The 71,572-nt window shown below is 37.9% G+C and overlaps 1 protein-coding gene across 1 annotated transcript; it reads left to right on the top strand.

The window, feature by feature from the left end:
* Positions 1-34,138: 34,138 nt before the first annotated feature.
* Positions 34,139-69,414, top strand: CycY (cyclin Y). The gene is made up of 7 exons (XM_083139058.1): positions 34,139-34,297; positions 40,186-40,606; positions 42,244-42,275; positions 46,523-46,711; positions 48,345-48,478; positions 60,960-61,112; positions 66,434-69,414. Exons 2-7 carry the CDS (start codon positions 40,378-40,380, stop codon positions 66,714-66,716), a joined length of 1,020 nt encoding a protein of 339 aa, XP_082995184.1. The 5' UTR covers positions 34,139-34,297; positions 40,186-40,377; the 3' UTR covers positions 66,717-69,414.
* The last annotated feature ends 2,158 nt before the right edge of the window (positions 69,415-71,572 follow it).

Here is a 71,572-nt window from a genome sequence, read left to right as displayed (position 1 = left end):
CGGTACACAGAACGATAGGCATGAAGCCAGCCGATGTTACGAAATCTGACGAGCGGCGTTTAATTTCTACAGTTTACTGTCCAAAGTACACTCCCACGACTACCAAGAAATCAAAATTCAAAATTGGAGACCAGGTGAGGATCAGCAAATTCAAACGCACCTTCGAGAAGGGGTTCACAAAAAATTGGAGCACGGAACTTTTTACGGTGGTTCGAGTTCTACCCGGAAACCGTCAAACGTATATAATAAAAGATAGTAGTGGCGAGATTTTGAAAGGAAGATTTTACGAAGAGGAACTCTCTAAAACAAAACATCCCAACACGTACCTCATCGAGAAAGTATTGCGTAGGAAAGGCGACAAACTGTTTGTCAAATGGCTGGGACTTCCGGAAAAGAGTTGGATCGACGCGAACGAAGTAATCTTGTGAGTACGTGGAACGTGGTGAAGCGTCTACCGGATTCGGAAAGTCAAACAAAAAAAAAGAACGGCGAGTTGCTTCCCGACAGCATCCGCTGTCTGATCGTAGGTCCTTCGGGGTGTGGGAAAACAACACTGCTCGTGGACAATTTTCTCCTCGCACCGAATTGGTTAGATTGGAAGAACAGGCACCTGTACATGTTCTCGAAAAGTTTGGAGCAATCCAAATACCAGCAACTGATGAAACTGTACGATGGTCTGGACATTGCAACGTTCTCTTCGGAAATAAAGCCACTCGACGATTGTCGTGAAAATTCAGTCGTTGTGTTCGACGATGTCATCCTGGAAAATCAAAATGAAATTCGCAATTTTTTCACGCAAGGTCGTCACAAAGGAATAGATTGCTTCTTCCTAGCTCAAACGTTTTCCAAAATTCCAAAACAGTTAGTACGCGACAACGCTAATTTCATATGTTTGTTTCGTCAAGATCACACCAACCTCAAGCACGCGTACGATGACTACGTAGGCGGAGACATGAACTACAATCAATTTTCGGAACGCTGCTGCTCCCACTGTTGGAACAGTGACGATTTCGGATTCGCGACGATCGACATGACGAGGAAACCCAACGATGGAAAATACAGAAACAAAATCAACGACTTTCTAAACGTTGCAACGTTGTGAGAAACGACGTGTATAAATAACGCTATGACGAAACGAAAAATCGAAGACGAAAATCTCAAGCTTCGCGATTACCTCGCGAAACGTTTCAAAGGTTGGAAATCCGAGAATCGCGGATTCTACGAAGAGAAGAAACGTCAAGATCAACCTGTAATCGACGCCATCAGCGATCTAGGTAAAGAAATTAAAGCCGTCACGGAACAAAATAAAAATTTGATCAACGAACTCGTACCACTTGCAGCTAAAAGTTACACCGTACCCACGCCCATTTCGAGCATTCCTTCCACGCCGTTCGAACTGAAGGACGTACCGCCACGACGTCGAGCCATAGGTAGCACACCGTCGTCTTTGGATAAGATCGAGTTGGGACCTTTGGCACGAGACTACCTGAGCACGGGGAAATTCGACAAGGATGAAGTGTTCGGATTGTATCCAAGCATGGAGAGCAACGAAGGCGGCGGTGTGGTTTGGAAGATTGGAAAATCGAAGGTGAGCTTCGAAGGCAACGACATTAAAGTTAATTTAGGCGAGAAGGATAGTTGGAACAGGTATCCGGGTACGGTGGGACTGTGGGAACTCGTTGCCAAAAAGCAGCCGAAAGATTACACCGACGAAGATTACCAGAGTTACAAGGAAATTTTGATCATGACGGATGCCTTGTACCAGAACAACGACGCCTCGCAGAATAGGGTGAAATCGAGCAGCGGCGAGAAGTACAGAAATCTCATCAAACCGATTTGGAACCAGGTGAAAACAGGCAGTGGCGTCAAACTCTACAACACCCTGCCCAAAGAGTTTGTGTGGGTGGACGATGTGCGCAAGCTCATAGACCGATTGTTGGTTATTGCAGGAGAGGAGAATGCAGGCAATCGTAATTTCTACAACGAGAAGGTAGGAATTGTGGACATGATCAGCACCAAACTTTCCAACTTCAACGTGAACGACGACAAGGGCATAGGTCACCTCATTAAAATTATCAACACGCTGCCTCCGAGATTCTGGAACGTGGCCGAAGGAAAAGGACTCGTGAACGACATCATCAACAAGTTACCTTTCGAGATGCATTTACCCGGCTACCAGTACTGCGGACCGGGTACCAAACTCAAGAAAAGATTGGAGAGAGGAGACAAGGGTGTGAATCTGTTGGATGCCGCATGCAAAGATCACGACATCGCCTACAACACCACTCGCACCGATCTGGATGCACGTCACGAAGCAGACAGAAAGTTGGAGCACGCAGCTTTCGAAAGATTCGTTAGCAGAGACGCTTCGCTGGGAGAAAGAGTTGCAGCACTGGGCACCACCATCGCCATGAACACGAAACAAAAATTTGGATGGGGTGTGTAGAAATAAAAAAATTTCTCGAACCGTGAAAAAAATTTCTTTGGTATATAAATAACACTACGTAAAAAAAAAAACCTCCAGTTGTGTTTCTCATCTTATAAAAATGAGTAAACAATCACTAGACGCCCAAGCATTAAAACAAATGCTAAATTCATCAGTCGAATATGTAAAAATTCAGGAATTAGAAGTGGACAAACCTTACACGATAACTTCCGGTTCAATTGTTTCTACCCAGTATGGTCCCAAGGCGCGTCTGTTGCTCAACGCACAATACAGTCTATTTTTACCAGATCGATACGCTAACATGTTATCCGACGAGAAGCTAGCTATTTTAATCGAGAACAAAACTCAAATCGTGTACAAGGGTACAAAGGAACTTCTTGGTAAGAAAACAAAGCACGTAATAGAATTTGTGTAACGGCTCTGCGCGAAGTATATCCTTGAAAAAAAATTACACAGAACAAAAAATCTCAGAACATTTATATATAAATAACATACCGAAAAAAAATTACACAAAACAAAAAAAATTCAAAACATATATATAAATAACATACCGTGAAGATAACATATAGAGCATCAACATGAAGCCCAAAGGTGTCGTGTACCAGATACCATACTCCAATCTGAAAAATCTAGGTGCCCTCGATGGTTTACTCACCAAGAAACAACGCGAGAAGAAACGTTCATGCTTGACGAAAGGACACGGAATGAAATTACTTCTCAGCACACCTCAATTGAGACGCTTGCAGCGTTCGCGGAAACAGCAAAAGATCGGAGGTTTCATATTCAGCATCCCAGCCATCCTGGCAGCATTGGGGGCCGTTGGAAGTTTGGCCGGCGGTAGCGCCGCCATCGCGAAAACCGTCATCGACTCGAAGAAGAACAAGGCAGAATTGGAAGAACAGAAACGTCACAACCTGGCTATGGAGAAAAAAGGGAAAGGTATAACCAAAAAACAAAAAAGCAACCTCGATGCTTTGAAGAAATATAAAAAAAAGAAAAAGCCCTGTCCAACTTCGATATTAAATCTCTGATCGAACTGTTGGGAATAAAAAACTTCAGGGGTGTTTTCATGTCCGATTCTCTACCCTCTGTTGTGAAGAAAAAGGAGTATGGCGTGGTCAACCTGGACAGTTACAAAAATTCTGGTACACATTGGATATGCTACCTCAAAATTGACGATAACAATGCATTTGTTTTCGATTCGTTCGGTGGCACACCACCTGCCAGGTTGGTGAAGTATCTCAGTGTTGCCAACCTCTACTACAATGACAAACGCATCCAGGGTTTCACCGATGTTAACTGCGGCCACCTATGCCTTTCCGTTCTCGCATACATGTCTAAAATAAATAACCCGTCGGTGGAACATTTTCAGAAAGCATTGTGGAATCTTAAACACGATGGGCGTGTTTCATCTCACGAGCGAATCTTCAATCTTGAAACTCACGCTGCACGACGACATCGTCTATCCTAAATCCGTGGCTCTGCGTGCATTCTACAGCATGTACCTCATACCTAACGTCACGCAGCACAACAACAAAATTAGCGTCGGAAGCGAGCACATCGTCGTCACGCCAGGCCAATACAATCTTTCTACTTTGCAAGCTCAGTTACCCAAAGGCACGTACCTTTCTCAAAATTCGGTCACGCACAGAGTGGAAATCGTGTCGGCGACGGAGACCGTGGACCTGGGCACCATGGGTGAACTTTTAGGTTTCGAGAACAACACCAAACTCGAAGCTGGCATCAAACACACGGCAACCAACATTCCTAAATTTCTGGCCATAGAGACTCTAAACGTTCACTGCAACGTGGCGGAAGGCATGATCACTAAATCCTCGGACAGATTGTTGGGAAGTCACAAGCAGACGGGAATCATAGCCACGTTCAAACCCAGTTCCGAATTCATGGAACCGATCATCTACACACCCTCTTCGCCGATCTATTTTCCAGTATGCCGCAACCGCATAGACGACATAGAGTTGGTGGTGACAAACGAGAAAGGAGAGGTGGTGGATTTCGCAGGTGCAACAACCACTGCCATCGTGGAGATCAACGTATAATAAATAACACGCATAGTGAAAATGGAGCAAATCGAAAGTTACGAATTGCAATCTTTCCCTCCCAACCGTCGCACGTTCGCCAATCTCAACGAAGCGAACAGGGAGATCGAATACGACGTGGACGTAGGCGATGGGTTTGTTCATCCTCACAGAGCAGACCTCTACCTTCAATTCGACGTGGTGAAGAAGGAAAGCGGAGACGCGTTTCCGCCTAATGCAAATTTGATACTCGTGGACAACTTCGTGCCTCACCTGTTCTCGCAGGTGGAGGTGAGGAAACACAACACCGTCATAGACAGAATAGACTATCCAGGCATCACGTCGACGGCAGTGGGAACTTTGAAATTATCCAAAACGGACGCAGCATACTACCAGGCGGGAGGATTCGAAGCAGGGACGAAAATATCGACTAGAAGTCATACGGTGCTCTTTCCCATGCGTCTTATGCCAGGATTCTTCTCGGACTACAAGGAGATCATGTGGAAGGGAGGATTGCGCGTCACGTTTCGAAGAGCGGCCAACGACAACGACGTACTGATGCGATACACCAACTTGAACGCCGACGGCACGCCGATAGCCAACACATTACCTGAAGCGGCCAAGTGCGTCATCCGGAGCATGGAATTGAGAATGCCGATCGTGGAATACGAAACAAACTACGCCCTCAAGTACAAAGCGGAGATCTTGAAGAGTCCGCAGGTACCGATTCACTTTCACGGTTACCAGTGCGTGCAGAAGATGGCGTCAGGGAGTCACATGGAATTCGACGTGACGACACAGTTCAACAACATACAGTTCGACATGCCAGATTTCGTCGTGGTGCTCTTTCAAACCGGTCGCGATAACAACCAGGAAAAAGATTCCAGCAAATTCGACAACTGCAAGATCAAGAACGTTTATCTGAAGAATGGACGCAACGAAGTTTTCCCGCGCGAGAATTACAACCTCGACATGACCAAAAACGATTACCTCAAACTTTACGAAGCTTACACCTCTTTCAAACGCGTGACCGAGGGAAGCATGGACATGTACTACACGCCCAGCGAATTCAAAACCCGCAGACCCATGTTCGTCATCAACACATCTAAGAGAAAGCAGGTGGTGGTCAACGATCGAACCAACATCAAGGTCGTCTGCGAGTTCCACGAAGCCTTGCCCGAGGACACCGTGTGCAGCGTCATCCTGATTGCAGAGAAGTCCTTCGTCCACGACGTGAAGAACGAGAGGGTCACAGAGCAGTTTTAACAAGTTTTTTAACATTTTTTCTTGCACAATAAGAAATTTTTGTACTAGCACAATCAGTTTCAATAGCACAATACGAAAATTTCACTAGTTCAAGATCAGTTACAATATCAATTTCATCAGTTATCAGTTACAATATCTTTTTTCTCATTAGTTTTTTGCACTATAGCACGAGACAATCAGAAATTTTTGCACAAAAATTTTGTTGTTGTTGTTTTTACATGAGAAAATTAACAATAAATTTTTTTTTATCGTTTCAGATGCTGTCGAACATCAAAAACACATACACACACACTAAAAAATAAGCATGCAACTTTATTTGTAACACACACATACATTCTCCATCTTCATCAAAAAAATATTATAATAAACATAATTATTTTTATCTATCACACAATAAAACTTTATATCCAAAAATATTACAACATCAAATAACACTAGAGTCGTTAGTACACGTTGCATGCATTACAGAGGTCCTCTGTAGGGTTTCATGGAAGTTTGGGGGGAAAAAAAAAAACACGTGAAACCCTACAGAGGTGCGGTTATCTACAGCCGCAGCCGTTAGAACCTTTTTGGGTTGGGCACCACGCACCCTGGCGGGGTTAGGGGCCAGGCATCCTAAAAAACAACAATTATTTATTTGTTTGTTTGCCTCACAATACGAAAAATAATAAGAAGCACCAGCGCGCACGTGTGTATAGCACATCGTGTTTCCCCCGAGAGAGGTTTACAAAAGTCGCGATAGGTCTCTCTTTCTTTATCTTACGGCAACGTTGGTATCTCTATCTTTTTTTTTAGTTGTAGATGGGTTGCCAACACACTCTAGTTAATAATGCTACATATTATACACACACACGCACACACATACTGTGTTGCCATCCATCCATCTCTCTCTTTTACGGCAGTATATATTTGTTGCCAGCACTCCTTGCTAAATTGGCTAAACCCTTGCCAAGTAAAAAAAGCTGTAGGTAGGTGTTGGCAGCATTGTCGGTTGTTTAACTCTTTCCTCTCTCTCTTTTTCTCCTCTCTCTCTTTTTTGTAAAAAGCTATGGCGAAAATATCAGTAGGTTGGCAAATTGCTTTATGCACTGTAAGGCCTCAAGCAGTATTGCCAACTCCTTGCTTTAGGTTAGGTTAGACCAAAATAAAAACCTTGGTGACTTTTCGAGTAAAATATTGGCAATACTGCAAGACAAACCTCAAGCAGTATTGCCAGCTCCTTGCTTTAGGTTAGGTTAGACCCAAAAACAAATTTTGGTGATTTTATCGAGTAAGATGTTGGCAACACTGCAAGACAAGCCTCAAGCAGTGTTGCCAGCTTGCTTTAGGTTAGGTTAGACCCAAAAAAAAAACCTTGGTGATTTTTCGAGTAAAATGTTGGCAATACTGCAAGACAAACCTCAAGCAGTATTGCCAGCTTCTTGCTTTAGGTTAGGTTAGACCCAAAAATAAAAACCTTGGTGATTTTATCGAGTAAGATGTTGGCAACGCTGCAAGAAAATGAGGCTCAAGCAGCGTTGCCAACTCCTTGCTTTAGGTTAGGTTATACCCAAAAACAAAAACCTTGGTGATTTTTTCAAGTAAGAAGTTGGCAACACTGCAAGAAAATAAGACTCATGCCTTACAAAAGCAAACCATTAAAACAAGCCTCAAGCAGTGTTGCCAGCTTGCTTGAGGTTAGGTTATACCCAAAAACAAAAACCTTGGTGATTTTTTCGAGTGAGGAGCTGGCAATACTGCTTGAGGCTTTCTCGCAGTGTTGCCAACTCCTTGCTTGAGGTTAGGTTATACCCAAAAACAAAAACCTTGGTGATTTTTTCGAGTGAGGAGTTGGCAACACTGCGAGCCCCACCGAGCCCCATTTTCGGTTGGCCAACCGGGGACACTGCTCTACTCACTTTGTATTAATTTCAAAGCTTGTAAATTATTTCTCTTATTCAAACGCATCAAATATGATAAAGCAACATAGGTGTGTGTTATGATAAATGCATTTTATAAAGGAAAGGGTAAGTGTTGACTTACTGTTGGAATGCTATCATTTCCATAGTATTCTATAGCTTTTAGAATTTTAAGCGGCAGTAAAAAAAAATGCCATTTGAAACCGTGAAGCTAATTGGGATTGCATACATTAAGAATAGCAGATGATGCCATTTTTGGATGGCTTGTATTGTAGCATCGAAACAAGAACTGGACAAGCAAATGTAGGAAAAGTTGTTCGCCTTGATGTCCTCTACACACTGTGAAAATTGCTCTGCGTTGCCAGAGGCCGCAGGTTCGAATCCCGGTTTGGACATGGGTGTGTGTGTTTGCCCAAAAATGGGAAAAACAGAAAATGTAGTAAGAAATGGCAACCTGAAAAAAAGTTAATAACAGGGCATACTACCGATTAGGGGTATTCCATTAAAAAAAAGTCGGTACAGCGTTTGAATGCCACGTTTTTTCGGTCTTGTCCCGCATAAGACAGCTCCGGGGCTCATCCAGCCTCAAATAAATGGGTACCTGGGGGCAACCCTGGGGAGTAAAGGCTGCCGGAGCATGGTGCTGATCACATCGCCTTCAATTTGGCCGAGGTCGCGAATATGTGGGGATCTATCCCACATCCCCTAAATGTGTCTTCATGGCACGGTGCTATATACAGGAAACTTTGCCTTTTTATAAACCTAATTTTTTGCCAAAACATTCTGTCAACTCTTCTGCTGTGGAGTGGATTTTCCTAATTTTACTCATCTTAAGCCATTCTGTAACTCACATAAATCAGTATCAGTATAAAAAAACTCTGATACTTGGGGTTTGTACACTTTGGTGGTGACAGGCACCCATGAGTCCTTAACGCAGGAAGGAGTAAGGTGAAGGAGGCCCCTTATACACTGTATAGTTGATTTCATATTATAGTCATTAAGAAACATATTTTTCCTAATGTAAAGAGCATACAAGATTCCCCTGTATGCAACTTAATATGAAATAACACCGTAATCGAAGAAGTCATTGATCAATCAAGGGGTTCCCATTTGTTTGTCGGGTGCCAAAAAAAATGTATTTTCAACAATAAAATAATACAATTCACACAATATTTTGCAAATTGGTTAACGTAACCAGTAAGCCAACATTTTCTGTAGTGATGTAAGAGTCTCCCCTTTGAAGCAAATAGGATCCGTGGTAGTCCTAAGAGACCCATGTTTTAATGTACAAAAAACGTAACAGACGTTGTACGTTACAAATTTTTACAGTATTCATCAAAGTGTAGATAATATGTAACCATTATTATTAACTTTATTCGATTTTTATTGCTTAACACACACATTGCTGTTATTGAATTCTTGTTCCTACGTACAAATCTTGCATACTCGAAACTAGAGGGAAACATTATGAAGCACGTCTTAATCGTCTATTAACATTATCGACCTGCAATCTAGTTGCCTCAGACTCGATTTTCGGTGGCAGCACATTTAAATTTAAAGTAGATACAGTCCGGATTAGCCAATTTATCTTAAATTTTATTGATATTTAATGTTGTTCGATTTTTTTTTGTTCGTTAGAGTTTCGCGATATCATCCCTTTCCGGTTAGTAATTGCTTTGTGTGTGTGTGTGGGGGGGGCAACATGTCCTCCTGTGTACCTCACTATATCTGCCAATACGACACAATATATTAAAAATTTGCCCCCTCAAGAATTGACTTTGCCCCCCCTACTAAGAATTCCTGGCTACGGGCCTGAACAGGGGCTTGTGCAAGCGGTGGATTTTAGGAATTGTGGGTAATGGACATTTCCACTTTGACATGAAAAACGTTTTAAATCCACTAATTTTACAGATAATGACACAAACATCAGATGTGCAAAATATCTCGGCGATATTTGTTTTGGTTCTCGAGAAACACGCCTTCAAACACCGCTGAAATTCACCTCCTACGTCACGGATTTCAAAACGTCCTCTGCACAGACACGAGGTCCTTTGACGCCATCACTTAGAAATGAGCCGCGGACGCGACAGCAAAGTCACTCTTTGCTTGCTACTGTCTAAAACAAGTATCTTGTAACTTCCAGTGGAAAAATCTGTGCTCCATTTCTTGGAGATGAATTATGCCCTAGCAGTATAGCAGTATTTACTATAATTCAGCCACTCGGTCGGTAGAGGGTTTTCCCATTAGGGTGACAAAGCAAAACTTGTAACAGTCAATGGCTGAACACGTGAACAGCCTTGTTCATTCCGAATACATAGGTTGGTTCTGACTGGCAAGAACTTAATGTTATAGGAATGACTTTTCTGGAATTACAATTATTTTCGTCATAATATTTTCTTCGCAAATTTTAAGATAATACGTTCAGAACACTGATTTACACGCCAATTTCTGCAATATAAGAGGTGATGCGGTATAAAAATGTACGGGGAGATTTTTTTTAATTTCCTGCAGTAAATTACAGTTTTCTTCAGTTAATATATATATTGCAAATTTTTGTATTTAGCCTACTTTTACGTCGCTTTTCCGTCACTTTGTTTAATCGCAACGATGAGAACACATGGTTAATTTAGTGTGTATCTTCTCTAACATCACATTTCTTCCTACTTGTGGCTAATCGCTACAATGAAGATGAATGACTACAAGCAGTATTCGAAGTCTGGGTGCAGTAGGACACCCCCCCCCCACACACACACTACCACCACCAACAACAACAACAACAACAAGCACAATCTAAGTATCACCCAACCTGCCACGATACGATACGAACTTTTTCTTCTGTCCCATCTCATTTCGAAAACATTCACTTGTCCCATCTCCTTTTATGAGACGAGACGGAAAATGTCTCGTCTCATGAGCAACACTAACATTAACAATAGAAGCATCCTCCTAGCTGTCCCACAAAGTACCCAGCAAACATCCTCCCATGTAACAATTTCCAGTTCAATGAAATGTCACTCACAAGGGAACAATCATGCCCAGGTCGAGAGTCAAACCTGGAACATGCGACTTCCTCAGCTAAATCATAAATTTTGTGTATAATAATTACAACGCTAGTTCATTCCTGGTAATTCTGAATCTGCGGTTTGGTTTGCATATATAAGCAGGATAATATCCAGTTTTCGAGGACTCGTAGCGTCGAAACGAGGAGTCAAACAAACAAAAAAAATCATTAAGAAATGGATTTTTTTTTGTATTTATAATCTCCATGCACTGTGACAGTTTGTACGAGAAGCCTTTGTATACATTGTTAATTTTATATTTTTCGAGACTTGAAACGAGAACGAGAATTGTCCTCCGAAACCGAGATGGATGTTATAAAGCGAGACGAGACTGTCAATGAGACATTTACAAATAAACACGAGATAGACATTTACAACTCTCAACGAGAACGAGACCAAGGCTGCCATGTCTTGTCTCGATAGGATCCTTAGTGGTGAGGTTGTGAACCAACCAATTAATGTGTTCGGGGTAAAGAGGTGAGGCGGCTTTTCTCGCAGTACAAAATTCAAAATATATCGTACCATTTCAGTATGGGATATAATGCTATACACATGGACGCATATATATAGTTCACGTAAGGGGGGTTCAACTTTTGGTATGATTAGGGTTGCTTTATTTCCAGGATACTGCTGGCCGGAAGCTTGTTGGGGAGCAGTTGGGGAGGGGGGCTGGACCCGACAGAGTTGTGTGTATGTAGTCACGAAGTCAATCTACTTAGTGTTGATACTTTTCTGTTCATCTTATGTCACTACGTTTTTAATAACCAAATTTCTTTAATATGACTCGAGGGGGAAAAAATTACTGATTTGACAGTCTCAATGCAGTTTCTTATTGCAGAAATTCCGAAACTATCAGGAATTGCAGACATTGGTCTGCAGTCCCATCTGGTGTGTGGAATTACGAAATTTCCTTCACCTCCGAATCCTGTCCTATACGACTCTAATTTAAGAGAATGAAATAAGTCCGAAGAAATTTTTATGAACAAGCGGATAGAACAGGTAATGTGGTAATTTTACTGAACCAAAAAAAGGGGGGTTGGACCCGTTGAATCATCCCCCTTAAATACGCCCATGTTTATACACATTATTTCCTTGTAATAATTATACATAAACTAAGTATAGATATGCACTGTGCAACGAATGTAATCTTCTCAGTGTATTTTCTCTTATCTGCACAAAAATATTTGATCATAACTTGCGCAACAGAAATGGAATGGAACATAATCTGAAATTGCTTTATGGAAAAGAACGTTAAATAGGCTTTATAAATAATGTGAAGAATGTGAAAATTCTTATTTTGCACTACATAGGTTACGGTAAATATCGATAAATATAAGTTTAAAAAATATTTTTGAATGTCTGGTCAGCAACCGATTTTATAAGCAATATTTTTCGCATGACCTGAGAAAACACACGCAGCTGAACCCTTTCATTTATCTTGCACGTGAGCAGCACGGATATTTCATAGAAGAATAATCATTACAAAGCATAACTTTCCTTTCTCCTATTGCTCCTTCTTCCATTATTTAAATCGGTACAGATTTGTAAAACTGCTGCACGTGTTCACAAACGAGCTCTCTCCAAGTAGTGACGTGTTAACATGGTGGCGGCGTGTTTTCAGCGCAACGCTAGGCTCGCAATTTTGAAAGTCTCGTTTTTGCCTTAAACTGAACGCAGAGAAACGCGACATCTTACAGAGGTCATTTTTCCAGGGTGTAGTTTTTAAAATTGTTGTAAAAAAATTGAGTGGAAATGTCCATTGTAGTGTGCTAACGATGAGCTACAATGGCGTCGATGAGAACGATGGAAGTGAATTACGGGCCGGAAATCTACAGAATAAATGTGCGTGTTCTGCCATTGCAGAAATAAATATTACTCTTCCTTCGTACTATCCTTAGTTGTGTTTTAAATTCATTCTACAACGGTGTTTCTATAAAAACCGAAGCAACAGCCGAAACTGCAGAGAAAAGAGCAACTGTAGACTGGACATTTCCACTCAATTTTTTTACAACAATTTTAAAAACTACACCCTGGAAAAATGACCCCTGCAAGTTCTGGCGTTTCTCTGCGTCCAGCTTAACGCAAAAACGAGACTTCCAAAGTTGCGAGGCTAACGTTGCGCTGAAAAACACGCCACACCATGTTATACTCCATGAGGCCTTAGAAAGATCGCTTCGCGGACTTGCAGCAGACGACAATATGGGGGTGTGTCTGCGAGAACCAATCAGGTCCGCGAATGAGCGAGTCCGGTTGCCACAGCTAAGCTCGCTGCTCCCTTCTGGAAGGGTGAGTGACTTCTGCCTCTTGCTACCTTGGCCTGTTTGTTCGGCTGAGGAGCAGACGACACGAGAGTATCGGCAACAGTGTGCAAGCGACCGCTGTTGTTAGCCCGCGAAGCGCTCTTTCTAAGGCCTCCTGCAGTATAGTGAGTCACGACCAGGGGGTGCTCGTTCGGCGGCGCAGATCGTATGCGCAGTTGTCCGTGGATGCATGACGTCATCATCGAAACACTCGGCACGGAAAGGCTGGTTCCTTATGCAAATATTGAGATATTTGACAACGAATATCTTCTAAAATATAGTAGTAAGGGAAAAGTTAGAACTTTTACTGTTAAGATGCATCCTTTCTAATCAATTTATCACAAAGTTGATTCAAATGTGTAAAATGGCTTTCAAGAAATCGTGTTACGAAGAAACCCCTGTTTTGTTCTCTCCAGGCTTCCAATGTAAGGGAGTTTTAACTTAAGCGCGTTGGATTTCTTCTTGCTCTATGTTTTGAAATAAGATTATTTTGTTCTTGTCAACTGAAATCATGCCTAAATGCTATGGAAAGCTGTGAAAACTATTATCAGAAAACTAACGGAAGAAATCTAAAATATCACAGCTTGATTGATATAAAAAAATGCGAGATTGCCCATTTTTGTGAAAAAGGCATTGTGCGAGATCTAAAAGCAGAACTTTATAATATTGTATGTAAATGTAAGGGTGTAATAAACGTGACTGCTTCCCAGGCACGTATCCAAGGGGGGCTTAGGGGGCTCAAGCCCCTCCAAAAGTTTTCGGTTAACACTAGACAAAATGAGATTTCTTGTTTCTTGTCGTGTCAAATAAAATAATGTGACGTTAATTTAAGGAGAAAGAAATAATTATCGAGGAAAGACTGAGAATATTCTATAACCCTCTTATTGGTAACAGCTCGTATCCAAGGTGGGAATCAGGGGGCCCAAGCCCCCTTCAGAAAAATTTCAGTTTACGCTAGATAAAATTAGGTTTTTGGCTTCTTGAATAATATGGTGATAATTTGAGAGAGATAATTATCTAGGCAAGACGGAGAATGTTCTATAAGCCTGTTATTGTTAATAGCGCGTATCCAAGGTAGGGATCAGGTGGTTCGAGGCCCTCCCCCCCGCTCCCCAAGGAAATTTTTCAGTTTACACTGATAAAATTAGGTTTTTGACTTCTTGAATAATGTGACGATAATTTAAGGAGAGGAATAATTATCGAGACAAGACTGAGAATGTTCTATAACCCTGTTATTGTTAATAGTGCGTATCCAAGGTGGGCACCAGGTGTCTCGAGCCCCCTCCCCCAGGAAATTTTTCAGTTTACACGAGATAAAATTAGGTTTTTGTCTTCTTCAATAATGTGACGATAATTTAAGGAGATAAATAATTATCGAGGCAAGACGGAGAATGTTCTATAACCCTGTTGTTGATAATATTGCACGTAAACTTTTCTTACGCTTTCGGCGTTGTCGTAGCGAACTTGAACACTATGTAGAAGAGACTTGTCAGCATTTGGAAGGTGCACAACAAAGGTAGCGCCGCAGGTAGGGCGATTCGGATTCATTGTAATTTTTTAATCTCTGGAAAGCGCGAGAGGGAACGTTCCTGAAAAAGAGAAGGAGTCGAACTACTGGCAATATTTACGAATCGTTTTATCTGCGAAACGTTCTAGAATATAATGAGGATATTAATACGCGGCTTCAATTTCCCCGTTGATCTGTACAACAGAATAGGTGGAGACTTCAGAGGTAAGTGTGACAATTCATACAGGCGATTAGTGATCAGTCAGTGTCCATTGATTGCTTTATAAGATCTAGTGATTCGAAAATGAAATGGACTAAATACCGTAAAGTAACGAAGTCTGCCACTAGTTCCAGTTCGGTCCCAAAGCTAAAGACATTGACGACAGCGGAACTTCGAGTAGTGCTACGAGTAGTTCGGGTCGAAAGACGAAGAGATCGAAGGTCTCTCTCTCTAAAGTGAATATTTCAGCAGTATCGGGCTGGGCATTGGAGCGATTTATTAAAAAAGAAATAAGCTGCACAGATCAACTGAAAATCAAAGTTTTGAGTGATGATTTGGTTGTGCCAGGACCAAATTTTGTGTATGCAGTCCGAGAATTTCATGGCAGAAAAAATACTTTTGTTTAAGGCTACTGGGTTCGACACACACTCAACAGACAATTTTGGACACTTGCGAGTGCTTAGGCATGAATATGAACAATTTAGTGGGTTTCGGCTTTTATAAGAGCTGCAAACATGGGAGGACAAGACACATTAGTGGTGTTCAGGCTCGAATGAGAGAGAAATATTCGTGAACTGTCTGATTCCAGTTCCCAGCACACAGTTTGAATCTTGTGTTGTCGAGTGGATTGTGCATTCCGTGCATGTGTAACACCTTCGTAAAAACACTTCTGGTACGTAGATGTTTTGATGCCTGATGAGAAGAAATGGACAATCATACATACTGAGATGGTTCCGGCACACAATATTAATGCATGGAAACAGAGGAATTGAGTGGTAGAAAATGTCCCGATTTCACGTTCTGATTAAAATGACCGCCTTAAACAGTGGCAACGATTTAGGAGATAGTTGCTCCCCATTATTTTGCCTCCACACTATGGCCTCTTAATGCTTGTCTCCTTGTCCACCCCCCCCCCCCCCCCGACACATTTTGGAACCCAATTGCCACCACTGGCTTTAAACATACAATTGTGATACCCCTTTAAAAAATGGTGTTCAGCCGCCGCCCCGAAAGGAATTCCTGGATACGTGCCTGCTGCTTCCCGTAAAATATCACTGCACTCTCCACGTTCTCCTTCTTCTGTCTTTTCTTTGGCGCCGTCAATAGCTTCAACATGTTGTTTTTTATATATACAGGCTGCTTCAAAATGATGTGAACGATTTCAACTTCTTATATATTTTTTTATTTTTCGTCCAAATTGCTTTAAATTTTACATGTAATTCCTAAAACTGTCCAAATTTTTTTGATAAAATTTTGAACACAGTATCTCACAACAAATGTTCTATGTGAGCCCCTTTGTTACCCTGCATACATCAATTCGGTAATCCAATTCCGCCCAGACCCGTTTCAACATGTCTGCATCAACAGTTTGCACTGCAGCAGTAATTCGCTCTTTCAGTTCATTCACATCTGCAGGTAGAGGAGGTTTGTACACAATGTCTTTTAGATGTCCCCAGAGAAGAAAAATCACGGGGGGTTAAATCTGGCGATCTTGGTGGCCAACATAGTAACTGTTGATCATTTTGAGTAGATCGCCCAATCCAGCGGTCTGCCAGTCTGTTATTAAGGTAATTTCGAACATGGCGATGAAAGTGGCATGGGGATCCATCCAGATGATAGATGAAGTTTGCACTGTCACGTTCAAGCTGCGGCATAAGCCATGTAGTAAGCATGTGTAGGAATGTTTGTCCAGTCACAGTTTCTTCGTGAAAGAAGTACGGACCGTACACTTTGGTTGATTAAATTACTCAAAACACATTAGTCTTCGGTGAATCACGCACAACTTCAACGATTTGATACGGATTCTCAGTCCCCCATATGCGAACATTTTTCTTGTTCACTCTTCCTGTCACATGGAACGTAGCCTCATCACTGAAACAAAGTTTGTCAATAAAATCATCATCACCACTGCATAACTCTAGAAATGTCTCACAAAATTTTTTGCGGGACGTGTGATCATTAGGTGTTAAATGTTGTAATAACTGCACTGGATAGGGATACATCTTTAAACACCTACGCACTATACGCCAAACAGTTGCTCGAGGCATTGTTAGGTCTTGACTCACTTCCCTTGTAGACTTTTGGAAGCTACGTTGAAAACTAGGTCGAACTCTCTCCACATCTGCCTCAGACGTAGACGGTTTACCGGACGATTTTCCTTTGCAAATGCATCCCGTTGTCTTGAATTTATCATACCACTTACGTATGGAGTTCTTGGATGGTGGTTCTTTACGAAATTTCGTACGAAACTCACGCTGAACACTAACAACAGACCAACAAACGTAAAACTCTAGGATGCAAAAAGCTTTCTCTGCACCACAGGCAGCCATCTTGGAACTTATCACCCTGCCACCTAGTGGAGAAATTTGGAACTACTTCGACCGTTGCAAACAAAACTCGAGGATATGGTTGAAAGTATTTACATAGAACTTTAATTGTTGATAAAGTTTCATCGCTCCTGGAACGGTTTCTTATCGTTCAAACCATTTTGAAGCACGCTGTATTTGTCACATATTTGCTTTAATTAGTATTCTGCTCGTTCCGCCACCTGAACGCAGCAGCTAGGGCTCAAAGGACAGTGCAGTTACACCGGAAGAAGGCTCGGAAATGGTAGGCTTCAGAAGTTAACTCATCCAAATTAAATTAAACAGGTATGTGCTCTCTCTAAATTTAAATCATAGTTCACAAATAATTTGATTAAAAGTTTTAAAAGTATCTGTTTTATTTAATAGCGTATTAATTGGTGCATTCTTCTCCAGCATAGCCATAGGCAGTGACCACACTACGGGGGGAGGCAGGAACGCCCCCCAATTCTCGTTCGACAATTTCTCTCTCTCTCTTATCTGCCCCCAGTAAAACGACAAAATAAATAAATGAATGAATGCTCTTTTAGCCAAAATATGCATTTTTGTGTCGTATGTAACGGAATAATAAAAATGATTGCCCCGGGAAAATATGATTTACCCTCCATCTTTACTATTGCGCTGTCACTAGCTACAACATATTTTGATTTCTATTGTTCCCACATATTTATTTTAATTTTAGTATTGTGAATCATATTCCACTGTGTTCGCAGATCGAGATCCGGGGCTATAGCCTTCCCAAGCCAGCGTCCCCTCCAAATACTCTCTTGGCCTCATGAAAGACAAATACATGTATTTCTACGAAATATTAATTTGACTTGGCAGTTTCATTTTTCGAACAGGAATAAGTTTTAAATTTTAATAGCTTATAAATTTACACTAGCAATTTTGAGTAAAGGTTTTGCGTAACCCTAAAAGTACATTTAGACTGCAAGGTCAACTCTCGATATTTCAGATATATTAATAATTTTCATCACAACGTCTTGTAATAATTATTTGTTACTTCAATAAGCTCCTCGCAAATGTTTCTCGCATATTAAAACATAGATGCCAATTTCTGTTTATTTCCTTGTAATGCTGACCTCCGTGGCGAAGTGGTTAGCACAACGCTTTACGATGCCAAGTGCCCCCAGGTTCGAATCCCCGCCCGGGCATGGATCTACTTTCCTTTCTTCAATTTCATCATATCATCACGCATCCTCATCTTTGCGATTAGCCATATGTGACAGATAAGCGAAGTAAAATAAACTAAGTCTATTAATCAATTATTTTTTTAAACTCTTTAATTCTTTTTTAGCATGCCACGTTTTTGTTAAAATTATATTACGATTTGTAAAATGACGAAATTCTAAAGGAGAACACGCAACTTTCTTTGTAGCGCATCGGTCAGAAAGTTTCAGGAATATGGATTTTCAAAATACATTTTTTTACATGTACTTTGCCCCCTTTTAAAAGTAGCGCGTTTTCAATTATGCTACTAATCATTAAAAGGATGCCTCAATACCATCTTGGAAGATGACAATTATTATTTTCCCCCTCCTAAAAGTAATAATATACTTTCGCTCTCTGAATCTCCCACATAAATGCTAGGGGCCGTCTGCTTCAGCCGAGCTCACTGCTTCTCCGGTGACGTCACGCGTTCGTGCAAGATCGGCAATCTTCGGATGGCTTTACCTAATCTCTATATTCCTTGAGTCACGACTTATAGAGAGAGCTCGTTTGTCGTCTGCTTCGAGCGTCCAGTTTACTGGGGGTAGCCCACGGTGAGCGAACATGTGCAGTAGTTTTACAAATCTGTACAGATTTAAATAATGGAAGAAGAAGCGATAGTGGAAAGGAAAGCTATGCTTTGTAATGATCATTCTTCCATGAAATATCCCTGCTGCTCACGTGCAAGATAAATGAAAGGGTTCTGCTGCGTGCGTGTTCTCAGGTCATGCGAAAAATATTGCTTGTTAAATTGGTTGCTGACCAAACTTTGAAAAATATATGTATTTCAAACTTATATTTATCGAAATTTACCGTAACCTATGTAGTGCAAAATAAGAATCTTCACTTTATTTATAAAGCCTATTTTACTTTATTTTCCATAAAGCATTATAACACCATTAAGCCTTGTTTCCATGATTATGAAAAACTAAATATGCTGACCAAGGCAGTAATTTATTTTATTAAAAACATAAACTAAACGTAACGTTTCAACCTTCTAGCAAGGTCTTCATCAGACTCTGTATCAAGTACAAAAGTAACAAGATACAAAAACAGGGCATTATATATACACACAAACATTACTCCCTCCAGACTATTTAGAAAGTTGTTTGGAACTTTCTAGCAGGTGACTTTCACTTTCCAACTTTACTTTCACCTAAAAGGCTAAACACAATTACTTCCATATAGAATGTGGTTGGACTTTTAATCTCACGCTCTCTTCCCTTCATTTTTCTTCCTTCTCCTCTCCTCTTTCTCTCTTGTCCTTTCCACTCTTTCTAACATCTTCTTCCATTCTTTGTTTAACTTCAATCCCCCATTCCAGTTCATTGTGTCTTCTTCACCTTTCTTCTCTATTTCCTTGGCTTCCTTCCATTTTCTCACTAGCATTCTTTCTCTTCTCCCTTCCTATCTGCTTAGCCTCATCCCACTCTATGTCATGTCCTGTTTCTCTCGTGTGTTTAAATATTGCATTTCTTTCTCTCTTAAGACGTACATCATGCCTATGTTGTTTCAACCTGTCTTTCAGCCTCTTTTTCGTTTCTCCTATGTACACTCTCTGACATTCTTTACATTTCACTTCGTAGATAATCCCTTCCTCTTCCTCTTCCCTGTTTTCCTTTTTCTTGTTTGCATTCCTCGCTATTCCTAAGATGCTTCTCCCTCCCTTCCTGTAAGTTTTAATTCCCGCTTTCTTAAGCACTTTGCATATCTTTTCTGTGGTCTTCCCCATACTCCTTATTCCAAACCTTCTCTCTTTTTCTTTCTCTTCCTCTTTTTCTTTCTCTTCCTCTTTTTCTTTCTCTTCCTCTTCCAATTCTTCCCTGCCCGTTTTCTCCCTTCTTCTGTTTATGTCCAGTCTATCCTGCTTCTCATAGCCATTCTTTTCCAGCTGTTTCCATAGGCTATTTATTTTGCCTTCTTTTTCACATTCTTTCATGCATATTTTCTTGATTCTGTCCTCCATATTCTTTATAAAATTTATTTTTGTCACCTCACTTACATCACTTCTTTTATGGCAGAATACCCCTGCTGCACACTTCTTCTGATGCCAAGCGGTTTCAATTTCTTGTCCTCTCTTCCTTTTCATCAATATATCTAGAAAGCTTAACTTGTCTTCTTCTTCTATTTCAAGTTCCAATAATATCCCTCTTTCTTCATCCTGTATTTCTTTGGCAAATATATCAAGCTGCCTCTTCGTTCCCTTCCATATGCCAAAACAATCGTCCACATATCTGCAAAACAGAATTATTTTGTCACCTCCTTTTTCTATCACTTTCTTTTCCCATTCATTCATAACCAATTCAGCCAATGCTGGGCTTAGACTGGAACCTATATTTAGTCCTTCACTCATTAACATTATTTTATCTCCCATTATACTGTAACCGTTATTCCAAATGGTTTCCAGCGCCTTCACTACCCTTTCACTATCCCATTCTCCTATAATTTCTTGTCCAACTTTCTAAATAGTCTGGAGGGAGTAATGTTTGTATGCATATATAATGCCCTGTTTTTGTATCTTGTTACTTTTGTACTTGATACAGAGTCTGATGAAGACCTTGCTAGAAGGTTGAAACGTTACGTTTAGTTTATGTTTTTAATAAAATAAATTACTGCCTTGGTCAGCATATTTAGTTTTCCATAAAGCAATTTCAGTTTGTGTTTCATTTCTGTTGCGCAAGTTATGATCAAATATTTTTGGGCAATTAAGAGAAAATACACTGAGAAGATTACATCAGTTGCACAGTACATATTAATACTTAGTTTATGTATAATTATTACAAGGAAATAATGTGTATAACCAAGGACGTATTTAAAGGGGGGGGGGGGTTCAGTAAAATTACCAGAGTTACCTGTTATATCCGTTTGTTCATAAAAATTTCTTCGGACTTATTTTATTCTCTTAAATTAGAGACGTAGGACGGGATACGGATGGGAAGGAAATTACGTAATTCCACACACCAGATGATCCATCCACCATCACGTGAACTATATATACGCCCATGTGTATAACAATATCCCATACTGAAATAGTACGATATATTTTGAATTTTGTTCTGCGAAAAAAGCGCCTCATCTCGTTACCCCGAACGCATTAATTGGTTGGTTCACAACTTCACCACTAAGGATCATATCGAGACGAGACATGGCGGCCTTGGTCTCGTTCTCGTTGAGAGTTGTAAATGTCTATCTCGTGTTTATTTGTAAATATCTCATTGACAGTCTCGTCTCGACTTATAAACATCCGTCTCGGTTTGGGAGGGCAATTCTCGTTCTCGTCTCAAGTTTCGAAAAGTATGGAATTAACAACGTATGCAAGGGCTTATCATTATAAATACAAAAAAAAAAAACTTTCTAAATATTTTGTTTGTTTGACTCCTCGTTTCGACGCTACGAGCCCTCGAAAACTGTATATTATCTTGCTTATATATGCAAACCAAACCGCAGATTCAGAATTACCAGGAATGAACTGGCGTTGTAATTATACACAAAATTCATGATTTATCTGAGGAAGTCGCACGCCGACTTCGAATACTGCTTGTAGTCATTCATCTTCATTGTAGCGATTAGCCACAAGTAGGAAGAAATGTGATGTTAGAGAAGATACATACTAAATTAACCATGCGTTCTCATCGTTGCTGTTAAAAAATGTGACGGAAAAGCGACGTAAAAGTAGGCTAAATACAAAAATTTGCAATATATATATTAACTGAAGGAAACTGTCATTTACTGCAGGAAATTTAAAAACTCACCGTACCTTTTTGTATTGTATCACCTCTTATATTGCAGAAATTGGCGTGTAAACCAGAGTGTTCTAAACGTATTATCTTAAAATTTGCGAAAAAATATTATGATGAAAATAATTGTAATTCCAGAAAAGTCATTCCTATAACATTAAGTTCTTGCCAGTCAGAACCAACTTATGTATTCGGAATGAACAAGGCGGTTCACGTGTTCAGCAATTGACTGTTACAAGTTTTGCTTTGTCACCCTAATGGGAAAACCCTCTACCGAGTGGCTGAATTATGGTAAATACTGCTAGGGCATAATTCATCTCCAAGAAATGGAGCACAGATTTTTGCACTGGAAGTTACAAGATGCTTGTTTTACACAGTAAACAAGTGACTTTTCTGTCGCTTCGGCGGCTCATGCTAAGTTGACGGGATGAGCAGAAGCCCTGCCTGCACGCATTTCTAAGTGATGACGTCAGAGAACCTCGTGTCTGTGGAGAGGAACTTTTTGAAATCCGTGACGTAGGAGGTGAATTTCAGCGGTGTTTGAAGGCGTGTTTCTCGAGAACCAAAACAAATATCGCCGAGATATTTTGCACATCTTATGTTTGTGTCATTATCTTTAAAATGAATGGATTTAAAACGTTTTTCATGTCAAAGTATAAATGTCCATTTGTGATGAAAATTCGAACGTTAAGTGGTGGAATAGGCGATGACGTCAACTGAAGCTTCAACGTTGAAAATCCGAAGGTACTGTTGCTAGATGTCACTAGCGTCACCAATGACGTTATGAAGTGATGAAAGCCACAGAATTTTACATTGAGTTTTTTTCTAACACATGACATCACCTTTAGTGGCACGGTCAGAACATCTATGGATCTATTGGCCTATGGGAACGTATGATCTGTTCGGGACCAGTGGCGTGCGCCAGGAGAGTTATAGACGGTGTTAAAGGCGGAGCTACCGCGGAGCATGCACACTCGTCTGGTCCTCCTCGAACATCCGGTTACGCTTACGATGCTTTGGACGTTAATATGAAAGGGCAAAGTGGAGATTCTTTTACAATGAAATAGGGTGTCAGCTGTGTAGCATATGGTTTCACAGTTCGATCGGGAACAAATTTATTGAGTCAAATATCTCTTCGTAGGTTTCCGAAGGACGTAGAGAGACGAAACCTGTTGATACAAGCAGAACGAGAAATAATTGGTACCCGGAAAGAACGACTTGCATTTTGTTGCAAGCATGTTGATCGTTTATCTGCGTATTGTGTTGTGGTGAAAATCATGCGTCTTAGTGAGGTTTCAAACCGAAGCGACACGCGACAGCAATGGTTCTTACCGAAGTGACAAGCGACACAGGCCCATTTAGTCTATAAATAAGCATTTACCGCTCATGGGAAATCAAGTCTCAGGCGGCACAATACACGCCATTGGGAATCTGAGCGACACGTACAGCTTGTCGTGTCGCTTCGGTTCGAAAAATGTCATTGATCGCTGAGGTTTCACTTTTAAGTGGCACAGAGATTACACACCGAAGCGACAAGCAACGGCCATAGACGTCCGCAGGATTTTTTAAAGGGAGGGGCAAGGAAGGTATTTTTTTTCCAAAGGGGCCAACAAGCCACATTTTCTCCAAAAATAGTGCTGTTCCCTAAAAAACATTGCTTAAATTTGAATTTATGATGTTCATGCAATAATTAACACATATTATTGTGGCTAAAATGAAATTATATGTGTGAAATACATATTTTTTGTTTGACTTTCGTTTTCCAAGGGGGGCACAGCTCCCCTTCCGGACGCCAATGGCAACGGCCCCTTTACTCTAAAAGAAACAATTCACCTCGCATACGAGTACAACAGACCGAGGCGACACGATGCATGGTACTGAGAAAACAGTCCAGTCCAAGCGACATGTGCATTTTCTCGTGGCGAATTGGTTCGAAAGGAAGCTTTCAGACTGCAGCGATACGTGTCTCTTGGAAACCAACATTAAAAAAATAAACAACACCTTCCGAATTAAAGCGACACGACATATTGCAGGTGTCGCTTGTCGCTTTCATGTCTCTCGGACTGGGTCGTTTTATCAATACCGTGCATTGTGTTGCCAAGGCCTGTTATTTGTGCAAGCGTGACTGGTAAATGGTTTGCTTTAGATCGAATGCTTCTGTGCGAAATCCCGATATCGCTTGTCGCTTCAGTCTGAAAACTCCCCTGTTGCTTGAAGTAAATTCGTGCAAGTGAAAGTGGCATGCCATATCATAGGTTTTCTCTAAATCCCTCAGGCGGAAAGATGATGTTGAAAGCACATATATTTACTAGGATTTGTTATGTCTCATTACTTCTGCAGATTTGTTGGCAAAGATTCACTTAAGCATACTTTATAATATAATAATATCACTAGTATTATAGAATTATCTTTCCCTCACTTTTCCATTTACAAAATAATTGAATTGTTCGTCGTGCGTGTACACAGCCCCGTAGCCAGGAATTCTTTGTAGGGGGGGCAAAGTCAATCCTAGGGGGGGCAAATTTTTAATATATTGTGTCGCATTGGTAGATATAGCAGGGTACACAGAGGCACTTGCCCCCTCCCCCAAAGGAGATAAGTAACAGAAGATGGATGATATCTTGAAACTGCAACGAACAAAAAAATCTTCGAGCAAAATCAAATAGCAATATTTCGATAATGACCTTTCCAGATTGCCAAAGAATATAAAGTTTATCATAAATAAGCTAGGAACTGTATCTACTTAATATTTACAGGTCGATAATGTTAATAGACGATTAATGTGTACCAACAGCTTTGGGCCTCTCTGCAGAACTGATTATGGAAACTCTTTATAAATCATGCATCATAATGATTCCCTCTAGTTTCCAGTATGCAAGATTTTTACGCACAAAGGAATCTAACGAGAATCCAACAACACCATTGTGTTGTGTCATGCAAGAAAAATCGAATTAATTAAATAATAATTGTTACATATTATCTACACTTTGATGAATTGTGTAAAAATTTGTAATACAGTTTTTTGTACTTGCTAAAACATTAAAACATGGGTCCCTTAGTCCGACTCTATTTCCTTCGAAGGAGAGACTCTTGCATCACTACAGACAATGTTTGCCTACTGGTTACGTTAACCATTTTGCAAAATATTGTGTGAGTTGTATTATATTGCTAGTTGAAATACATGTTTTGACACCTGACAAACAAATAGGAATCCCTTGATTGATCAATGACTTCTTGGATTATAGTGTCATCAGTAATATTTCATGTTAAGTTTCATAGAAATCAATTGTTTTAATAGAGCGCAAATAATTTTACGGGGTGCCATGGCATTCTCTTTAACATTTTCTTTTTTCATAAAGATCGTTTGGCTTCCAGGGCCGACTCCCGCCGCCCCATGGCTATGGCTCTGACCTTGGACTATAAGAATAGCAGAAAACGCGAGCGAAGCGAGCAAGAAAATTTTACGAAATGTATTTTTATTTGTATATAATTTGAAATCGAGGGGGAGCATTTGCCCCTCTGTGCTCCTTGCAAGTGCCCTTGGCCGTCTGGAAGAAAAATGCAAGGAACACGTAAAAACTAATTCTATCATGAGTATCGAATTGTCCTGCTATTCTTAGATTCTCCTAGTCAGTGGCGTACGCAAGGGGGGGTTACCGGGTTTAAACCCCCCCCTTGAGCTTTTGAAATATTATGGAAAATGCTGTAGAAAAAAAATAAAAATGGCTAATTTATCACAGTCAAAGATCTGCGACAGTAATAATAATAATAATAGTAATTTGAATTATTATTCCCATGCAGCATGAAGAAAAACACAACATTCCAAACACAATCTAAGCGGCCGCAAAGTTCAATTTTGCAATTTTTTTTGCAAAAAGTCGCGCAGTGACTTTCGCGAGAATTGTGAAAATTCCTTGCTTCGTCCTTATTGCAAACGTTCTTCCCGGTACTGATTTCACATCCCCTTGTGAACTCTCAAGTGATGCTGAGTCTACATCCACATCATTAAATAATGTTGAAGAAGTGCTTTGTGAATCACCTAGAAGTGATAAATGTGTTGGAATGTCTATAAACTTACTTTTCAACGAAAACATAGACTCAGTGGAATTTAGCAACATGTATTCTCGCGCTTCATCATCATCCTGGGCGAGTTCCATAGGTAAAGGTAATGTAAAATCCCCGGTGCATATAGCATCGTGCCATGGTGGGCCCCAAAGATTCTCGATCTCGAACTATTTTGCAGGTGATGTAATCAGCACCATGCTCCGGCAGCCTTCATCCCCCAAGGTTGCTCTCAGGTACCCATTGCTATGAGGCTGGGTGCGGAGACAAGGCTGGATAAATTTCAACCAATTCCGGGAATCGAACCCGGATCTCCCACGAAGTTGTCAGACTAGACTAGCGTGGCTCCTTGAATGAGTTTCATATTTCGATTATTTCAATAAATTTAATATATTTGCTTGTTTTTTATGGATTTTCTTCACACTTAAAATGTCTCACTTATCATATACAAATAACCGTTGACTAGACAATTATTTTGTAACAAAGAAACAAAAGAAATGTAATTTTGTTCTATATCTTTCATAAATAGCAGCTGCATTAGTATTAATTATTAGTAGTAATTAAACTAATTATAAAAATATTAATTAATTAATTATTATTATTAATTAAAGTATAATAAAACAATGGTAATGTGAATTTGTAGAAAGTTTTCGAAATAACACCCCCCTTGATGAAATCCTGCGTACGCTACTGCTCCTAGTCTTGTTTTGTTACTTCAATGTTTGCTTCTCCTAGAAATGACTTCCGTCCAAGGTCGGGGGGGACAATGCCCCTTGTCCCCTTCTGGTTGCGGCACTGTTTATGAGTGCCTCTTAATCAATTTCACGTCATCACTCATTATTTCGATTAGCTAGAAGTGGTAGAAAAGCAACGCTAAGTAACAAAAATCAAATATCCACTCCCACTCTCTACCACATGAATCACTATTACCAAAAGGTAGACTTGGGAAAGAAAAAATTAAGCAGTTCCAAGTTCATAGCAACACATTCATGAAAAAACATCCGAACACATTAGGCACCTTTAATACAAGACTACTCAAAAATGTCAAAACTGTTTTAGATACTGAAAATTGCGAAATCATTTCCCGAAGTCTGAATCTGGAAGGGATTTTTCCCCAATCCTGATACGACATTGTATGGAATCCCTTGCACCCTAATAAATAACAAAATCAATAAGTGTCATTGTTATGTTGCTAGTGTAACACATGATATAATTGTAAAGATTAGTGAGAATTCCAGGTAGGAATTTGTTCTGTATTTTTCACAGGGGGGCAAAGCAAGCTCCCCTGACCCCCCTCTTGCTACGGGCCTGCGTGTACATTTGATACGTGTATGTACGTAGTGTGCTATACAACTGGCGGCCACAAAGACACGTTATATTTTAATAATTTGCTCTGCAGTTGATCATCAGACGGATTCTAAACGTCCACTCCTTCATAGTAGAACCAGAGCGTATAGAAGAGGAAGTGTGCGCACTTCGGTTTCTTCCCGTAAGCCAAGTGAATAGAGCGGTGCCCCACCGAAACACTGGCAGCACCTTCGCTTGCGACGAGCGTCTTCTGCTTGCAGTGCGGCCACGCATTATGTAGAGCGTTGTGTTTTGTTGTGCTAGAATAACATTGTGTACTTTTATTAATAACAACGTTGTTACGTTATTCAGTTTAGTGTCGTTAGATTTGTGATTGATCCGTTGTGACTAGTTTGTGTTGTGTTCAACGCATTATTATTGTGTTTGAGACAGCAGCGAGCGAAAACTACAAGATGCCTACGTGTTTCGTACCCGGCTGTAGATCTGGATATGACTCCTGCACAGGCAATATATAAAGGATCAGAAGCACATACAACTTTAATAAAATGGAATGCTGTCCTTAGAGATAATCGAAATTCCTTCGTTCTGTCCTTAGAGATAATCGAAATTCCTTCGCATCAGAAAAAAAACGCTAGAGTCCTTAAGAGTTACTTTAGAAAGTACTTTAGAAGTGTCCGAATATTTGTGGAAGAACAATTACAAGTACGTTTTGACAGGAAAATTTAATCAAGATCCTCTAGAACGCCATTTTGGTATATTGCGGTTGTTCACTTGTGATGATCATCCCTCCACTGTGGATTTTCTGCACTTACATATGTGCAATCAATTTACGTACGAGCAAAACTTGCTTTATTTTCGGGCGGAAACTGTGAATACAGAACTGAATCTCCTCTGACGTCTTTTGTTAATGAAATGCGAACTCTGGCAAGAGCAACCGAAAATAAAAATCTTTCGGTGAAGAAGCAACCCGAAAATAAAATAAGGGAAAAAATTTCCATTGTTGAAGATGAAATTCAAATACCGGACTGGGAAAACAACATACCGTACTTAAATGAACAAAGTGTTGGTAAAGAATACTTGGTGTATCGTTTGGCAGGATACACAGTGCGGTATATTTCAAAAGTGACGCATTGTAAACTGTGTACAACTTTTCTGCACGGGGACCAACTAACGTACCTGCCTCACTTACGCTAATCCAAGACCATAGGCGCCGACTCCATGGGGCTGAATTGTGCCACATGAACTTAACTTTAAATTCACATTTGAAATGTTCTAGACCATCAACTTTGGGGGGCTGAGACCGCTAAACCATCAACTTTGGGGGGGGGGGGGGGCTATGACCAGAGACAGCAAAACACATGACTTATTATTATATACTAAGTATGATGAGTATTGCTAAAATTGATATTTTTGAGGAATTCATGGGCTTTTATGAGATTCCGAACACTGAGGCCAAAACTTAAAAAAGGGAGAGTGATTCATTCATTAATTTATTTCAGTGATCAGAGCCCCACCCCCAATAATTTTGACAAGTCGGCGCCCCTGTCCAAGACTATGGTTCGGGCGACGGCTGTAATTACCTTACCTATACCATACTGTACCAGGGATACAGGGCTCATAGTATCGCCAATTCGATTTCGAAGGTAACAATTTTATTTCAGAATATATTATGCATATAAATACTAATCAAAATTGAATCAGTAGTTTTAGATGTGCTTCAAAAATTAATTTTCTTACACAGAATCTAATTTGTCCACTCTGACGGTACTGCAGAAGTTGTTTTCTAACCTTACAAATGATAATTAATTAACATGTAACTGCGAGCAAGCATATTAATTTTCGCACCTGGGCCTCCCTGATGGTACAGTGGTTGTGTCGTCGCCTTGTAATCAAGGGGTCCCGGGTTCGATACCCGGTAGAGCCACAAGTGGTTCGGATCCCACTTTAAACTGTAGGTCCAATCCCGATTAGCCTTACTGTGCATAAAGTGGACTTAAAACACCAAATCAAATCAAACTCATGATTTTCGCACCGTATTGCAATGATTAGTTGATTTGATTTGTATTACGGTCCACTATATGCACAGAGGTCCTCCTCCGTGGCCGTGCAGCCTAAGTCGCTGTGCTTTGAACTCCGACTGCGGGACGGCATAGGTTCGAGTCCGCCTGGGTTCTCGGCCTGTCTCGGCCTGTGTATAGGACCGGTGGCAACCCACCATCGCGAGGAAATTGGGGAGCTACGAGTGAGTAGCGTAATCCGGTCTCGGAAATCTCCTATAAGGCTGGGGATTCGACGTGCTGACCCCACGTCATCCCATTACCGGTTAATAAACTCCAGACCCCTAGGGTAGGATTGTGGGAGGGAGACTTGCAGTCGGGAGATAGGCCTAGGGCTGTCGAGCCACGGATTATTATTATTAGAGGCTAATCAGGACAAGAGCTAAAACTTCCAGTGGAATCCGAACCACTTCATGAAATGTTACCTCCACAGGGGATAGAAACCGGGACACCTCGATATCAAAATAACCGTTTTATCGCTAGACTATCTGGGCTGGGAGCCCAATTTTAATATTTCGAATTCTTAGCATTTCAAAATTAGGTAGTTGTGTACTCTTTGATTCCTTAACATCGTATTTCTCCCTCTCGAATATTTGCAGCGAAAAGAATAGATATAACGATGAAACCAATGAGGGAGCATCGCTAACACTCATGCAATTGTCAAAACTGGAATGAGGAACTAACGAACAGAAAATGAATACTGTATAACGTTCTTTAGATTTTGAACGTCGTCATAAATATTAATTTTTTATGCTTGTTAGACCTACTTCGAAATATACTGATACGATTTATAGAGGCTAATAATGCCCCAATGGAAGTTTTATAATGGAAAATGTAAACTTCTACTTTTTAAGTTTTCGGTCCGCAGGTTGTTGCCCCAAAGATGTTTTTCCCTGATTGTACATATTATCCGTTTGACAATAAATAACATCATTATAATGTATAATGCATATGTTTAACACACACGCATGTAGGCTATATATACTAATTATATTTTACATTGCAAAGGTTATGTGCAAATGTAACTGTTGATCAGTGTGTGATTGGGTTCCAAAACTAGGGGGGCAAGGTGCAAAAAGTGGGGGAGGGGAGGGCAAGAGCAGTTTACTTTCCCGTGGTATGTAAGATTTGGTATAGTGCTAGGGTAAAAGTGGCAAAAAGTGAGGGGAGGGCAACTGTTCCCCTAATCGCCGCCACTGCTGTTGATACATAAACAAAATGAAAGATCACGAAAAACAAATGGAAGAAGAAAAATCTCTTTTTGTAAAAACTGTGACTGACGACTCATTGCGAAGGTAATTATTTAGCCTACTCTAGGCCTATTGCGAAAATTGTTTTTCAAATAATTGTTTCATTAAAAATAGCTCAACATTGTTTGTAATAATATAGTATATTACAATTATAGGACAACCTATTGCATTTGCTTTTGTGATGCAAAAATAAAAATAATAAAGAATGAGTAAAAAAAATAAGTATATTCTTCCGACTATAATCTTTTTTTCTTTAGTTTGAAACATTTATTTTACATATTATGCTGTTCATTAGATAACATTTTTGTAATCTGTAATTTTAAAGGCAGTGTATTGTTTGTAATAAAATATTCCAAACCATATCAAGGGTAGAACTACAAATATTGTCAACTGACCCCGAACATATGGTCAACTCACTCCACATACGAGGTGAATTTACATTACTGACACTCTTCGAAAATAAAGACAGACTCTTACAAGTTTTAGAAGTATGGTGAATTTTTAATTCATAGTGATCGATGAAACTAGAGGTATTGTTTGTTCATAGCATGTCGTCAATAGTAGATCTTATTTTTTAAGAACTTCAAAAACAGAAGGGTGCCTTAGAAAAATTGTTAAATGTTTCAAATTTCGCCACGACAGATAAATGGAAATAATGGCGATACACTTGAAATCATGGAGTTTATTGTTAGGAATATAGTCGAAGTCTTACTTTCAAGTAACTTTCAAGAATTATATGGCACGTTTGTTATTCTGATTTAACGATACAAGTGTTGCAGAAAACACATGCTGCACTCATGGCCGTCCGGAAGGGGGGGCCGTGTCCCCTTCCTGGAAAATGAAAGTCAACAAAAAATTATCTATTTTTCACATATAATTTCATTTCAGCCACAGTAATATGTGTTAATTATTGCATGAATATGATAAATTCAAATTTAAACAATATTTTTTGAGGGAGCAACACTATAATTGGGGAAAATGTGCATTGTTTGCCATACCCCTTGGAAAAAACTAGTTTCCTTGCCCCTCCCTGGAAAAATACTGTGGACGTCCATGGCTGCACTCCACATTTTAAAAATGATAATGAAAATTTCCATAAGAGAACTTGAAATATTAAATATATATATATATATATATATATATATATATATATATATATATATATATATGTGTGTGTGGGTGTGTGTGTGTGTGTGTGTGTGTGTATGCATATATATTGAGAACTGAATTTGAAAATTGAGGCGCCAGTTGAAAATCCCTACATTTTACATTACCAATTTCGCCTTAAAATAAGCACTCAGGGAAGCTATTATCAATTACACAGGACAGGCAAAGGCAACCTTATTTTCACGTAAAGATTCGGAAGAGTTTGTGGTGGATGACACGCATCGCACACCCAAACCCAGAGCTATAGATCGACCACAAGGAAAAAAAACCTTGGGACGGGAAGCTTTCCCTTGTTCACTTCTTCCCTCCACCTCGGGCCATAAGGAAGCATGGTCCACTCTCCCCCTCTCCTCTCGCGGGGGTAGGGTGCACAGGAGTCGCGGTTTCGTCGGGTACAAGAGATCTGACCAATAAGGACGTTTGAAACCCACGTGACTGTCACCGAAAGAGCTCTCCCCCCAATTTGTGCTGGAAACAGCAAAAGAAGACGGCCGCGCCATCTACTGGCCACCGATGGAAATGCAATTTCAAAGCGCAGCGAGGTTTAAATGTGGGGTAATCCTCTACTCCCTAACTCCTCTATGCCTATACATCGGAAAGTGTTTATGATGTGCTGTTACGAGTGGAAGATGTTGTTGCAGAGAAATTATCATGTGCTAATAGTTTATGGGGTGATATATTTTTTGAGTGTTTGGACAATTTAAATATAATTGCTGTAAAAACTTCGCAATTAGGATTCTGTGAAGATCATGTGCTGCGTACGCTACCTAAACTCGTATTTCACTATCTGAAATGTCGATTTTTCTTACGCACCAAGGAGATAAGAAAGGAATTAAGTGCCTCGAAGATAGCAAAATCATCTCCGAAATTCTTCAAACTATCCAGCTGCTGAGCTCTTCTCCAAACGTAAGTAACAAGCATTTTTGTTTCTTATGTAGTTAGCTATGTAAGCAACGCGAGCATCTTGCACGCAGTCTCAAACGTCACCACTGCCATCTAGGCGGTGGACCACGGCAACTCAGGGAGTGCACGCACTATTCCTTCTATACGCTCTGGTAGAACTGTAACAAATACCTTTCTTGACTATCGTCGCACAACATGAAAACAAGCGCTCATTTCTTACTTCGTATGCCGGTGAATCTCCACTGGCAACAACGGGGACTGGCCAGTGATGTGCCGTAGACTATAAGTTTACGTCTACATGCGTTGTCTACACGTAATCTACGCGTAGATTACATTGGGTTGTAGTTTACATAGACTACGTAGACAATCAAAAGTGCATTAAAATTAATTTTCAAGGGTTTCATGAAAGGAAAGTGACATTTTTTCTAACGAAATTAAAAGAAACCTATTTACAACAAAATTTCTCTTCTCTTCTATCATCAACTATGGAAGAAGATAAATAGTATGCAAAAAATAACAACAGATGGCAGTCGTGAGGCAAGAGTGGTCTTTTCCCCATAAAACACTAGAATATTGCCTATATTAGGTTTCTTCCTAGGTGAGAAATTGTTCAAATTTGGAAGAAAGAGTATGAAAAGTTCTTTTCAAACATCAGCAACTGATACGCAGTATAATTTTATTCTAATTCCACGGCGCCCTTTGCTAAGTTGTCACCTTTCGCCATGTTGTTTACACAGATTACGTAAACTATGTGTATAAAATAGTCTACGTGTAGAATGTAGACTATCGTTGTTTACACGTAGACGCACATCACTGGCACTGGCCTAAACAGGAAGTTCCGGGTGGACGGGGCTAGACCTCACCAATGTTTATGTTTACATTTTTAACACGGTCTATTTGGGGATTTAACTATCCCCTTAGGCTAAGTTATCCTAGAAAAAAAAAAACAACGTCAAAAGCAAGAAGAGATGCAAGATGAGGACTGACTACTAAAAATACGTAACTCCTCCATTTCAAAAATCCTGGGCACGCCACTGTGCGGGACATTATCGAGCGGAGCCTTTCGGATCGAGACGGGATTTATTTTGCATTGTATTTCTGAAATGAAAGCTGCCATACCAAGAAATTCCTGTGTACAAAAATTTGGAAATCTAAGCAGTTTTCATAACATAAATTTACCGACTGTTGGGGTTCCGGAAAGTTGAGAAAATAATTCTCGAAGTCAGAATCTGGGCGGGGATTTTTTCTCCGAATCCCGGCACCGGGACAGACATTTCGGGATCCCTCACACCCCTAGAAAATTCAAAGTAAAATTGTATTAATTTATAACAACACTACCGAAATGGCAGACAAGTGAATTATAAACTATTCGATCAGTGGCAATATTGGTGGCAACTCTGCATCTCAGATGCTTAGTGAATAATGGTGGGTGTATGTGGATTCTGTGTACTACGAAAAATTCTAAACATTAATTACTCTTAAATTAGAGTGTTTGGCTCATAATAGGTTAGTATGAAATATTATGAAAATAAATTTTCAACACCACATGCAAAAATATTTTTATTGTGCTCGATATTTTGATACGCAACTTTTTATAAATTACCATGCTAGCGGCTCACGCTATTTACACGGAAAATGACGGCATGTAGCGGCAATATCAGAATATTTATGTATTGTGTAACAGTATATTATACAAAACATATACAATACTCTAAAAAAATATGTGTGCAAAAATATTTCTGGTGAAGTTTAATTTTTAGTTATTGTCTTTCGTTGTCCAGCTTTCATAACAAGTGTCTCAAGGGGTTACTGCTATTGGATTCCTAAGATGCAATGAAAAATATGTGTATGGCTTTATTTCCAACACGATTTGTGCTTATATCTTTTAATATTTCAGAGCTCGAGTAAAATATGACAAGTTGTTAATCTCCAAACCTTCATCCATCTTAAAGACCAATTAATAGGGCTAGGATTTACACCATAAAATCACCAAAATATGTGAAATAAGAATATGCATGGAGGCAAGAATTTACAATACCGGATCCTTCTGTAATTTCTATGCTACTGCTTGTACTCACGAAATAATTAGTCGCAATGATTTATCTGAGGTTAACATGTTGGGGTGAGGTGTAGAAATTGTTCATTAACGTGTAGAAGTTGTAAAATAAGCTTTTCTATTCTCGCAATGATTCTCTGTATACAAGTATGGGAACCATATTTCTTGATATGAACAATTGACGTTCGCAATTAGTTACGCAGTCTACAGCATTGCCACACTGTTGATTTCATACTTGGAGAGCATGGATCATGTAAGAATGGCGGAAGAAAACAGTAAAAAAGTTGTTGATTACAGGTAAGTTTGGCAACAATGCATCGATTGTAAAATTGCAGGATACGAAAATGACATCTTCGATGAAGAACGTTTGCCGTTAAAGTTCTACAAAAATAAGATTTTTTATAGGTTCGTTATCACAATTAGCTCAAAACCAGTCATGAATAGCCCCACTGACCATTCTCAGTTAGGTTAAGTTAAGCAAACATAATTAAAATTTGGGGTCATGAAATGATGCACGGGTAGCCCCACGAATCATTCACGGTAAGGTTAGGCAAGCATAGTTAAAATTTGGGGTCGTAGTAATGTCAGGAATGTGTATTTCGTTTTTTATGTATTGGAAACACAAAATCTTCTGGTAAATAATGAGCAATCGTGCATGTCTGTTCCGATCACGGACCACTCAATTTTGCTTATTTTGCAATTTCTACACGTGATCCCCAAATTTTAACTTCAAATTCGTTATTAGGAGGCCTCAATTAGTGAGTATGCGAAATATTACAAAAATCGGGGAGGGGTCTGGTATTGTAAATTTGCTGTTATAATTCCCATAATTATGCCCTAGGAATAATATACGTTTCTTTCTTATTTTGTTATTTTATGCTGCTTTTCTAGCCCTTGGGATAATCGTGCATCTTAGGATAAGTGAACTGATTAAATAAATATTTGGTAAAATAAAATAATGCTCCTGTGCCTTCCCCAAGATTCGAACGTGGAACCTCTCACTTTGTAATGCATACTGCCTACCGCTTTGCCCTGGAGACTGCAATATTAATTTCTAATACATACTTCATGATGTGCAATTTTTTAAAAAGTATTTAACAGATTTTGGATTACGTAACTATGCCTTTTGTGCAGAATGTTTTTTTTTTCCAGCCTGTATGCTAATGAGTAGAGCCCGGATGTTCAGGCACTGAGAAGTATTAAAAATGGCAGGCAAAAAGGCAACGATAAATTGAAAAAAAGGCAGTGTATGTCGAAAAAAGGCAGTCAAGTTTCAGAAAGAGGCAGTGAAAATTGAAGAAGAGGCATTAAAAACTGTAGAGAAGGACTTAAATTCTTCTTAAATCTTTAAAGATGTATTTACAAATAATAATTTGAATAACAAGGGTTGTTGAAAAACGAAATCAAATAGAAGAATTGAAATATAATTTTAAAAAATGCCTTGTCGGAATGATAGAGGCAAAAAAAGGCAAAAATGTTTGAAATAGGCAAAAAAAAGGCAACATAATGCCTTGTCGGAATGACAAAAGAGCAAAAAGACAACATAAAGTATTGTTCAGAATGTTAAGAACCTTCGGATCGGTGTACTTTTGTGTTCAATTTTTGTCTACCAGCGTCGGAAATGAATAGGCATTTTGCCTAAAATCCGGGCTCTACTAATGAGGTTTTTAGTAGGTTATGATTATTAGATTAAGTTACCTTTCTTCTTGCTTTTCTTCCTCTCCTGCAGGTGTGTGTGTTTTCCATGTAGAAAGACTGCAATGAGTCAAGTGCACAGAAATTAATACTTTCACTACCTTAAAAATGTATAAATAATTTTCATGAATTTCATATTTACTTGCAGAATCATTTCCACTATAAAAAATTCATTCCTTCTGTACAACTTGCAAAAGTCATTTGGTCCTTGACCCATTGTGCCCTCTCCAGAGTTACGTAGTTTTTTGTTTGTTGTTGTTTAATCGACAGATTTTGATGTTTTACATAATATAGATTTGGTTCCAGCATGCAGATAATGCAAATAATGGAGAAAACTTAACAAAAACATCCAAAATTGTTGTCAGCACTCCTAAGCTAACGACTTAAAATTATAAATCTAATACTCCTAACGATAAGTTCACTTCTATTTGGGCTTCATAAGTTTTCATTCAGTGATGTTTGATTTCCTTTATGTTATAATACATTCATGAAACTGTAGGCAACGCCCCATCTGTTGTGGAATGTCATGTTAGGTACTATATTAAATTGCATGAAAGCTTCAGGCTGTTCTGCTTCACGCTAAGGCAACAAACGTACTGTACTTCTCAATAACACATTTCTGCAAGCTAAAAAGCAATTGTAAACATTTGTAAAAAATATTTAATTTTCTCGAGAAAGGTGCAGAGGATCAAGGGTACGAAAGTCATTACAAAATTGGAACATTGACCTAAAAATGGTTAAAATATGTCCAATTAGGGAGAGATGGTTCAGTACGCCTACATATTCCCTAACGAGGCATGTTATTTTAATTATTTTTTTTATAGCATGAGCCATACCTTTCATGTATATAGCAAAATATAAAAGTTAAACTACAAAAAATCTATCCCTAGTAATTAGGACTACAAGATACCTGACCACAAAGAGATTTATTCGGAATTTTCAGTTTGGGGGAAGGGGGAGGGAAGGATGACTGTACATGGGTGTACATTTAGGAATAAATGACCAAAGATTTGAAGGTAGTATTGGGCTAGTATTGGGTTAAATCACTGCTGATCACATATTACTATGGATGAAGAGCCCTACTTTTTTTTTGTTTGTTTGTTCAACTCCAGACTTGACATATTTAAATTTCTTCTTGTCAGGAGGGGGAAAGGGTTCTTTTATAGGTCACAGGTTAAGGTTTGGCTGGGCCTTTGGCCAAAGGCTTTCTTTGAATTCCACTCCTTTCAGAAAACCACATAATATTCCAAAATCTGACATTTTATTTTAACAGACATCTAACAAGTCTCAAGGTGTAATGCATGAAATGAGGTGAAGTAGTGCCCCCTCTCCTGTATTTTTACATATATTGTAATACAAAATATCTGGCTACATATTTTTAAATTTCTCATGCCACACCTGAAAAATATTATTGCACTGATTTAATGCATAGTTTTCATAAATTGCTAGGAATTTTTTAAAAACAAATCTGAAGGATTGCATTAAGAAAATAATTCTTCCTTTGACATTATTTTTTTTAAAAGACACCAGTGACTAGTACCAAAAAATGGTATATAAAATATGTACTGCAGAACATATATTAAGATGGTCATGAAATTGTGATATTAGAATTTTTTATATTTTTGTTAATGTGTCTGATATGAGAAAGATGGTCCAGTTTGTTACACTGCAGGTTTATGGCACATTGGGAACTACATGACATATAACATGCATTAAATGTTTGAACCATTTGTAACTATAAGATGAAACATTTCGTATGTTTTCTTAACATCAATATCAAATTTTTTTGTTCACCGATTAACATGCTAGATAAAACTGCTATGCAAGTACTGTTGAAGGTAATTTGACAGTGTTTTTTTTTTTTAACCAATTCAACAGATTTTCAAGTAGGTCTACTAAATGTTATAATTGGTTAGAAATTTCATGATTTAAAGAAAATGTATGAATAAAATATCTGGTGTACAAATGCTTTGTAGAAATCTGTGCATCCTTGAGGTTAGGCAAAAAGTATTAATGGAGGTCAAAACAAAGCTATAGCTAAATATGCAGAATGCATTAACAGATTTTCTCATGAGGAAAGTCTGAAGTATGGATGTTAACTCAATTCTGAAACCCTCCTGCAGCATGTAGGAGCATAATTAAAATAATAATAGACTCGCCTAACCTACTCTCACGAACAAGTAGGAACATTACACAATCAGAATTTGGGCTTCATAATCTTGACATCAGTTCAGTGAATACAGCAGTGCTAGTGCCAAATTAAACCTTTTGACTTATCCTTTCATGATCTGGAGGTAAGGTTAGTTTACAACCTGGAAATGGCAAATTATAGGTCACAGACCCTGGAAGTAATTGTGAGTCCCCTTGTACAGTATGTAAATTTGTGTTGTTAGGGACTTATTGGAATTCCTGCAACTTATATCTGATCTTGAAAAACAACCTTGCAATGTGTATTTTGTTTTTTTGTCATTACCTGGCATGTGTGTTGTTAAAGGGATATAAATAATAAGAATTTTAGTATGTCTTAATAATTCTATGCCGGTAATTGTCTCCTGTCTATACAAATACATATTCATGAGAAATTATGAGAGATATATGATACATAGTCATGACATGTCTTCCTCATAAGCAGGGCTCAGATGTTGATGACCTAAAAAAATGACCTATAAAATTATTTTAAAATTACCTATTAATTTCAAGAAAAAGACCTAAGAATAATTTTCGCTCTGATTATGAAAGCTGTATTTTTCATAAATTACGAGAGATTAGTTGAATAATTTGACAAAACATAAAGCCCCTTGTTTGATGGTTTAAACTACTCAAACAAAGAGATAATAGCAATTAAGTGCTAATGTAGTTTTCTTTAGTCATTTTCTTTTAGAGTGAACCTTCCATGATACAGGAGTTGGCCAGGAACTGAAAATACAGAGGTGTTTCACGTACATCAGATTATATTCTTTTAAATATTGTGAGCTGTGATAATTGATGCCACCAAAGGAACTTCAAAGTATGCTTCACACAAAGTATTTTAAGTTTGCTGGAGGAGAAATAAATGTACCGCAATAAATTATTTAATGCATTGCCAAACATTTCAGTTAAAATAATATTTTACTTTTACATTGACCGTATTTTCGATTAATGGCGAACTTGCTAAAAGTACCATGTGAGGAATGTAATATGTAAGTTTTGCTAGCAAATGCATTTAAAATTCACGAAACAAGAAGAGAGGAGGAAAATAAGCCTCAAAAACGACATAAAATGCCGAAAAATGACCTAAAAGGCCGAAAGTGCAACATAAAAGATGTTTTCTGGTTCCAACTGAAGGGAGACTGACAGTATCAAGTTTAGCATTGTTTCCAAAGCTCAGAAAAGGATGATTTGTGATCAACTTCGGAGCTCTACTCAAGCATTGGGCAACCCTTGTTTTGGTTAAATAGCATTGTGAGTAAGGAAATATAGTAGAGAATGTCTAGAAACAAAATCTAGCTGGCCTGGATACCATAAGTCAAATGTTACAGACATCAGACCTTACTGACATAGCTTACTTAGCATATCATATATCATATAACATGTGGTAGTTGAGTTGTTCCTGTGTGTCTTTGATAAGTATAGATTGATGTAACTAAGATTTTTGTTGTTTTAGGAAAGCAAGTTTGAAAACATGGTGCATGTTCTGTTGAAAAGGAGGTTTTGGGCCGAGAGCAGACCATGTGCTGGTGCAGAGTTTTGCTTTTGCTTCCAATTATGATTTCCTCAAGAAATGAATGCACTAAGTGTCCACCAATCAGAAAACTTCTTACTTATAACTGTTGTGATATTGTCCTAGTAGACAACAATGGGGAATAAACACAGCTGCTGTGCTAATTCAAGCCCAGAGAATGACCGGAAATCAACGAGAGGCAACTTTGCCGAAGTCGGTGATATACAGGCATTTGCAGGGTCTGAAAGCTTCGGGAACATCCAGCATATTAGTGAACGCGAACCTGAAGATTGGGAGGCTGACCCTTCGCTTCATCCACAAGCAGGAACTTTGTTTCTGGAGAGATCAAAGGTTTCTGTGCAGAGTAAGTATATTCAGGTATTGATGTGCTAATATTTTAATTCAATTTTTATAGGGCCTATTGAAATACATACAAAAAAATAATCCCTGATAAGTACAGGGAAATTCTTATATAGCCCAGTGGTTAATGCTTCCACCTCATAGTCAAGAGATCCCAGTTTACTTCCCAGCAGAGAAACAAAATACTTCAGATTTTAGAGCATAGTGTATTGTGGTAATTTACCTGAATCATATTTTACATAAATTACATAATTTTCTAGTATATTACTTAGTGTGGAAAACCACATTTTACATCTTCAGAGAATAATTTAGTAGAGCAAAATATTCTGTTCAGAATATTCATATAAATTCAACCTGACAATACAGTATCTTAGGATGTAATGTACAAATAATCACATGTTTGTGTGCACGATGATAACAAGATGCTCAAGATTCAATCAATAGAAAACTATTTGAACACTTTTTGAGTTGTTTTTTAAATTTTAAAATACAACTCTCTCTCTTTTGAAAAAGGAATAAATATTTTCTTATCAAAATCTTATTGTGTTGCATATCATATGAAAGCTTTAAATAGAGCTTTAAATTATGACCATTATGACAATTGTTGTTTTATTTATATTGGGTAACTGCAGATGTGTAATTTCAAAAGTAATGACATGGAAACCTTAGCTTTGGATTGTTTTTCATTCTACAAGTGTACAAGGTTGGGCAAAATGAATAGTAGGTTATAAAAAGGGCAGCATATTGTAATACATGAAAATATTTAAACATACCATGACAACATGTTAAAGATATGCCATTTTGTTATCACAGAATGAATAGTCTGATTTGAGTTCCACTAATAGGGAAGATGATATACTTTCATTTTATGTGCTGTGTATGATTCTGATTCTCAATTTAATCTTTTTCGGACACCCTGTAGTTTGTGATGACAAAATGGCACATCTTGACCAATGTTTTTATGGTGTGTTTAAATATATTCTTCTGTTACTTAACAGAACGCTGCACTGTTTAGATCCTATTTATGGCCTCCCAGATGGTGCAGGGGTAGCATCGTCGCCTTGTAATCTAGGGGTCCCAGGTTCGATACCCCGTGGAGGCACATAGTGGTTCAGATTCCACTTTAAACTGTAGGTCCAGTCTCGATTAGCCTTTCTGTGCACAATGTGGACTTATAACACCAACTCAAATCAAGATCCTATTTATTCTAACCAACCCTGTATTAAATGGGATAACCAAAATTAAACAAAATCTAAGATTGTCAAGTAGAATTTGTTTAAAAATTGTGTTAGCATGATGTGGAATGGCCCAAAGGTTAATTTTCAGTTTCTAAATACTTTTTCCTCAGCTTTGCGTATTTATGGAACACTTTTTATTGTAACCCACCTAAGATTTAATTGGTAGTTGAATGATATAATAACTTTTGTAATTGTATTGGTTCAGTGGTTGAGCATGCCAATTGGTTGCCTTTTGATCTTACTGCTGCCTCTTGAGCAATTGTATCTTATCATCAATGATCCTCATAATCATGATTAGCCGAAAGTGGTAGAAATGCAACGTAAAATAACAAAAATACATGAACTGTTGTATATTTTTTTGTAATTTTTTACAACTATTTAAAATAACTATTTGTTGTTTCAGATGGCTTGGTTAGAAAAAGAAGTCAGAATCATGTAAGTATAATTTTTTATATACTGAATACTATTCTATTACCAAAACACAGAGGGTGACCTGAGGTAAATATTGGACAAAAATCAAACTTTTACCATAGCTCCCTCATTTATGTACTTTTCTAGCCAGTAATTTTTTTGGTAATGACTATTTGATGTATCTGTCAGGTACCATTGTTGAAATATACTAATTCCTTTCAGGAGTAGAAAAAATAAACTCTTGGGATAATTGTTGGACACAGTGGGGTAAATATTGGACAGTAGTTTTCACAGTACGCAGATGAGCTATAGGGGGTAAATGCTGGACAATGGTGTGTACTATAGGTGCTGTGTGTGAGGTATAATTGAACACCACATGACTGCTGCAAAAATGTATAACAGTGAAATCTAGTAAAAATTAGCAAAACTTTTAGTTTTTCGGGCAACCTTTTAATAATTTCTGCTTTGTTCAAATACAAACATTGCACAAATGGTGTTTTTTAATCACACAAACTATAACAAGTAAATTTGAGCATATTGAGATGCTGTCTGTCACCAAACTACAACTAAACTGATTAGAACTAAATACAGTTATAACTAAAAACTAAATACATAACTTTTCAAAACTTTTAAACTTTTTAGACATTGCACAAATGTCTTTTAATCAAACGCACTGCAACAAATCATTTTGAGATGCTATAGTATAGGCTTCCACTAGGCTGTCACTTTCCACATCATCTTCAATAATTACACGATCAGACTGCGGAATTGGGAATATTTCGTTCCTTAGTCTAGATATACTTTGATTTTGATTTGGTGTTTTAAGTCCACTTTATGCACAGTAAGGCTAATCTTGACTGGTCCGACAGTTTAAAGTGGGATCCAAACCACTATGTGCCTCCCCTCCACCGGGTATCGAACCTGGGACCCCTTGATTACAAGACAACAATGCTACCACTGAGCCATTGGGGAGGCACTAGAGATACTTTGAAACATTGACCTTACTTCATCATTACAAGTTATTTGAAATGGATTAACTGATACGGTTTGCACAGGACCATACAACACATACAGTGTTTTCACAATTTCAATTTGTGGTTGTGCTGGCCACTAGTACCTGTTGCACTCCAATAATCAAACTGTCCAATAATTACCCCATAGCATGTCCACCAATTACCCCACTGTGTCCAATAATTACCCCATAACTAAACATGCATGCCATACTGTTACTGTTCATCCTACAGTGGTGTTTTTCAGCACAAACCACTTCATACACATCCAAGAATGGGCATTACAAAATTCAAGATCAAGTAAAAGAAAACAAACATATACACAATTTTGTTTCATTTGAAAGAAAGTTAAAAGCATTTTTTTCAATCACTTTGGGTTATTAATATATTTTTTTGAGAAATGTACTAATCTCATCCCATTGCTGGATATGCAATTAACAAATGTTGGTTGGTTAGATGTAACAAATTATGATACAACATGGTTTTTGGTCCCTGTCCAATATTTACCCCAATTTTCTGTGTCCAATAATTACCCCGAGTCACCCTATTCAGTTAAGTTATCACAAACTTGGGGAAACTTGAAAAGTCGTGGAAATGAACCTGTGGTTAAAAAAAGTCAGGAAATTTTGAATTTTTGTTGTATATGTTTTGAATGTGAATTTTTTACATGCTGCTTTACAATATTTTTATGCACCAGGCATTTGTTATGTAAAGAAGTACTTAACAACGCAGCAGTTTTCAAACTGGATGCTTTCACATATTGGCTTATTGTAGGTTAAAGTGTAAACAGTGGTCTGAAATTTTTTTAAAATAAATAACTAGGAAGTTAGGGAATTCAGGGAATATTAAACACGCTTGTTGTACTTGCAGCGAATATGTACAAAGGATATTCATAAAATAAGTTCCATATAAATGTTGCCACAACATCACTGTTGTCACGATGGTGCACATGCCTGCCGAGTTTGTTGGTTCTTTTCCAAAGGACTTGTGCCATTTACAGGCATTCAAACTGTGTTTATGCATTATGGCGTTTGTTTATAAATTTTAAAGTAAGTCTGTTGATTGTTTCCTGTGTTCGGCTTTGTTGCCACATGCTGCAAGATGGATTGTGCAGTCGATCCAGAATAAGCAACATGGCATGCTTAGCCATGGTGTTGTGATGATTCAGGAGAATACCTGTGCACACACACTCCCACTGCAAAGCAAGATCTCATCATACAAGGTGTGTTCAAAAAAAGACCGGATTGTTGGAATAGCAACTTTACCTGAACATATACATCTTATTCATGTTTGTCCCGTTCAAAATACTGTCCTTGGCTGGCCACACACCGCTCCCAACGTTTCTTCCAGCTTTAAAACGTCTCCTGGAACGTTTCTTCGGGAATGCTCTTTAGGTCCCTCATACATTTTTGTTGGATGTCATCAATTGTGTCAAACCGACGACCTTTCAATGTCGATTTCAATTTTGGAAAGAGGAAAAAGTCTGCCAGAGCCAAATGGAGGCTGAGGAATCACCGTCGTCCTGTTTTTGTCCAAAAATTCAGTCACAAGGAGAGCGGTGTAAACCTGCGTGTTGTTGTGGTGTAGCATCCAGTTTTGGTTCCGCCAAAGCTCGGGCCCTTTCCGCATCACTGCGCGTCTTAACCTCTTCATAACCTCCACATAAAATTCCTTGTTGACTGTTTGTCCTCGTGGGACGTATTCGTAATGAACTATTTCTTGCCAATCGAAAAAATGTTGATGTGAACACCGTCTGTTGACGTGGACGATCGCCCACTTCGAGGATCTTTATCCGTCGAAGTTCTCCCAGTTTTGAACCGAGTGTACCAGTCACAACACTGTGATCGGCTCATTGCTTCATCACCGAAGGCTTCCTGAAGCATTGTGAACGTCTCTGTGGCACTTTTACTGAGCTTGAAACAAAATTTAACGCACACACGTTGCTCCTGCAAATCTTTCATTTTTCACACAGCCACAAAATGTCTCACTGACCGCTGCAGACTCTGACACGTGTTGCTCGTGCACGCAAACAGCTTGCACTGAGCTCCGGGCATTGTTGCAATGTACTTCACAAAGATGCCGCTAAATGGTGCAACTGTGTTCATTTGATTCCATCAAGTAGTTTGCGCGTAGTGCACTCAATGCGGTCTTTTTTTAAACACACCTTGTATTTGGCTGGGAACAATTTGACCATTCCCTCTACAACCCAGATGTAGCACCAATTGGTTCTCATGTGTTCCTCCCTCTTAAAACCTTTGTTCCTGGCTTGTGGTTCCATGGCAACAAATGAAGTCGAAGAAGCTGGCAACAGTGATTCCCTTATGTCAAAACGCAAGCAGGGATTAGAAAAAAATATAAAAGTGTGTTCTAGGTTATGGATTTTTGCTCACTTTGGAGTTGTAAGTGTATCTGTTAAGTCAATTATTAACCTAGGAAAAAGTTTATAAAAATATATCATTATTAAATTTTTGGACATTTTTCAAAAGAGCCAGTTTTCTTCACCCTTTTCCATCGACATATTTTGTTCAGTTATATTGAGCAACATGTTTCTAATGTACTTAAAAAAAAGTTCCTAAACACCCATGTCCGTCGAGCCGTCCTCCCATGTAGATGTCTCTTGCTCATGTCCTCGTGCTTCATGAATGAAACAACCTCTCGTAAAAAAATATCACCAGCACTCGTGCACAAAATCTCGGATGTTTCATCAGCCTCCATCATCTTCATCAGGCAGACAAATAATTAAACTAGAACTCTTGTGCAGTAAGCAATCACTATCGAATTCGAGAGATTTACATATTCTGTAGATGCATGCTTTTTTTTCCATTGTTTCTCTTAAGATTTACTTTTAAAATCATGTACCTTCTGTTTTATATGTAAATGCTTTCTTTTGCATATATTTTTATTAATGTAAATTTCAATCAGAAATTTAATGATATTGTCTATGTATAAACTAACTAACTCTCTAGCCTTCTTAAATCCGAAGGTTCATGGCTGCAGCAACACAGGCCTTCCATGTTTCCCTATCTTGAGCAAGATCTATATGTTCTTTTCCATCCCTACCGATTTCCTTTAGGTCCATCTCAACGTTGTCCCTCCATCTTCGTCTTGGCCTTCCTACAGGTCTCTTACCATCAGGTTTCCCAACAAGAATCCTGTAAACTCCTCTTTCCTCTCCCATTCGTGCCACATGGCCTGCCCACCTAAGTCTTCTTGATTTAATTATTCTAATAACATCTGGACATATATGTATTTTTTTTTCAGCTCATAGAAACTAGGCCATTGAAGAAGAGTAGCTCGTGTTCAACAATCTACCTAGATGACAGCACAGTTTCTCAACCCAATTTGAAAAACACAATCAAGTGTGTAGCATTAGCCATTTATTACCACATCAAAAATAGAACATCAGATAGGCAATTGGATATATTTGATGAAAGAATGCATCCGTTAACAGTAAGTAGGCAGATCATAATTTCTCATCCTTTTGTTTCACAGTAACTTGTTTTATCCAAAGTGCAGTAGAGAGTGCAACATTTTTTATTACATTTTGTCATAAAGCTGCATAAAGAAATACATCAATAAAAGTCTTATTGCCTAGTCCAATAATTTGATTTTTAGTCACGGTTTGTGTCTGTAGCATAATAATTAGCTGGTCTTTATAATTCCAAGAACAGGAGAGCAACTTTTAAAAAATATACAGGGAGTGAGAACTGTTGGTGGTGGTGGTATTATTATTATTTGTTGAAACCTGTTGGTGCTTCAGAATTCTTTTAACATTAATACAATGAATGTTTATAGAGTGGACTCTCTTTAATTCCAACTCCAAGGGTACACACAAAAAATTCAAACTACCCAAAATACAAATTAGCCAAAACGTACTTCATTAAAAATGATTTCAAGGGGAATAAACTTCTGTTCGAATTATTGGATACTTCTAATTATCCAAGCTCGAATTAAAAAGTGTCCACATCCACTGTACTTGAAACTTGTAAGTAGACCTCAGAAGTTGAGACTTAAAAAAATCTTAAACTTAAATTATTAGAAACTGACCAAAAATAATTTTTGCTCTTAAACTGAAAGCTTGATTTTTTTTTTCATAAGTTACAAGATAGTAGTTGAATAATTCGATAAAACTTGTTTGGCTGTTTTTATTTCAAGGTTACATAAAATACACTGCAAGATTTTCCTTTAAGTCAATCACCTCCTTTCAGAATTAGCCGTGAAGGATACAGTATCAGAAAATTCAGTTGTGCATATATTTTAATGTTGTAACTAATTTTACTTTAAAACCACAGATTAGATAGATACTAGTGGCCAGCAGTGCTTCACAGAAAGTATTTTAGGTTTGCTGGAGGACATTTAGCACAATTGCCAAAGATTTCAGTTAAAGATAATATTGTTATTTTGTCATATTTTCGATTCATGGTGTACTTGCTACAAAGACCACGTTAGGACATTTCAATATGTAAGTTATGCTAGTAAATAGATCTAAAATTCATGAAACAACAGGGAAGAAGAAGCAAAAAGAAACAAAAAATTGTAAGAAAATGCATCAAAAAGGCTGTTGTGGCTTCAGATTGTTATGCACGCTTCACGGCTGATGTGATATGAAAACACCATAATGATTATATGTGGCTTTATTGTAGATAAACAAATAATGACTGTAAGTGGCACATGCAATCACACAGCGTTATAAACAACAATCTTTCTCAGCATGTGTCTGTCTCTGCTCGATCGCTCGACACTACTCAATTGTTTTTGATTATACTTAACACCATGTGACGACACTGGTTGGTTTGTTTTTACACACACATGTTCACAGATTGACTGAACAAAAGCAAAAACCTGCTGAAAGTGGTCTGAAAGCCAAGAAAGAACTGAGAATGCAAAATAAAAGCTACATTTTGTGGTTGTAACTAAAGGAAAACAGACTACTTTCAGGTTTAACATTGTCTTCATGGCCCAGGGAAAAAAAAAAGATTTTTCATCAACTTCGGAGCCCTACTTGTAAGATTACCTTTGATAATAATTTTCATTACCTGCTAGTAATGAGCCAAAATGCATTAATTTATTAATTTTATTCCAGAAAGATGGGGTATCATCAGATTATGACAGGCATAATCCTGAGCACCGTCAGATATACAAGTTCGTGAGAACTTTATTTAACAATGCACAGTTAACAGCTGAATGTGCCATAATTACACTCGTATATTTAGAAAGGTTAGTATGAAATCATACAATTCACTGTACAATGGAACCCCAATTTTACAGTCCTGAATTTTACATTTTCCCCGCATGATACATTCAATCTTGATGGGCCCAACATAGCAAATTGTAATAAAAATTTCGTGGATTTTACATTTTTCTGCATGTAAAATTTTTCAGTTTTGTTCCCTGAAAAACAGAATCGAGGTTCCACTGTATTTACTTGAAAATCCCACGCTGTTCCAAAATGAAATTAAGGTGGATGTTTATCTCTCATTTGTGATGGAAGATGAAAATGTTTCTTCCACAAATTTAGTTCACAGAACCTTTAATTGGCATATTATAGAAAATAATATTTTGTGCATATAAAATAATTATTTTTCTAGTTTCGAAAAATAGAAGCTCTGTGATAGCATTCTCCTTTCCTTCAGTCTTGAACATGGTTTTCAGTTCGAGGCATCACGATTCCTAATCATTTTTCTTTGTGTTATTTTTTAGCACATACCATACTACCCTACTTACCCATATCTGAGCAGTGCATCTAAAGAGCTTAAAATGTACAAAAATGTAAAATATGGGAGAAGATTCCAATATTTAGTTGTGTTGGATAGGGGTGCCTGCAGGGGTGGATTATGGCGCAGACTGCATCATTGAGATTGGGGGGGGGGGGAATTTTCCCTTCAAATAATATAAAATTCTACATTATATATTTTTCCAAAATATACAGGGCTACTACAAAAGAAATACAGTCAACTCTCGATTCAACGACCTTTCACAGTTCCCGGGAAAAGGGTCGTTATTTCGAAGGGGTCGTTATTGGAATTTACACCAATTTTCAGCTTAAAGGGAGCTCAAATGGACACAAAGATGCCTAGGAGATGGTAACACCATTTATCCTGGTAGTTATACAACCTGTTATGCACAGGATGCATGTTGTGAGAAGGAAAATAGAACATGAAAAAGTTTTCACAAAAGAGAATTTAAAATAATGTTACTTTGTTTCAATTGTGCACAGTCGTTGCTTTTCCAGGAAATTCTTACAATTCTAGTTCATGAGAAACCCGTTTGCACTGAGACCAATGGAAAGGAAAACAATCTTTTGCTTATTGCAAGCGAAACTCGAAGAATCTTGATACCAGTCAGACTGGTGCCAGCAAAAGTCTGGAGATAATCGGGCAGAATAAATGTTGGATTTTGTACGGGTCTACTGGAGCATTGTCTGTTACAAAATTAACTGGTAAGATTAGATCTCTCGGGAGAAACAACACAACCTCTCTAGGTACCAGACAAAAAAATAAAGCCAGGGCTGTAAATTTCGTTCTGGTTCGGCTGTGTAAAATACATCGTAAAGAAAAGTCACTTTTCTTTGCTTTAACCAACTTCATTCACCCTCCTTCCCCATTCAAGGGAGCAGTCCAAACTCCTTCCTTGACTTGCATTGTAATCCAGCGTGAAAAGGAAACGCCAACTTGCGATCTGTTTTCACCCAATGCGTATTCTAGGACACATAATTAAACAGCGTCCCAGTTCGATAATCATTCGGGTTTGGAATTGAATTTCACTTTAAACTGTATATTTAGTCCCGACTAGCCCATCAGTATAAAATGAACTGTAAACAAGTTTTATGAAACTGCGCATTTCACATATCAAAATGGTAGATCGTTATTTACTCTCACTTAATCGACCATTTAATGTTGGATTTAGGAGTATTCTCGATGTCAAACACCCACCCCTCCAAATGTTTGTTTTCCCCTTGAATAATGTCTTTTTAATCTCTCAGCGACCATTCCTACATTGAACACACTTTTTTTTTCCCCCTCCACCTGAATGGTTCTGAAGAAAAGCGGATGCAAATTAAATTTACAGATTTGCTTATCAGAAGGTGCAGAACATGAAGTTATTTAAACTCTTGTTTTCCTTTCTGGAGATGGATTTCCTTTTTGGTCAAATCAAAACAGCTTTGCGAGATTCAAAACAATAACTTTTTCCTTCGCGCTGGATGAGTCAGTCATCGCTATTATCGACAAGCAAGAGCTTTGCAGACTCTAGACAAAACACTTGCGCCAGCTGAATCGTAAAAACAAGGAGACTGGCTGGAAGTTCGAGCAACAGGTGGCTGAAGAGAAAAATCCCAGCATTTTAAAGATAACGCAACTGTCGAAGACGGAACTTTTAACAGCAGTGTAATGAAGAAAGAAATGACCCTTGCTTTACGTTTTACCATGCAACAGACAATAATACTGGTGAAAGGGGGAAGGTCACTTTTTTTTTTTACTTGTTCTATGGTTTTTGATCGCTTTCAAGAATATATCCAGAACTGGTTGCCCCATTTTAGATGTCAAGAGGGGTGGGCATGGACATCCGGTAGAGGTGGCAAAGGGGGGCCATGCCCCCCCCAATGAAAACGAAGGTCAACCAAAAATTATGTATTTCACACATATAATTTCATTTTAGCCACAATAATATGTGTTAATTATTGCATGAACATCATAAATTCAAATTTAAACAATGTTTTTTTAGGGAACAACACTATTTTTGTAGAAAATGTGCCTTGTTTGCCCTCCCTGGGAAAAAATACCTTCCTTGCCCCTCCCTGGAAAAAATCCTGTGGACGTCCATGGGGGTGGGTCCTTTTCCACCCTCGCCTGTAATCAGCCCGCATCAGCAAGAAAATCGTAAAGTAAAAAAAAAAAGTAAAGTGTTCCCCTGTGCTTAGCACCACGCACCACGCCCACACTTTCTTGATCCGGTTGTGAGTGGGGGGTGATGTGATCAGCACCATGCCCCTGACTGCCTTTACCCCCCAGGTTTCCCCAGGTACCCATGTTATTCGATGCTGGGTGTGCGCCGGGGCTGCTTCCGACGTTAGAAAAGTTCCTGGATTTGAACCGGCCGGGGATCGAACCCAGGACCTTTAGCATGGTAGTCAGATGCGTTACCGACTGAGCCACCACAAGAAATTCGTGGCTGAAACAATCTGCATCCCTCCCCATGTTTGCTGACAGGAAAAGAGGGAGAAGTCAGTCAGCCAACGGAACACTTTCTTGGCAGATATTACGACATCGACACAATTAGGAAAACATATGAAGTGAGAAACGGGAGTAATGATGCACGTAAGATCGAAGTAAACTTTTGTGGAAACCTGGATGACAACGCATTAAGCGGGTTGACGATCTTTAGTTCACCTATGTGGTTTTGATTATCTCTAACAGTTTCGCTTTTTTGTGAAGTGTTGCAGGGAGCAAAGAACACGGTTTGAATGAAAGCGGTTACTGGACGTTATCGGCTACAAGGCCGAAAGTTGCTCACTCACGGGAACCTACTGAACTCTAGGTCAGAGCTGGACAGATGGGCCAGACTTCCACTCGCCACGCATCTGTATTTTTGAACATTCCTGCGATCTTATCTCTCATGGTGGTGTATTTATCGATGAAAGAGCTTGCCATACACATTGGCAAAGACTGCAAGTCCAGCAGTCATTTTGCGCTGCTCCCACCCTTCCCTGCGAGTTTTCAGCAGCTCTTAGGACAAGGAAACAAGTCAAGTCGATTTAAAATAACATCCAAGCACATTCGATCTTCTCTTGTCGCGTATCCAAGAGCAAGCCTGGTGCGTTTGGTAGCGGCAGTCGGGTGCGGGGTAACATTGGTGCACTTGAGGGAGGGGAGGGCAGAGGTCAAGTGCTATTGGATATCACTCAAGCATGGTGTGGTGGTGTCTATTTTTAGTTCAGACCCAATTGTGAGTGGTTGAGCGCTCGTAAAGGGAATGAGTGGAGGAAAAAACAACGCATTTTTCGGCCGATTTCCATCAATTTTTCAACTTTTTTTTCCAAATTTTTCTAATTTTTTCTAAATTTTTTCACGGTTCCCGGGAAAAGGATCGTTACTTCGAGAGGGTCATTATACCCGGGGTCATAGAATCGAGAGTTGACTGTAGACACTTCCAATGCTTTATAAATCCAAAACTATTTATGGTATCAGGAAACACTTTCACTGCTTTATAAAGTAATTCTTTAAGTTTTGTTTCGGGACCTCATGATGTTCATCACTGAAAATTATCCATTCGACGAAGCCATCTTCCTTTAGATGCTGTAATATCTGCAATCTGTAAGGTGTCATTTTCAGTCTCTTCCGTAAAATTTTCCACACAGTTTGTTGTGGCATTTGTAGTTCCAAACTCGCCCTTGCTGTGGACTTTTGTGGACTTTGCTGGAAAACAGCATGAACACGATCCACTTTTTCATCTGACACGGTGGGTCTTCCCGGACTTTTGCCTTTACATAAACACCCTGTTGTTTCAAATTTTCTGTACCAATCGTAGATTGACTGTCTAGTAGGTGCTGGTTTTCCGAAACGTGTTCAAAAATGAGGTTGTACGACAGTAACGGAGTTTGTGGCAGGTATTTTAGTTGGAGGGAGATTGAGAATTAAATTGAGGAGGTATCCAATACTTGTGTATAACTATTGTCGTAGTCTGTTGCGGAAATTCTGGTGTGGAGACTGAGAATGAATTTTTTGGAGGAGGCAATATCCAACATCAACAGGAAGTCTAAAATTGACATTGAAATTTTGGTGTTAGGATTGAGTATTAAATTTAAAGGAGGAGATAGGAAGCTCGTGATAAAGTGTTAAATCTTAGATTGTCAACGGATTAGTATATGGAGAGAGAGTTCGAACATTAAATTTTGGAGACTGTATTTAGCGATAATGTATCCACATGTTTTCGACCCCGGAGAAGACAAAAGAGAAGCTGGAAAAGACTAAATGTCTCGGGATCCTAAGAAAGTATTAACACCCCATTAAATTAATGTTCTTGAAAGCCTGCAAAGAAATGTATGTAAAAATTTTCTTGCTCGCTTCCCTCGCAATTATGTGTTGCGCACTTTACTGAGGTGAATGTGAAGTTGTATACTATGGCTGCATTACAAGACATAATAGACTGGGACAATTTTCGAAAATTCTGACTGTAGGAAGCATTTTTGAGGAAAAGCGGGCAAACAACATTTTCTGAATGTATTTGATGTGCTGATTACGAATATTTTGTTTGCCACTCTCGATTTTGGTGTTATATGCTTCAAATCGCTAAAAAACAAAATGGCGGCCATACGAAATGAGTTCCTATTAACTTTTGAAGGAGCAGAAACAAAATAGTGATCTTGGTGTCAAAGATTATGTTTTTGGGTATGCTGAATCCAAATATTATGTTTTTCTAATCTGAAATTTTAAGCTGTTTGTTCCAAATCGCTAAAGAACAAAATGGCGGCTACATGCATCCATGCAATATTTTGTATCCATACTTTTGAACTAGGAATAAAACAGTGTAACATTAGGTTTTTCATACAGAAAAAAGTATAGAACATTTCTGAAGTAAAGATGCAAAATAATAATATTATTCAAAGCATAAGACCATATTGAAATATTAATAGTACCAGTGTATGATAAATCCGCACGTTATCCTTATTCAACCTTATTTTGCCTACAAAAATATTATAACATTTTTCTAGTCACGGATATTAATGCACTCCTTAGTGCCAGTATCTGCACATTTGCAAGCTGCAGTACATACAAGCTGGCCTTTCCTGCAGGAACATGTAGCGGATATACAACCACACAAACATCCACAGGTGACAATGTCGTAGCAGGGTTGTGGAATTGGTGGCAGCGATTGAAGTTTTGGAACGAGCTGTCCATCAACCATTTTTCATCCCAAGATAGTAGGTGGTGGTAACAGAGGTTTTGGTATGACCGACTGCCTCCACACCATGGCTTGATAGTGGACCCATTGTACATGTAACCGTAGTGCATCGGTAGGGAGGGGGGGGGGGGCAGTGCTTGTGGTGTTTTTCCTTTGCTTAACAGCTTCACTCTGGCTTCATCACAGCCACTTGCATCCGGTACACCATACAACTTGCATATGAACTTCTCTGCCTTGTGTGTTGTTTCTTGTTTCATTTCGTCAACACCAAGATTTAGTAGATCATTATTATTAGTGTTAAATATTTTCCATGCTGTCTTCTTACTGATCCCAACAATGTAGGATACTGTGTCGCATCCTGTTATGGCGTGGAATGGGATGAAAGTTTCGAAGACAGGATCCGTAAATGAAAGCTTCTGCCTGACTTCATGTACTGGAATGTATTTTTTTATTATTTTTTTTTTATGTTCCTGTTCGCAACCACAATTTCGTACATCTAATCTTGTGAAATTACGCTACCAATTGCACTAATACATCTGCATCACGTGCTGAGACAACAATGTTATCAGCACCAGAATTAAGACAGTGAACTACAATGCGCGTGTCCGCCTCTTCGTGGTTTGCCTGCAATCCTTCAATAGACAAATCACGATTGTTTGTTCGTACGTCATCCTCCTTGTGAAATCCACCGGAAACACAAATATTTTGTCTTAAGGAGCATTGTTGATCAAATGATTAGAGAGAAAACAGGCCAAATCTTTTTTATTCTCCGAGTTAGCAAGAAAGTCACTGAATTTGTTGGGGATTGGCACGGATCCATTTTCTATTACTCTACTTACTAAATGAGCATGTTTCAAGCGGCTATCCCTTGTTCCAGCCTTGATTGAAGTTGCGTTATACCGATCAAAGGTGACATCAATCCTCTTAAAGCTTCTTCCCATAGAAAGAACAAGGTTAAGAAATACATCTGCCAGTTGACCAAAGTTTAAAAACTCCTGCATGCTGTCCAAGTGTAACAACTAATGCTTGACCATCTATTATAAGGCATGACGCAGACGGAATTGATATATCAGGTGGACAAATTACATCCTTGGTCATCACATCAGCTAGATTGGCTTTGCTTCCTGTTCTCAGACTTCCGTTTGTGTTGGCAAGGGAGATTGGAATTGGCATTAGTTCATGACACAAAATGCGATTTAGATCCACATTACGACCTGCCTCATAGGCAGTTACGAGGCGCTGGAGAATATTCCTGTCAGTTTTCAAAATGGTTTCCTTGCCACTTACTACCAATTTAACTTCATAGAGGGACTTAAAGGTCTTTGCATTTGACTTATGTAGAGGATCGCTTAACTTGACTTGTGTGTGACTTTTACCAGCGGCCATCATCCTTTCCTTCACGAAGGTGTCTAGCTTTACCTGGCCCAGTGTTTCAGCTTTGATGAGAGTGTATTGAATATCTGAAGTAGCTAAATCCTTTGTTTGTGGCAATGTTCTGGAGGAACTGATAAGAAACATCTTAAGATGATGGCTCACAGGTGCAGGTTTTTTCAAATTTATAAGTGGATCCATGGTTCTATGTTTTTTATCATTCTGAAATAAAGTAAAAAAAGAAAAAATGTATCATAGGTTTAGTCATTTTTGTGGTTCTTTTGTGTTAAAAAGAGGAAAAAACTACAACAATTTTCAAACATGTCAGATTAGAAAACATAATATTCGGATTCAGCATACCCAAAAACATAATGTTTGACACCAAGATCACTATTTTCTTTCTGCTCCTTCAAACGTTATTTGGAGCTCATTTCATATGGCCGCCATTTTGTTTTTTAGCGATTTGGAGCACATAGCTTTATATTTCAGATTGGAAAACATAATATTTGGATTCAGCATACCCAAAAACATAATGTTTGACACCAAGATCTTTCTGCTCCTTCAAAAGTTATTTGGACCTCATTTCGTATGGCCGCCATTTTGTTTTCTATCGGTTTGGAGCACATAGCTTAAAACTTCAGATTGGAAAACATAATATTTGGATTCAGCATGCCCAAAAACATAATGTTTGACACCAAGATTTTTCTGCTCCTTCAAAAGTTATTTGGAGCTCCTTTCGTACGGCCGCCATTTTGTTTTTTAGCGATTTGGAGCACATAGCTTAAAATTTCAGATTGGAAAACATAATATTTGGATTCAGCATGCCCAAAAACATAATGTTTGAGACCAAGATTACTATTTTCTTTCTGTTCCTTCAAAAGTTATTTGGAGCTCATTTCGTATGGCCGCCATTTTGTTTTTTAGCGATTTGAAGCACATAACATCAAAATCGAGAGTGGCAAACAAAATATTCGTAATCAGCACATCAATTACGTTCAGAAAATGTTGTTTGCCCGCTTTTCCTCAAAAATGCTTCCTACACTTTTTACAGCCACATTTCTGAGAATTTGCACCAGGCTATAAGAAATATTCTCGATATTCATTAATAGCATCACTTCTTAAAATATAATGCTTAGTGTTGGTATCCTGCTTAATTTAAAGCAGGTGCATCATTTGGAACAAAAATATATTGAATCCGAATTTCTAACTTCTTGTCACAGGAAAATTTTACTTTAACAAATTACATTTGCACTGAAGATAAAATCCACATAATTATTGTAATGAGTTACTAAAATAATTATATTTACCCAAAAAAAATGCAAGGGGGGGGGGAGTGAGATCTTTGAAAGAGGAACCGTATTATATTATCGCCCAAAAATTTCTAGCTAGGGTTTCGTAATGTCTCGGAAACAAATTGAATCGGTCATACGACTGGAGCGTGTTATTTGGTTTGCCAAGGTTGAATTTTCTATCTTTATCTTAAGTTGTGTAACAATTTGTGTTAAATACTCAAATTGTGAGTTTTATAAACCTACTCACAAACACTATTTATATGCATATTAACATAATTTAATTTACTACATTTAACCAATCAATGTACTAGCTTTCAATTTTTTCAAAAATCGAACAATTAAAAAATATGGACAGTGTTTCATGGTATTTCTTTCAAATATACATCAATTATTATGTATACATCCAAACAATTTTGGGGGGATTATGATGAACGAGCGATGGGCATCCCTGTTCAGGGAGGAGGGGCAGATCAAGTATAATGTCCAGTAAAGCTAAGAAAAAGTTACTTTCGACAGACACGCTGTCGTAATTAAATACTTTGTGGGGATTATGATATGGTTTGAGGGCACGAATGATATGATTGAGGGGGGATGATGCATGACATGAACTTGGTGGGGGGGGGGGGGGGATGGGGACCCCTTGTGTTGGAACCTGGAAATGGGAATGAATGTATAATGTGGTAAAACGTCCAAGAACAATTGGAATTCCATTGTAATAAGTGATTTTTAAAATTTATTTTCTAAAGCTAAGAATTACAGTTTAACATACATTGTTCTATGATATTACTCTTGTCCATTTTCCTCCTTTTGTCTAGAATTGGCAAATTTTAGCAAACACATGGCTTATGCTATGTAGGAGGAAGTTCCATATTTCCATGGTGCTCTTTTTGTTGTTGTGTCTGACTACTTTTGAATTGCTTCTGCATTCATTAAATAGGTTATGGCATCTAGGCTAGCAGTAATATCATATATGTCATCTGGCAGGATATGGAGTACTAGGTTGTATTGTCTACTGTGCTGTGCTGTGCTAATGCAGGCAATGCAGAAACATGTAACTTTCTCCACACAATACTTTCACAGTATTTGCCACACAACGCCATGAAATTTCTATTAGATGAACTGGTTCATGTATAAAGCATACCTACAATGACTTGTTATGTTTTACCTTTGCAAATTAACTCTTTCGCTGCGGAAGTCGCATTTATGCACAGCACGCCAGGTGCCTTGCTCCGCGGAAGTTGCATTATTGCAAGTTCATACTTCCACTCGCTGCGGGTGTCGCATTTCCACAGTACGTTGCTTTTAGTAGCCTTCAGACATCTGTTTATACTATTTGGAACTATTTGAACTTGTAGTTTTGTTTATATCCGTATGATGTCCCTAATTACGCCTCAGTTTAGAATACGAGCGTTGAGTGCTCTGACATGTCAGTTTCAAATGCATGTTCGAATGTAAACAACATGGCTTCGTCAAGTCGTCAACACTTGTCTGATAATGATGTTACTCAACTGTTGAATCAGAAGGTGAATTAAATTGTGACGATAATAGCGACAGTTTTTATGAGACTTCAAGTGGTGACAGTGATTGTGTAGTGTCTGATGAAGAATTTGTTCCGCCGTCCATAACATCATGGAGCAGAGTGCAAAGCAGCATTGATCTAGGTGCGGGAAGTTCGACACAGGCAAGTGCTAAGTTACTTGGTGACGGTACAGTATTTAGCACACCATTTCTTGTTTTATCAAATATTTCCCCCGCTCAGTATTTGAACACACAGCAGAACAAACTGAAGTTTTCACCACCCAGTATCTTGATACTACTTACGAATTTCCACGCCGCTCCACCACTCTGCGTCATCCTGTGTTTTTGAGAAAGACCATACCATCAGGGACTACAGAATGGTTTGCCAGTGCAAGGAATGACTTTTGTAATTTCTCTATAACATATTTTGCAATGTAATTTTTTAAAATTATTCTTTCTAAAATTATTTTTTTCAAAATTTCAAAATTTTTCAAAATCTCAAAATTTTTCAAAATATCATACCACCATGGACTACAGAATGGTTTTCCAGTGCAAGGAATGAATTTTGTAAGTTCTCTCTCATATATAACGCAATGTAATTGTGAAAACTATTTGTTTATAAAAAAAAATTTTTTTCAAATTTAATTACGCAGCCAAGGGATATTGTGTGCCAGAGAATTCCGCAGCGAAAGAGTTAACTGTGTTAGATTATTTTACATCTACAAAAAGTGGTTATGTGAACCTTTAAGAAGAACATAGATGTTTACCTTTTTAATCTGTCCAAACATCCTGAAGCAGCTGCACAATATACCAAGAACTTGAGATGTAATAATATTATGCATGAACTCATAATTATTGGTAATTTGTTTTCATTTGACAATCATGCAGAGTTAGGCTCGCTTTAGACGAAAGCATTTCCTTTTGCATTTTTCTTAACGTTTCTACTACCTAATTCTTCTGTGTACACTGAAGAAATTTTATAGCATTTTGGTGTCATAGTATATTTCATACTTCAGGTTTGTGCGACTTACTCACTTTTATATTCTTTTGTATTCCTAAAAATTAAAAATACAAAATTATTTATTACTTACGTAAAATGAGTATCTATTTTGTACACCGACAACGTTTCGGGAACCACTGTTCCCTTCTATAGGTCCTATATCTCGGCTATCCGAAAATTGCCATAGGTGTGCCTGTGCCTATGCACAGGCAGACGGCATGGGAATTGTGTGATAAGAGCCCACCTTTTTTCTTTTTTAAAAGTTTTAACTTGCAATGTTTTTTTAGTGGAAGGTTTTATAGTGATTATTTTAACAAATAACAGTGAGCATGGGTCCAGCAAAGGTTTTAGCATTTTCCAAATATTTTGCCTTTACCACATTGTACCAATTCCTTTTCCTGACAAGTGTATGAATTGACGAGGCTATGGCAATTTTCGGATAGCCGAGATATAGGACCTGAAGAAGGGAAGAGTGGTTCCCAAAACGTTGTCTGTGTACAAAATAGATACTCATTTTACGTAAAGTAATAAATAATTTTGTATTTTTAATTTTTAGGAATACGAAAGAATATACATAGTATATAATTTTCTTAGCATTTCACGTAGCATAACCAATCAGAAGCGAGCTCTATTTTGGAAATGCAGATGTAATGGTGGCCGAGCGTGATGTAAAACAATGTATCATTTCAAATTTTTATACACCAATAACTATTCAAACAAGAGGAAAAGCTTTTCCCACAAATCAATGGCGCTGCTTGAATACATACTTTATTGTGCATACAGTAAATGTATGGCAGAATACAGTAGATGTTTTAGTTTTAAAACACAGGCTCATGACAGAAATATCTCAATTTATAGCTAAGGTTGCTGGTTACTTAATGTTAGGGTAAAAACAGTGAATGTTAGGGTAAAAACAGTGAAGCACATCACACATCGACAGAAACTCGGGAGGACAAGTTTCCTGTAATTCAAAACCATGGAGTTAAATGGGGAAAAGCATAGTGGAATCCCGCTCATCGCGAGAGGTTCCCAAGAACTAACACGGTTTGATCTTGGGTCCCTTGTTTCAGGTGGAAGGCTCTGTGATTGGTCCACTCAAGGCCACTTCTCCCTTTTTTGGAAGACACCCTCCTTTTTCCCCACTTTTTTTTTTGACAGAGTTGTTGTTTGCAAGCTTGTGCGATGTTGGTCAATGTGCCTGTCCGACAACCGGTTCATTCATTATATCCTGACATTTTTTTGGCTTGACCAGACTCCATGCGATGAGCAAGGGTCCTTGTTCCTCACCGTGTTCTTACCCATAGTTTCAGTTAGTTTACACAATATATCATTAATTAAATAACCATTTCTTCTTTTAAATTACTAATTCCTTTTTAATCAGTTCTTAAATGAAAACTGCGTAACTCAGTATGTCTTTCATGCTGAATTTATTACCAAGCTTCCGTGTAACATATTTTCTGCTATGAAAATGCTATGAGATGTTTCAAAGCATTTGCATAGCATTTATGCTAGTAAGAAGTGTTAAAGGAAATGCTCCCATGTAAAGCAGGCCTTATTGATTTCTCCAATTTTATGTGATTTATCAAGTAAACTGAATTTCTTTTTCACTGTTTTACAGGCTATTGACGTATGCAGAAGTTGATATTACACCAGCCAATTGGAAGAGAATTGTGTTAGGAGCAATATTGTTAGCATCAAAAGTATGGGATGATCAGGCTGTGTGGAATGTTGATTATTGTCAAATATTGAAGGAAATAACTGTGGAAGATATGTAAGTAAACACGGTTAAGACTAGATTAGACTATTTGGGCAAGCCCAAACTGGGTTTTATTGTTGTTTTTTTCAGGTTATGTTTATAAATACATATATTTTAAAAATGAAACACATTTTTCCCTGATAGTAATATATTGGAACATTCAATTTGTATTGTTTTAGTTCACTGAATCAAAAACTATTTAATATTTTCTGTTAACATTCTTAAGAATTGACAATCAAGGTCTCACACCTTGAAATGATTAAACTAGAAACATTCATAACCCATGCCGCAACAGACTATTTAGGGCCAAGGCCTACCTACCGACTACCGGCCGCACTCCCACTTGATCCTATTCTTATGGGGTCAGCACGACGAACCCCCAGTCATCGTTGTAGGTTTTCATAACCGGGTTATGCTTCTCATTCGTAGCTCCCCAATTTAATCATGATGGTGAGTGTTCACCAGTCTCATACACAGGCCGAAATCTCAGGAGACTCAAACCTGCATGCGTCCCATAGCCGGAGCCCAAAGCATGACCTCACAGTCACAGTGCGGGACAAATGATTAAATTATCTAAAATACTATGTTCTGAAAAATTTGACCAACAGTTTGATTCTACTCTTGCTGGATGGCGTAATAGTTAATATATCTATGATCAGTTTCCAGGGTTGCGCATTGCAATACTATACTAATACTGGATAGCTTGGTGGTTTAGTCAACCACCGTGGTGGAATGGTAAGCACATTGTGCTACAATGGCAGGGGTCCCGGGTTCAAATCCTGGCCTGGATGTTTGCGAGTGTTCATTCATCAATTTCACCATATCATCACTCGTCCCCATCTTGACAAATTAGCCAAAAGTGGCACAAGAAGCGAAGTCAAATATAGCAAATCAATCAATCAATCAATAGATAATACAGAGAAAATAGTGAAAATAGAGAGAAGAAGGGGGATACTACTGCTTAGGTGTTGACAGGCTGGCTGACTGTCATGCAGAACACCCGGGTTCGAATCTTGGGGTGGGTGATCTTAGGTCAGTTTTTTCTGGTCTTGTCCCTGCATAAAGCAGCTCTGGAACTCACCCAGCCTCAAATCAATGGGTCATGAGAGGTAAAGGCAGCCGAAATCAAGAATGTATTGGGCCCTACCCCCATAACCCCTGAATGTGCCTTCATGGCACTGTGCTATATGCACGGGGAACTTTACCTTTACCTACTGTACAACATATGGTAGCTGCACACACACTTTTAAATCTGCTTCAATACAGTTTGTTCACAGTTATGTTTTCTCATTATTTTTGTGGATATTTCAAGTTTAAATATCTCCTCCCTGTATTAACAATTCCAAAATTATAAGGCTGACATATTTGATTGTCTGGACTGATTTCATCCAAATGAAATACCATATCCATCCTCAAAAATATCTGGTTGCTATGAAGCTAAGAGTTCCCATGGACAAAACATTAGTGGCCCCCATTTGGATCCCAACATACATATGCACTATATTGTTAAAATAATTATTTGTCAAGCCATAGCTTTAGAAATGCCCTAAAATATTTGTCTCCATTCATTATGTCCAAAAATGTGGTTTAGGCAGATATTTGAAAGTGGCATCAGAATTTGGAGCTACCTCACAATATAAAAAATCAATTTTTCATCCACCATCTTGAAATGCTTTCAACAAATGCAAATGCAAAATTAAATTATTCCCTGGGTGTATCTATTGGCGACATGAGGGTGTATCTATTGGCAACATGAATTTCAGCTTAAAAACTCTAAATTTGCTACAGATATCGTGGTCTCATGACTGGTGACTTTCCCATACCCTTCCTAAACCACACACTATGTTACAGAGTAACGCTCAAGTAATGTCCTAACGTAGCTGAGACTTGGTTTTCTTAATCAACAAAAATCAAACCTCAAATATTTGCATAACTTAAGCTCTAGCAAGGCATGTTAAATCAGTCTGTCGTCTACCATCCTTAAACATGGTGACAATTTTTTCTCAAATACAATATGACACCAATCCTTTAAGTTATTTTGTAACTCTAAAAATTGCAACTCAAAGGTTTTACATTTATGGCAAAATGTATGTTTGCGATTTTACCACCACTCCTCTCCTAAACTATGAAATATAATTTTAAAAGTTTACTGCAAAATTGTGGACAGACGAATTATCTACAATGACTGAAATGAGTTTAGTTCCTTATACTCCGAAAATGCATTGTTGACACTTTTGGGGAAAAAGAGAGTATGGTATAGAGTGTGCATGCAACATGAGGAAAATCAGTTTTTCATTCACCATCTTGAAACACATTGATCAATTTCACTCACATGTAATACAATTGCAGTCTGTCAAGTTTTCTAGTTGCAGAAACATCTTATCATGGTCACTCAATAGATGACTTGTCTTTCTTTACCCATCCACCTCACCTATGCTCCTCCTAAATCGTGCATTATGTTTCGATAATTTTTTGTGAATTTACAATGCAAGTGATGTTACAATGCTGATGGAAGTTTTATGCATAAAGCTCGGAATTGTTCTCTAATAAGGTTTGAAAATGTTAAAAATGGTTAAAATATGAAAGTATACGTATGCATTGTAGTTTACTTGAGTACCTCACACCCCCTATTTTTAAGGAAAAAAGAAATTGTGGTAGATTATGAGTGTGCTCGACTTCTTGGATATAGAGCTCCTATCCACAAATAACATTTATCCTACATGGGCAATCAACCCATTACGTTCAATCAATGCACTGAATTGGAGGGAAGGAGGGGTCACCGTCTCAGTGCAAGGCATTGGAAAGAAAACAGAACATATGCACACATACTAAATTTTGAGAAATGAAATGAATCATTCGAAAAGTGTTTGGTTTAATTATAGCACAGTTAACTTTATTCTACTTTCACATTTCAATAAAATGTACTCAATTCTCCTTTGTAATGTTTTATACATGGAAAAATGAATTGTGAAAGTTGATCATCACAGGTGAAAGTATGTGGCTTGCCCACATATGGAAGTGACTGATATCTAAAGTGCTACCACATTTCAAAATTATAAGCTTTGTTTGTTCAATATTGTATCCAAATATTTCAGACCCTTTTAATTTTTTGTTTCTTGGATATATGTTCGCATTATTTATGTTAAAAGTCAATTTCTAACATGATTTGAGAAAAAATATTCTGAAAAAACCCACTGTGACTTGTACCACATGAATTATTTTGAGTATTATAATCTTGGCTAAGCCTTTATTTTACAAGTTTTCTCAAACTGTTGACAATTCTAGAACCTCTCAATTATTTAAAACAATAATTTACAACATTTTCTGGAAAAACCCACATTTTGATTGTTTTTTTTGGTGGGTTTTTCTGAAAAAACCCACGTGGTAAAAACTGGGTTGGGCCCACCTGGGCCAACCCTGCTTGACACACCATCAATAGTGGTGCCTCCTGTGCTACACTTCAATGTGTTTGTTGGGCTATTCAGATTAGCCGCAAAGACCAGCTCTCACGTGCCATTGTTCTGATCCATGACAATGCACACTTGCATAGCGCTAGGCAGACCTTGCTGCATGATGAATTCCGTTGCGACACATTAGATCCCCCTCCTTACATTCTGGATGTGGCACCATGCTTTGCAGATGGTGATGACTTATGGTTGGTTGAATCACCAGACTGTCACATGGTACATGGGGGAAGAATTAATCTTGTGTAGAGGTGTGACAAGTGCCAAGTGCCTCAATGTTCAGTGTGACTATGTGGAGAAGTAGTTTAAGGTATATGGGTCATTCCATGTCAAATCAACTGATAAAAATTATTTTTGAATCTTTAGGATTCAGATTTTTAACATTTTTTTGTTTATACATTGTACCTACCAAGAGGGCAAAAACTGCCAAATTTCAGATTTTTCCAGCACTTAGTTTTTGAGTTATTGACTTTCAAAAATCCCAAAATTTTACGACAGTTTGAAATCTTTAAATAGGTATAGATCAAAAACTATTTGACCTAAAGAGCTCAAATTCATGTCATTCTCTTCTGCTTTTAACGAGCTTCAATTTGAAATGCAATATTACTGTAGTATTTCAATTTTGTAATTTTTAAAAAAGTTAAAAAAAAGTTTTTTTGAAAATCTCAAGAACACCATTTTTAATTTTTTTGAAAAAAATATGTTTTGAAGACATCAATTGACTATTTGTGTGCAAAATTTCATAATGGGATGACAATGGCTTGCTATGGAAATTATTTTTTTTTGTGTTGTAATATGTGCAAAACTTGCTAAATTTGTTGACTTCCATGTTAAAAACATAACTTATGTTGAGTAGTCGATGTTGAAGGTTTCATATTAGTCTATTTTATAATTTTTGGACTACAAATAACATGAAAATACCTAAAAGTCATCACTTTTAATATCAGGTAAGCAAATCGAAAAAATGTACGAGGGGAAGTCGTTAAATAACAGGAACTTTATTTTAAACTTCATGGAGATTTATGCACAACGGAAATTTGTGTTTCAGTGCTCCGAAAGGTTCCTTAGCAAGAGGCCATACGATCGAGCAGTATGCGCCTGCGTAGTAGCGTGTACAACATGACCATAGCAATCCATTGCCATCCCATTATGAAATTTTGCACACAAATAGTCAATTGATGTCTTCAAAACATATTTTTTTTAAAAAAAAAATGATTCTTGAGATTTTCAAAAAAAACTTTTTTCAACTTTTTTAAAAATTACAAAATTGAAATACCACAGTAATATTGAATTTCAATTTAAAGCTCATTAAAAGCAGAAGAGAATGACACCAATTTGAGCTCTCTAGGTCAAATAGTGTTTGATCTCCAGCTGTTGAAAGATTTCAAAATTTCATCAAACTTTGAGATTTTTTTGTTTTTTGAAAGTCAATAACTCAAAAACTAATTGCCGAAAAAATCTGAAATTTTGCAGTTGTCGTCACCTTTACTGGTACTACCACCACACCAAAAATTATATATTTCTGAGATGTCAAGGTTCAGACTCCAGTTGACTTGACATGGAATGATCCATATGGCAAACTGTTTTTTACTTTCCGAATGACACACACATATATATATTAGTAGGAAAGAAATTAAAATTTCAGTTATACACAGTAAGCCTTTGTTGGTTGTTATTGCATACATTTCCTGTTTTTCATTAATAAATTTTAGTCTGTCTAAATTTATAATTGTTGAAAGCAATTTAATTAAGTTGTTATGAACCAATAAGAAAATCATTTCAAATACTTTTAATGAATATTACACTAATTACAGTGAAAAAATGTTAAAATAAATGAAAGTTTTAATGTGTTTCATGTGACTTCTCTTATAGGAATGAGCTTGAAAGACAGTTCCTTGAAATGTTGCAGTTTAACATAAATGTTCCATCCAGCGTCTACGCCAAATATTACTTTGACTTAAGGACTCTTGCTGAAGATAATGAACTTTCCTTTCCTGCTGAACCCTTGAGTAAAGACAGAGCGCAAAAGTTGGAAGCAATGTCTCATCTCTGTGAAGATAAACTGACCGCGGAAGCCTTACGAACAGGGTTGAAGAAGTGGTCTAGTTTAGACAATATAAATTCTGCACAGAAAAGTGTAGCCATCCTGTCCTGAAGTGATACTTACATAAAAGTGTTCAATTAGATAATCCTACAAACTTGTATGAAGCAAGTGACTACCAAAGTATGTAATTGATTTTTTTTTTCGGTTTCCTACAATAGGAAGCCTGGAAAGATTATTGTGATTTCTTTTTTTTCTGTATTACTAAAACTTACGCAGCAGTGCAAGTGGAAAAGAACGTATTTCTAAAGCATCACAAGGATGTTTTCTCCAAAGATAATTGCTTATTTTCATCTTTTAATATGCAAAACATTGGAAAGGATAGTATTAGTAGCAATTATATAGTCCAGAAATATATCTTGATTGGGTGTATGATGATTAGTAGATTATGAATAGTTTTATGATGTATTGCAGCAGCTTCATTGTGAATATTGTCAGTTACTTGTAGCTCAACGAAAATAATCGCTTTAAAAACATATTTTTGCATTTCTGCTGAGTTTAGTACAGGTGTGTATATTGGGACAAATTTTTAGAAATAGTCTTGAAGAGTGTAATATATTTTTTCAATTGTATATTTTATTTCTAAGCAATAATTTCAACGTTAAAATTGTGATCATTTGGAACATTTCTGCATAAAGGAGGAAATGTTTTTATTAATTTTTGATATAGTTAATTATTTGTCGACTTCAAGCATACATTTTTTGTATTGCTGTTCAATTATTGAACTTCTTTGTTCGTTTATCTGTTACAAGTTCCTTTCATTCCTTAATTTCTATTTATATTTGTGACTGGTTGAGTTTATAGTTCAATATACTTTTTATGAACTGATAACATGTACAAACTTTGTACATTTGTATTTTGAACATATGAAAGAAATGTGTGCTTGTTTGTGTGTGGGTGTGTGAACGTGGAATGTGTATGCATGCATGCACATGTGATGAGGTTGCTCATTGCACAATTATTGTTAATTCACCTGTATGACAGCTTCATCATTTAATGTTGCTTTGATGTTGATATCAAACAGGGGAAAAAACTTCCTTTCGCATTCATTCAGATTTTGATCAATTTTTTCGTAATACAGCTTGCTCTAAAATTGTGCTTTGTTTAAAGTAATTTCTTCATTATGGTTTTCAACAATATTTATAAGTGTAATTCTTCAGCATAATGCAGAGAGAGGTACCTAACAAGACATTTACAATGAAATCATCTGACAAGGAATATACTTCAGTCTACGGTACATTGAAATTGCTTTGTGATATTACAGGTGTTTTTAAGAAACACCCTGTAACATTCATGTGACAGAGCCTGTGTAGAAATATATAAGAAAACGATTTTGTGAGGTGTTCCAGTTGATTAACATGTGAGGGTTGCTGTGAAAGACTTTATAAGCTTTTATATTATGAGAATATATACATATACATATTATATAAATATATATATATAAATTGCTACCTGTCTACTGAAAAAGAAGCTCTGTTATTAATAAATTTAGACTTTTATATTTCAATCTTATTTTTTGGTTTATTATTATTTTTTCCATTTAAAGAGAATAAATATTTTTAATTATCAGTAAATGCCAGCCAGCATAAACCAATGAATTAGTATTGTAAAACTGGATATCATCTCTTGTGATTTTCTGGTTCGTTGTATTTCAATGCACAAGTTGTTGGGATGGACTGATATGAAATATTTGCTGAAATGGATAAAGTAATAATATAAAGTTTACAGATATCAAAATTTCATTGATACGTTATAAAATTACGAATGTCACATAAAGAACTATGAATTGTTGAGTAATATGTAACTAATATTTGTAACCACTTGACAGCTATATGTTCTACATTGACAAAGAAACTTCATATTTAGACATTTATTTTACACAACTACAGTTAGTTTACGCCCAATTTTACAGTACTGGATTTTATATGTTCCTGCATTGAAGTCTTTTCATCATTGTCCTTTGAAAACGTAAAATCGAGGTTCCACTGTATTCATAAAAATAATAACAAAATGGCAGAAACTTGCACTAACTTATAAGCTATTTGAAGAAATTTTGGATAGGTTAAATTATTGCCAATTTTACTGATACATTAATATGTCAATATTGACTGATACTTCTTGAGTACCGAATAATCTGCCCCGTTCCCAATTAGTTGAATTGTCTGGTAGGTTTGGACAATTGGTAAGAAAGTTCTACAAACACTCATGACTAGGGTCTCAGATTTTTCGGTAGTTTTCCTGCAATATTCATGTTCTCGAAAAAAGTATTTGTGACTTAAGAGTTCAAGAAGCATATTCTTTACTGATTCCATGTCAAATCAACCAGGCCATGACACCCATCAATTCAGATTTCAATGAAACTTGGTGTATTTGTTAATACTACAAAGGTATGAACAGAGCAGTTATTATGCCAATTTTTTTTTTCAAATTGAAGCTTAACGTATGTTCTTAAAGGCTATGAAATAAAATTAGTGGGATTTGCGCTGCTTCTGTTAATAAATCATCTTTGGAACAAGTTTTATGTACATGCATATGGGTCATTCCATGCCAAATAATCACATTTCAGATTTTCATGAAATTTGGGAGGATAGTAGAGGACATGAAGTAACTTACAAATGTAAAATTTTAGTCCTCACTGTTTTCATACTGTAGGGTTGCCAACATTATAAAAAAATGTACAATTTATGCTTACAAAGTCAAGTAAAACAATTCATAACTTTGATGTGAACGTTTTGACCTTGTATATCTAAAAAAAATGTATGTTGAATTCTGGGGGAATAAAGTATGTTATACAGTTAAATGCAATCTCTGTTTGGTGTAAGTTTCATTTTGGGTTACCTTTGGAAACAGGAATAAAAAAAGAATCTGGCAGTAGTATATGCCTCATTCAATGAAGCATCTGATATACCAGTCAATGAAGGGGGGGGGGGGGACATCAATATTATATTAATAGAAACAGTGTAAATACCACTAATTTTATTCCATAGGCCTTTCAGAACATATGTTAATCTTCAATTTGAAAAAATAATTTCATGATAACTGCTCTGCCTTATAGTGATAATGCAAATTTAGTAATGTGAGACGTTGGCACAAGATAATCAACATTATACAGGGTGGTGCAAAATTTCGTTTACAATGCGGAGGAGGTGAATCACCAAGTGAAATGAAGACGAAAATGTAAATGGAATTTTGTCGAATGATGCACCGTGTCAGAGCTAGAGGATGCCGAAATCGTGTGAAAATGGACTTCACACCTCCATATGCCGACAAATAGTACTCATAAAGAAGATGCGGCACGATATCCCCAAAGAAAACACACATGGGCTAGCGAATGATGCACAAATCGCGTGTCGAAAATGAATGCAGCAGAGATTCCCCACAAGAAGTGAGGGATTCCTGGGAATATGTCCGACATGGAATGCAGGTATCGAATGGGTGTACAAAGGGAAATGACTGAGGTCACAGCACATGAAGAACATTTTGCCCGGAAGTGTCCGAAAAGCAGGCTGCAGAAGGGGATTCCCCAGAGAAGAGGGGACACAGACAACATGTGCAATAGGTGTACCTCCGTCATTTCCCTTTGTACCCCCCATTCGTTACCTGCGTTCCATGTCGGACATATTCCCGGGAATCCCTCACTTCTTGTGGGGAATCCCTGCCACATTCATTTTCGACACGTGATTTGTGCATCATTCGCTAGCCCAGGTGTGTTTTCTTTGGGGACATCGTGCCGCATCTTATTTATGAGTACTATTTGTTGCATATGGAGGTGTGAAGTCCATTTTCACACAATTTCGGCATCCTCTAGCTCTGACACGGTGCGTCATTCGACAAAATTCCATTTACATTTTTGTCTTCATTTCACTTAGCGATTCACCTCCTCCACGTTGTAAACAGAATTTTGCACCACCCTGTATACGCTACAAGAATTTTTGCTGACTATGGCCTCGGCATTGACTGGTCTGTGCAAAATTCTGAAACTTTAGCTTCCCTTGATAGTATTAACAAATACATCAAGCTTCCTTATCCTTTGTTTCAAAATCAAATTTAAGTTTTTACTCACAAAAAGAAGTATATTTTACTTCTTACAAATAAAAATACTTATGTGTGTATATTCCATTGTAATTTCAAAGATATAACAGCATTTTACAAATTCAACTTGACAACTCTTTACCACACCAAAGCCAAAACTAAAAACACAGTCCATAGTTATCATGGCATCAAGATATATACATACAGGTCAGTCACTATTCTGCGACATCAGCAGTAATAGGTCTAAATATTAAATAACACAAAAATTGTATACCAAATTACAGATATTAAGAATAACAAAAAAAATATTCTACAATTGGGAAGAACATTAAACATTTGTGTAATGAGAAAGGAAATTAACAACATAAATATTAGTCCAAGGGGAAGGGGACATGTCAGCTTTTCACTACCGTAAAACTTTTTTTTTATATCACATAATATTCAACAAGAAACATGTCGCATTTTGGCCCTCATTGCAAACTTAATGACCATGAAAATGGACAGTTAGCAGACAAAATTTAATATTAGATTTACATGCAGGTTTTTAATTACAAACTAAAGGTTAAAAGATTAAAAATCAGTAACTTACATGTGTGAGCATGAGTTTTATCAAACTACGTTTCGAAGGTTATACCACCTCCTCCTTCAGGTTGAAACGATGTTTTCAGACACCCGACATGGTGCCTCGTCGAGAAAGTGATAGTTGAGGATTTAGGTTAAAATGGTATAGGAAAGACACTTTCTAAAAAAAGAATGTAAAATACACATACTAAAACCGCGCAATACTCTAAAAAAACAAAAACAAAAGAACGTTCAAAGATGATGACGGCAAACTGCCGATCGGTGCTCGGGGTAGGCGAATGCACGGTGTCAGCTCA

Source organism: Lepisma saccharinum, chromosome 17, assembly GCF_977018435.1.
Source record: "Lepisma saccharinum chromosome 17, izLepSacc3.1, whole genome shotgun sequence".
In the NCBI taxonomy this organism is placed as follows: Eukaryota; Metazoa; Arthropoda; class Insecta; order Zygentoma; family Lepismatidae; genus Lepisma; species Lepisma saccharinum.
This window is presented reverse-complemented; position numbering and strand designations above follow the sequence as displayed.

What these genes read in the sequence shown, in the direction of transcription:
- CycY (XM_083139058.1), top strand. Translation starts at nt 40,378, where the DNA reads ATGGGGAATAAACACAGCTGCTGTGCTAATTCAAGCCCAGAGAATGAC. An exon ending in ATCAAAGGTTTCTGTGCAGA is followed by an intron (nt 40,607 to 42,243) that starts GTAAGTATATTC and finishes TTGTTGTTTCAG; the next exon opens with ATGGCTTGGTTAGAAAAAGA. An exon ending in AAAGAATGCATCCGTTAACA is followed by an intron (nt 46,712 to 48,344) that starts GTAAGTAGGCAG and finishes ATTTTATTCCAG; the next exon opens with AAAGATGGGGTATCATCAGA.